The following is a 72089-nucleotide window of genomic DNA, read 5'->3' on the forward strand; positions in this document are numbered from 1 at the left end:
CTTGAAAGTGCACTTGCAGTGTACTTGGAAGTGCAGTCGCTGTAAATCCGAGGGGGACATGCAAGGAAAATATAAAACATTTTAGCTTGCAAATGATTGGATGATAAAATTAGCAGAGCTTCCCCTCATTTCAGAGTTTCCCCTCAGATTTACAGCGACTGCACTTCCAAGTGTACTTTCACTGCACTTTCAAGTGCACAATAAGCGATAAGTATATTGGTTTGTGCAAAAGTTATAGCGTCTACAAAATATGGGATAGTTTTTTGGCATTTTTATTATTATTATTTTTTTTGTAGTAATGGTGGTGATCAGCTTTGTGCGCTTAATCTCCCGGCGCTGTGATGTCAGTTTATTCGATGGCCCTGCAGTGTAACAAAGCCCCGCCTCCTCCTCGTCCATGATAGGTGGAAAACTGATCAATGACTCACTGCTGGGAAACTGAGTGTTCCGCCTATCACGGACGAGGACGAGGAGGAGAGGGGGCTTTGATACACTGGAAGGCCGCCGACTGACTGCATGGCAGGTATGCAGATCGGCACAGTGAGACATGCAATGGGCACAGTGAGACATGCAATGGGCACAGTGAGGCATGCAAATGGGCACAATGAGGAATGGAAATGGGCACAGTGAGATATGCAATGAGCACAGTGAGACATGCAATGGGCAAAGTGAGACATGCAAATGGGCACAGTGAGGCATGCAAATGGGCACAGTGAGGCTGCAGATCAGCACAGTGAAGCTGCAAATGGGCATTATTGACCCTCTTTTCCACTTACAGTAGCTGCTGCATTTCCTGCCATAGGCTTATACTCGAGTTAAAGCGGAGGTTCACCTAAAACACAACACTGTCTCCATCTCCATCAGTGGAGATGTAGGATATAAAATTGGCCGTTTTTATTTTTTTAATGTAAATACCTTTTTTAGAATTTTTGTTTTCATTAATCTCACTCCCCCGGGAGTAGGCGTCTCCGCTGCACCGCAGTGTATACTGGGAGCACAGGCTCATCTTTCTCTAGCTGTGAATGGCATCACAAAGGGGGAGTGTACATTCAATGATGCCACCCGTTGTGATGACAACCAGGATGTTTACGGCGCAGGTCCCCGTAAAGACTGCACATGCCTGGGATAGAGCGGTGAATGCCGGGAGCCGATTTACCGCTTCCAGGAAGTAATTGCTTTTAGGCACAAGCAAAATGGCAAATGCCTAGATCGAAAAATATAAGTTTCTCTTTACTATGAAAACGGATGGGTGATGTTGCAAGACACCGAAAAAGTGAGTACTCAATTCATATAAATAACACCACTGATTAAACACAAAGAAAAAAAATCGATTGGTCGCGGAACCTCTGCTTTAATACGTTTTCCCAGTTTTTTGTGGTAAAATTAGGTGCCTCAGCTTATATTTGGGTCGGCTTATACTCGAGTATATACGGTACATACAATACAAGACAACATGACCAAATAAAACTTAACGGCCCAAGGAACACACACACAAACATAGACACACTTTGTCCCCCTCCCTGCCATACCTTATCAAATTTTTGAGGGCAAGTTCAGCTACTACAGTTTTGTTTTTATTTTGATAGAATCTTTTTAACCAGATCAATGCAGGAACTCAGGTTTGGTGCAGTGGAATCTTTTTATTTTAATAGGATCATTTTCCTGGCATAAAACAAAAGCAAGTGCAGCAATACCCTGGAGTGTTTTGCTGGTACCTATCTTTTACTGGCGAGTAGACATGTGTAGTGGTACCCCCATAGGGGCTGCTGAGTGTTGTGGCCCACCTGTCACCTTGTCCAGCCCGGCATTCACTTCCAGACACTCCAAGACAATGAACAGTATGTTTTTTTTTTATTGAGGGATTAAAACTTGGATGGGGTCAAGGAATTCGCTTTTCAAGGAGTGAGTATTTAAGGTCCAGTGTTGAGAGTATCTGTATAGAGATTGCGTATCTCAGCGAAAGGCTTTTTTTCCCCCCGATAATCAAAGTTACAGTCCCTTTTAAGAGTCCACTATTTATAATGGCAATCATGCCCTATGTCAGGAATAAGCAAACTACGGCCCGGCGGACCTTTTTAATCCGGCCCCCACCCGCGATCTCCTCGTGCCACGATCGCCGCTAATTGAGGCCGCGGCTTTGCGGCCTATGCTTCGAGGGGGATGGAGCGAGGCGAGCGCAGATAGGCTGCGGGTGCTCTGCCTCCGGCCGCCTCTTGCCCGGGGGATTGGGGAATTCCCCTGAGAGGGCGGTGCCACCTACGTCACTGGTACGGGGAGACACAGGAAAGGAGCTGGCCGGAGGCTGCAGATAACACGACGGTCACGTGATCACACAGTGCGCGAACAGCAGGATATGGTAAGAAAGGCCAAAAAGAATAATTTTAAATCACTGTGCCATCAATTGTCACCACTGTGCCATGCCAAATGCAGCCACTGTGCCATGCCATCAAACGCAGCCACCGTGCCCATCAACTGTCACCACTGTGCCATGCCATCAAAAGCAATCACTGTGCCATCAATTGTCACCACTGTGCCATGCCAAATGCAGCCACTGTGCCATGCCATTAAACACAGCCACTGTGCCATCAATTGTCACCACTGTGCCATGCCATCAAAAGCAATCACTGTGCCATCAATTGTCACCACTGTGCCATGCCAAATGCAGCCACTGTGCCATGCCATCAAACGCAGCCACTGTGCCATCAATTGTAACCACTGTGCCATGCCATCAAATGCAGCCACTGTGCCATCAATTGTAGTTTTGTAAAATAACTCTTGTTATGCTTTTCTACCTTAAATTAATCTAAACATTTAATGTTACAAATTTAAATTTAATTTATATTAATTCACACATCTACTCTTGGTCCGGCCCCCGGGTGCAATATATAAACCCATTGCGGCCCTCGAGTCAAAAAGTTTGCCCACCCCTGCCCTATGTGCATTTTATCTACTGCTTATTATTATTATTATTATTATTATTATTATTATTATATTAGCCACATAAACAACAAATTATTAATAATATAGTACAAAAACATAAACTCAAATATACACTAACATAGCAAAGTCAAAGGCTACAAATGTCAGAATGCAAGGGGTCCATTCAAAGTCCAACATAAATACCTAAGCTACAAAGGGCCAGATCCACAACCAGCGGGCGCAACGTAACTTTTGTGATTTAAGTTACACCGCCGCAAATTACACAAGTTAGTGCCCGATCCACAAAGCACTTACCTGGAAATTTGCAGCGGTGTAACTTAAATCCGTCCGGTGCAAGGCAGGCCAATTCAAATGGGGCGAGTCCCATTTAAATTAGGCGCGCTCCCGCACCGGACGTACTACGCATGCTCCCGACGCTATTTTCCCGACGTGCTTTGCGTTACGTTACGTTGCGCCGAGTTTGTGAATCGTGACGGGTAAAAAAGAGATGCGGCGGGAAAAAAAAAAATTTAAAAAGAAATTTGACAGCGACGCAGGAAAGACAGGTATACTTTTACATGGTGTACTAACTTTACACTTTGTAAAAGCAGCCCTATCTTTGCGACGGCAAATTAATACTTACGGAGACTTAATGAAGGGAAAAAGCTTTGTGGATCTCCGTAAGTGCTAATTTGCCTACCCGACGCTGGATTTCGATGAGAAATGCCCCCAGCAGCGGCCGCGGTACTGCATCCTAAGATCCGACAGTGTAAGTCCATTCCACATGTCGGATCTTAGGACTAGCTATGCGTAACTGATTCTATGAATCAGCCGCATAGATAGAAACAGGGATACGCCGGCCTATCAGCAGATACGCCTGCGTATCCCTTTTGTGGATCTGGCCCAAAGTGTATCAGCTGTAGTTTTTTATATTTGGACGTAAACAGTATAGTTAATTCTTGTTATTTTACAGATAGCTCTGGAAGGGCAACTTCAAAGCTGAACTTAAAGCATATTTTGAGGCATATTTTTCAAAAATAATTTAATTTAATTTAATGAATGAATGTATGCATTCAGTATACTATATATCAGTCTATCTTGATGTTTGCCTCCTGAAATCCCCTCCACAAGAGCACTCAAAACTCTGGGGCAACCAGGGCTCTATTGCTTTACATAAGGATGACAGTTGCACAGAGAGACCACCCAGAGGTCCTCCTTGGGTGTGCTGCTGCTCCTTCATTATCCAATTATAGGATGGAATTGGTCTTCAAGGATGTCCAAAAGCAAATTTAGTTTGTGAGAAGGTTCAGAAAATGCCTGTGCTGTTTTCCGCAAGAGTTTTGTCTGAAGCTCATCTCTAAAAGGAATAAAAACTTTAAATAAACTAAAAAGATCTCTGCTTTTCAGAATTCTCCCCTCACCACCAGTCTATACTTGGAATGGAAACTTGTTTATTTACAGAGCCTTTTTTGCTCAGTAAATAATTAGCAACTCTCAGCAAGAGCAACTGGATACGTGGATTCGTTTTTCCATGGTATGTCTGTGCTTTAGCTAACAGTAATTAGGTTCTTTAAAATACAACATGGCATCACAATATCTTATCCTAATAAAGAGTTTGCCCACTGCTCCCCTGATGATGTGGGCAAGCTTTCTGCCTGCGGCTGAATGCACACAATTATGATCCCCACTGCTGAAAATATTGGGGTAGATTCAGGTACATTTGCGCTTTTTTTACGGAGGCGCAGGGCAACGTTTTTGCCCTGCGCCCCCGCAAAATCTCTGCGCTACCCGCGATTCACGGAGCAGTAGCTCCGTAAATTGCGTGTGCGCTCCGGCAAAATGCCCGGCGTAAGCGCGCGCAATTTAAATGATCCCGTAGGGGGCGGGAATCATTTAAATTAGGCGCGTTCCCGCGCCGAGCGTAGAGCGCATGCTCCGACGGGAAACTTTCCCGACGTGCATTGCGGCAAATGGCGTCGCAAGGACGTCATTTGCTTCAAAGTGAACGTGAATGGCGTCCAGCCCAATTCACGAATCACTTACGCAAACTACGTAAATTTCAAATTTCGCGACGCGGGAACGACGGGTATACGTAACATTGGCTGCCCCTGCTAATAGCAGGGGCAGCCTTACGTGAAAACCGCCGTACGGAAACAACGTAAACTGCGTACGCAGGGCTCGCGTAACGTTGTGAATCGGTGTTGGTATGCAATTTGCATACTATACGCTGAGCACAACGGGAACGCCACCTAGCGGCCATCGCAAGAATGCAGCCTAAGATATGCGGGCATAAGAGCCTTATGCCACGCATATCTTAGGCTGCAGTCGGCGTAACAAGGTTTCTGAATACAAGAACACTCGTTACGCCGGGGCAAGTAAGCAATTGCGCTGCGTAACTATGGTTACGCAGGCGCAATTGCTCTTTGAATCCGGGCCATTAATTCTTGGTGGTGCCCAACCCTGAAAGGCCATATAAATGAATACTTATGCAGGTGTTTTTCCTTTAAAAGCCTTTCATTGTGTAGACACCTAAAAGCCATGAGACTGCTGTTTGGGTGCCGCCATTTTGAATGTGATTTCAGCAGCCCTAACAGACTCAGAGCTGTCACTTCAGTGACACTCCGTATTATAGTATAGCTAGGCCAGCACAAAGAGTAATTAGACACCCCCCAGAAGAGGTGAGAGCTATGATGTGTGTAGCTGGGTGATTCTTGGCCCACTTTCCCCTCCCATTGTAAGCTGAGAAAATTCCAAGACTCCTGCTTGTCCATGCAGAGTGGGATGTGCTTAATTCCGCTCAATCTCTCTTTTTTCTGCCGCTGCACTGTAACAGAGCAGCTGTGTGATCACCCACTTGCACCCCCCCCCCCCACACTGATGGTGGTGGCTAATGGGCTGTGGACTATAGTACCCAGGATTCCCTGCCCCCATAGGAGAAGAGAGAGAACTTTTCACAAGGATTTTACTGGAGGACTGGGCAATCTAGTGCGGGGAAAGACAGAAAGTTCAGACCTGTAGCTGGGGGCCTTACACTCAGTGGCGGTGCGTCTATAGACGGCGCTGGAGCGCCGCCCCCTCTGGCTCTCGCACCGCCACTAAAAATCACATAGATTAATGCATTGCATGAATCGATGTTATTGTCGCCGCTGCCGCTGGTCTATTCAGATGGCCAGACATGAGCGCCGGCCACCTGAATAACGGCAGCTGGTTGGCTGTACGGAAGTGCCTATCAGAGCCAGCGCCTGGGGCTTCTGTCTCGATCATTACACATATCAGACCTCCTATTCAAGCTATCGGACCAATCCCTGCTGACCCTGTTTTAAGTCCTCATTTGCATGGCTAAGAGGACCTAATTGAGAACTACAATGTACTTTACAATTGACCAATAGGAAAGCGGTTGTTGGGGGCGGGGTGTTCAAACTGCTGTATAAAAGTGTGTTGTGTGCATCCAATAAAAGAGTTTCCTGTTTGAACTTACATACAGCCTGCCTGGTGTTTGTTCTGATCGATTTCGAACGGCACATAGCTGTAGTTTGGATCCCGGAGCCTTGGATGACCGAACCATCAGACGTTGCGATCTGCAATCTGATTCAATAGCAGCAGAGGAGCGTCGGGAGAGTGGAACCGAGCGAGCAAGGGTCTCGTTACAGACTGTTTTCATTGGACAAACCGACCGTGTGTGGGTCCCATCGGTTTGTTTTCCATCGGTGAAAAAAAAATAGAACATGTTTTACATTTTTCCTATGGATAAAAAAACAATAGAAAAAAACGAGTCTCAAAAGTCACTTGGAGAAAGAGGAGAAGGACCAAAGACTAAAAAAACAGAAAAAATACAATAGGGATGTGACTGACTATAGATCTAGCTCAGTGTTTACGTGGCAGAAAAAGATTTCTCAATCCTTGATTTCTGATGCTGAAACATCAGAAATGGAGGTCACGGCATCCACGAGTCAGAATATAGAAAGAACCCTTACTTTTGCTCCTTTGACCAAAGAAGGCCCTAATAGGACATCTAATGGTTCTGTTTTACCCAAAAATAGACCCCCTAAACCTTTCGGACAACAGAATAAACCCTCCAAACCCAAACCCTACCCTGTACACCCCCCCCCCAATAAAGGTGGGAATTTCAGAGGAAGGGATGGAGGTCCCTTTCGGGGACAATTTGGCGATATTCAATACCATGAGAGTCCTAGGAGGTCCTTTGATCACCGGGATGGTCGTGGGGATTATCATTATGATAATCGAGATAATCGTGAATATCAATATAGAACACCCACTCGGGTCTACAATAGATTTCCCCCTCTAAAAGAGGACTATAGAAACGGGGAGTACTATAGCCATCACAACAGAGATGACGATTGGACATCCCGGTCCCCATATAGCTACAATCAGGGCCACTCAGGGCCCTCCTATAATGAGGGTTTTCACAGGGTGATGCAAGATTACCCGGGAAGCCCAAGAGGAGAAGAGGCACCCGAGGGGGTCACAGGGTCCAGAGCAAAAAAAAGAAAGGTGTGAGTGGGGCGGGTGTCTTTAATCTCAGCTCAGTTGTTCTAACAGATGAAGAGAAGCTTATTCTTGATAAAGGTTTGAAGTATGTCCCTCCACGGACACTTAATAAATTCTCTACATTTATAGACGTACAGAAATTTACCCGCAAGCTGAGCATTCAGAGACATTTTCTATCCCCTCCTTTCATCACTGCTCCTACTGTCCCTAAAACCCCGGACGCTCATATCCACACGGGACTAGCCAACCCTTCCTTATTCAACCCTCCGGGAGCTATTGCTCCGGCCATTAATGTTTTCCGGAGTTTGGTGTTGGAAGACCTAGACAAACTCCAAAATAAAAAAATACATACTGACCCAAAAATTAAGAGAGGTTTAAAAAAACTCTGTGAACAAAAGGACCTAGTCATCCGTCCGGCCGACAAGGGGGGAGCCTTAGTCGTGCTGGACAAGGCTGACTATGTCAAAGAAATGGATAAAATATTGGGGGATTCAGAAACATACTCTCTGATCCATACCAACCCTACTTCCCAATATAAGAAGTGCCTCGTTGAGTTGGTCAATGAGGGTTTTTCTTTGGGGATTCTGAACAAAAAAGAGCGCGATTTCCTGATACCAGTTGTACCTAGGATTCCAGCTATATATTACCTCCCCAAGGTTCATAAAGACCCAATCAATCCCCCTGGCCGTCCGATAGTCAGTGGGATTGATTCGGTCACATCCAGGATAGGCAAATATGTGGACTTCCATCTCCAACCATTGGTCAGACTCATGCCGTCCTATCTTAAGGATACGGGTGACACTATCAGGCTATTGGAATCAGTTTCCTTTAGTGACGGCATGATTCTGGCCACTGCTGATGTGACTGCATTATATACGTGTATCCCTCACCAATTGGGTTTTGATGCAGTAGAGTACTATCTGTCTCTGAGCACTACCCTGTCGGTGATACAACGTAATTTTATCATGCAGCTCCTCATTTTTGCAGCCCAACATAACTATTTCTGGTTTCAAAACAATTTTTATTTGCAAACTAGGGGTGTGGCCATGGGGGCCAAATTTGCCCCCAGTCTGGCCAATCTCTACATGGCCAAATGGGAGGAGGATGTCGTCTATGCCCTTAAAAGACCAGAATTGGTCCTTTGGGCCAGATATATAGACGACATCCTCCTCTTATGGAAAGGCGACCTAGAATCGCTTAATGATTTCATGTCGACATTGAACAACAATGACAGAGGTATTCGACTGAGCCATGAGGCTAGTTCTACCTCTGTACATTTCCTCGACTTGGAGATCAAAGTAGTTGAACAACATCTAGAATTTAGTACGCACTTCAAACCAACTGACCGCAACGGCTACATACCGCTGGATAGCTGTCACCACCCCCAGTGGTTAAAATCCGTTCCTCTGAGCCAGTTTTTGCGACTTAGGCGGAATTGTACTAAGACTGAAGACTTCATTACCCAATCCAGAGTCCTGAAAGACAGATTCGTGGAGAAGGGGTATGAAGTAGGAGAACTGGAAGCAGAAATTGAGCGAAGCCTACTTTTGGATCGCAGTTCGCTTCTGGAGGTTCGCCCTAAGAAAGCCACGGACGACAAATTCCGGTGGTCCTTCTTCACCACATATTCTGTCCAGTCCAGGCAAGTTAAAGAAATACTTGCAAAACACTGGGGTGTTCTAAGAAATGACAGAGTTTTAGGTCCGGCCATACCAGATAGGGCGGGCGTCATTTTTAGGGGGGCTAGATCCATTCAGGGACAGATAGCCCCGAATGTCATTGATGCCCCGAAACAGGTCACCTTTTTTCAGGACTGCAAAGCTTTTTTCCCCTGCCGCAGGTGTAATGTGTGTTTGCACAACACAAGCGGCAGACGGAAAAGTGAAACTTTCCAGTCTACGACCACCTCTAAAATATACCAGATGAAACATTTCACGACATGTGCCACCCGATACGTTGTTTACCTTCTAACTTGCCCTTGCAAGAAACAATATATCGGGAGGACTATTAGAACCTTTACGGTTCGAGTGAACGAGCACATAGCTAACATCTTGCTGGGCAAAACCAACCACAGTGTTCCACGACACTATTTGCAATGTCATGACAAAAATCCCCATGGTACTCAGTTTTTGGTTATTGATCGTTTTGTACCCCACTGGAGAGGTGAATCCCGTATACGGGGTGTATCGCAGTTAGAAACATACTGGATACATGAATTACGCACATACCAACCATTCGGTATGAACGTAGAATGGGATATTAATTCATTCATAAACAAGGCCTAATCCTATTAATATTTTAGTTATTTTAATTTATGTTTTGTCCTTCTTTTTGCGTTTAGCTAATCACAGAATTTATACACAAAATATTTTTAACTGTGATCCTTAATAGATCCAGCAACCTTTGATTCACATTTTATATGGTCGATATTTTTGAGAGATGTATATCCATAACTTATGGATATACATTTTTTGCACTGTGTGATACATGTTTTTTGTGTAAAAGGTCCTGGGGTTGTGCTGCCTTTTCTTCCCCCCTTGAGGGCGACATTTCCCCCTTTTTTTCACATTTTATTCCCCATGCACGTTTTTCCCTAATATAGGAGCACGTAGGGATGATCGTATTATGAGCGTGAAGTATCAACTTCATCGCTCATATGTCAAGAGTCTGGCAGTTTTGCCAGTACACTTTAAATCAACACCCAGATAGAGATGGTTGAGCGGCTCCTTTCTATCAGACTCACACGTCAGAGGAGCCGCGCTCCCATTGGCCATCGGATGCCATGTGTTCAATGGTGCCGCGCTCCCATTGGTCACCAAGCGCCATGTGCTTTCCCGTTGCGTGATGACGTCACGCGCGGCGTGAATTCGCACACAGGCGTTGCGCTCCAGGGTGGTTCTGGGATGTCTGGGGACGCCAGGCCAGCGTTGCAAGGAAGATCGGGCGGCGCACTGGCTTGTGTCCCCAGACAATACATTGGTTAACACTTCCTGCATTAGATGCAGGTTAACCTCGATCCATGGGAAGATCCAATATAGATCGTTTCAACAGAAAGGTGGAAAGTATCCATTGCAGCCCAGATACAGGTGGCAAACATCCCTCCTCACTTTTCACTTCCCCTTCTTTGTTTATTCCAAACTATTACTGTTATGAGTCTATGAACTTAACACAGGCTGCATGATGAATTCATGGGTTTAACACATGTTGCACAATGGGAATGATATAATATTTGTTTTCCTTTTTTTGTAACCATATGTTTTTCAGATAAGGTTTTGTTTATTCATTTCCTGTTTGTTTCAAAGCTGAGTGATGATTGGTAACCATTTGGTCGGGAGCACTGCCGGATCAGATTGGTTAATTACCAAACTCACCTGGTTGGTCCGCCCACCCGGTCTGATCAAGCAATCTCACTATATATACGTGGCAATATGGGGGTGAAGGTAGATGCCCCAGTTGAAGTCCACTTGGACGAAACGCGTCGGGCTTGCTATACCTGCACCCCATATTGCTTTTATTTAATTTTTTACTGAAGTGATCACTTTCATGTCATTGGTTTTATTTCAATAAAACCTATCCTCTTTTACCTGCACCATCCGGAGCATTGTTTTCTTTCTCTTCCCTGCATGACTTGCTTGGATACAAAGTTTTTTCAAAACTCCATACCAGTGTGCACCTTGCATCAGTGGACACCACTGTTTGCACCACCAGTTGGTGTTTAAAGAATCGGACTCTTGGTTCCTGTCCACGGATTCGAGTTGGAGCGAGTACACCTACGGTGAGGTTCCAGTCCAGGCCTACAGCCACCCAACAGGATACCCCGTGGTGAGTCTACCACTATACCAACATCCAGCCGAGCAGAGCCGAGCCGATCCCTTACATGCCTTTGTGATCTGTTGTCGCTGACAAGCAGATCCACGACATCTGGTAAGAGTATTCCATCTATTTTCGATTCTACCGTGCAGAAAGCTTTTCCAAAGATGAGGATGTGGTCATACACCCCATATTGATGGACTTTTTTCTTTGTGTTTTTCTTTTTGTGTTGGTAGTTTTAAATGGACACTCATTCACAGGTTATTGTGTTATCATCACATTGATGCATAATTTGTTCTTTATAAGAATTTTTAGCGCTGCATATCGTTCCACTAGAAAAAAACGATCGTCTGTGTGGAAGTCCATCGGTCAAAAATCCACACATGCTCAGAATCAAGTCGACGCATGCGCGGAAGCATTGAACTTCATTTTTCTCAGCACGTCGTAGTATTTCACGTCACCGCGTTTTGGCACGGACGGATATTTGATTGATGGTGTATAGGCAAGACTGATGAAAGTCAGCTTCATCGGATATCCGACGAAAAAATCCATCAGATCAGATTCCATCAGATATCCGATCGTGTGTAAGAGGCTTTACTGTCACACAGGGGCGGACTGACAACTCATGGGGCCCCCGGGCAATAGAAGATTATGGGGCCCCTGGGCTTACAGATGGCCACCACGCCAGGAGGCAGTGCAGAGGCGGGCATCTAAAATCTCGGGATTTTCACATCAAAATCATGTCGGTTTCAGACATATCAGGGACAGATCTAAAAAAAACATAGGGCTAGATTCACGTATGAGATACGACGGCGTATCTCCAGATACGCCGTCGTATTTCTGAGTTGCTGCGTCGTATCTATGCGCCTGATTCTTAGAATCAGTTACGCATAGATTTGACTAAGATCCGACTGGCGTAAGTCTCTTACGCCGTCGTATCTTAGTTGCAATTTTACGCTGGCCGCTAGGTGGCGCTTCCATCGATTTACATGAGGAATATGCTAATTAGGTAGATACGTCGATTCACAAACGTACGTACGCCCGGCGCATTTTTTTACGTCGTTTACGTTAGGCTTTTTCCGGCGTAAGGTTACTCCTGCTATATGAGGCGTACGCAATGTTAAGTATGGACGTCGTTCCCGCGTCGAATTTTGAAATTTTTACGTTGTTTGCGTAAGTCGTTTGCGAATAGGGCTGCACGTAAGTTACGTTCACGTCTAAAGCATTGACGATTTGCGGCGGAATTTCGAGCATGCGCACTGGGATTCTTTCACGAACGGCGCATGCGCCGTTCGTAAAAAACATCAAATACGTGGGGTCACATTAAATTTTAATAAAACACGCCCACATCATCCAAATTTGAATTAGGCGGGCTTACGCCGGAGCACATACGTTACGCCGCCGTAACTTAGGGCGCAAGTTCTTTCTGAATACGGAACTTGCACCCTAATTTACGGCGGCGTAACGTATCGGAGATACGTTACGCCCGCACAACATTACGCAGGGCTATCTGAATCTAGCCCATAGATTTTTACATACTGTCCCTGGTTTTACTGAGCCTGGCAACCCTGATGGGGCCCCCTAGTGGCATGGGGTCCTTGGGCAGTGCCCGAGTGACTCAATGGTCAGTCCGCCCCTGCTGTCACATGCTATTAGCAGTGCCCATTTTATAGAAGCTAATGAATACATTTAACAATGCTTGATTCCCCTGTGAAGCATTGGACAGGGATTGATACTTTGGGCCATATTCTTAAACAAGTTACGTAGGCGTATCAGCAGATACGCCTACGTAAGTCCGTTTCCTATGTTTAAGTGTATTCTCAAACTGAGATACACTAAGGCCCCGTACTCACGACCAAACATGTCTGCTGAAACTGGTCCGCAGGCCAGTTTCAGCAGACATGTTTGGTCGTGTGTGGGCGCGAGCGGGCCGAATTCCAGCAAACATTTGCCCGCCGGGCCTTTTCCCAGCAGACAAATATTCCTGGACTTGTTTTAAAACAGTCCGCTGGAATTCTGCCCGCTCGGACATGTACGGTCGTCAGTACAGACCTACCGTACATGTCCAGGCGCCCGCCGTCCCTCGCATTGGGTCGAATGACTTCGACGCATGCGTGGAAGCATTTTAAAGGCGGGCCGCCCACGTCGCTGCGTCATTGTCGCGGCGACACCGCGTCATCGACGCGGCGACACCGCGGACACGCCCCGCGTATTGTTTACGCGCGGACTTCTGTACGATGGTGTGTACAACCATCGTACAGAAGCCCTCTGGCAGACATGTATGGGGAAAACGGTCCGACGGACCGCTTTCACCATACATGTTTGGTCGTGAGTACCCGGCCTTAAACATGCCTAAGATACGACGGCTTGCGCCGTTGTATCTTAGGCTGCAATATTTACGCTGACCGCTAGGTGGCGGTCAGCGTAGAATATGCAAATGACTAGTCACGCCGATTCTCTAACGTACGCTTGCCCGCCGTAGTGTTTTAACGTTGTTTCCGTAAGCGATACGCGGCGTAAAGATAAAGATGCCCCCTAGGTGGCGTACTCAATGTTAAGTATGGCCGTCGATCCCGCGTCGAAATTTCAAAATTTAACGTCGTTTGCGTAAGTCGTCCGTGAATGGCGCTGGACGCCATTTACGTTACAGTCAAAACAAATGACGTCCGTGAGACGTCATTTAGCGCAATGCACGTCGGGTAATTTACCCGACGGAGCATGCGCATTACGATCGGCGCGGGAGCGCGCCTAATTTAAATGATCCACGCCCCCTGCCAGGATCATTTGAATTAGGATGGCTTACGCGGGTGGACTTTACGCGACGCCGCCGCAAGTTTACAGGTAAGTGGTTTGGGAATCAGGCACTTGCCACTTAAACTTGCGGCGGCGTAACGTAAAGGACATACGTTCCGCCGCCTCAGATCTTTAAGAATATGCCCCTTTGTAATTAGCACTTCAGATAAGAAAATCCTTCCACAGTAAATTGGTACCTCCCGGAGACAAAGGGTCCTTTGCCAGGGCATAATAATGACATTCCTCATGTATTTGTGAAGAATAATTCCTAGATTCGTCTTGGTAAAACTCCCTCTGAATAGTTCTCGTGTAATTACAAGTCACAGATATAGCTTTTTGGAGCGCCGACTCTATATAGCCAACTTTAGCAGCTTTTCATTTACTATGAACCCGACCACATGTCATAAAATCACAGGCGATTAGAGGGATATTTAAGCGTGGTTGACCCCCCCCTGGTAATGAAATCCATTGGCGATGTGTAAACTATAAAGTGCCAATCTGTTTTCTTTTAACTCCACACAGTGAATAAAAGAACACAGAAGAGCCACAGATGGAATTTGTCAAAGCGTTTTTTTTTTTTTTTTTTTCCAGTTTGTATAAAGGCTGCGGCTGCCAGGTCTATAAATGAAAATAACTGTCTATTTTTAGTGGAAAGAAACTGCGCTGGAAAACCAAACTTGTGCTAGTAAATTAACTGAATTGAGCATATAAAAGGAGTAGTACTTTTCCTAAAGGCCAAGTTTACCCAGGATTTTTTTTTTACCTTGGGTGAAGTGAACGAGGGTTCGATCGCCTGCCAAGTCTTCAGTGCTGACTGGGTTCCCCGCAAAACCATAACAGAGGTTCTGCTTTTTAGCTACCACTGCCACCAGACAAAGTGAGCGCTCTTTATGGGCCAGATTCAGGTACAATGGCACCCGTGTAACGTAAGCCGTTTACGTTACACCGCCGCAAGTTTTCAGTTTTAGTGCCCGATCCACAAAGCACTTACCTGGAAACTTGCGGCGGTGTATCGTAAATACGTCCGGCGCAAGGCGGTCCAAATCGAATGGGCGGGTACAATTTAAATTAGGCGCGCTCCCGCGCCGGACCTACTGCGCATTCTCCGTTTCGAAATTCCCGCCGTGCTTTGCGGACGTGTTACGCAAACAACGTGAAATTTTAAATTTCGACGCGGGAACGACGGCCATACTTTAGACAGCAATACGTTTGCTGTCTAAAGTTAAGGCACCCGTGCTTAGTTCCGCCCCAGAAGGGCACTGTTTATATGTGTTTCGTACTACTATATATGTTGATGTGAAAAAATTAATACAAGATGTGTAATTGAAATTTTGTCTTGCACGAGGGGCGGGTTGTTTTGCTGGGTGGAACTCTCCGTGTACCTCTTTTGTGGGAAATGTCTCTCTCCCTTCTGCTGGCAATGTCAAAATGTTTATACTGGTATCCAGAAATATGTATGACAGTGTATTGTGTAGTTTGTGTTTTACATTGTCTATACCAATAAACATCTCTTGATTTAAAAAAAAAAAAAGTTAAGGCACCCAAAACGACGACTAACTTTGCGACGGGAACATAGACTAGCGGCGACGTAGCGAACGCGAAAAACCGTCCTGGATCGCCGTAACTCCTAATTTGCATACCCGACGCTGGTTTACGACGCGAACTCCCCCCAGTGGCGGTTGCGGTACTGCATTCTAAGATCCGACAGTGTAAAACAATTACACCTGACGGATCTTAGGGATATCTATGCGTAACTGATTCTATGAATCAGCCGCATAGATACTCTGAGAGATACGACGGAGTATCTGAGATACTCCGTCGTATCTCCTTTGTGAATCTGGCCCTATATTCCCATATAGAATCCCAGAGAAAGTGAAGCCTCGTACACACGCTCGGTTTACCCGGCAAGAACCAGCAAGAAAACTGCTGGCAGAGCTTTCTTGCAGAGTATACCGAGCGTGTGTACGAGGCTTTCAGGTTTCTCGTCAAGAAAACTGCCCAGAATCTCGACGAGAAAAATAGAGAACCCATACCTCCCAACAAGCAACAGATTCTGCGGGATTTTCCCGCACTGACTGCATATTCCCGCAGTCAGATCTTTTTTTCTCAGAAAATAGATGCAGGAACTCAACCACGACCCCGTTCATATTTCACAAAGAGTAGAAGGGTCTTAATGGGGTATTAAGTACCAGGATTGCATTACATACAGGGTACAGAGTTCAGGGGGGTTACACAGAGAGTGCAGAGCTGTCTCTTGTAAACACAGAAACCAGACTTCTGTGTTTACAAGTGATTGTGGTGAGCAGGCACCAAAGGGTCTGAGCCAAAGGTGGTGGAACTGAGTTCCCCCAAGTTCCCCCTGAAAAAAAGCCCTGCCCGCAGTCCCGCGAAAGGGTTACATTTCCCGTACTGAGGATCCAAGCTCAACAACTGCAAGCAAATCCCCCCCCCCCCCTGCTCAACAAGCGAGCGTAGCTGAATGGGCAGTACTAGTGTAGGAGGAGGCGAGCGGAGCTGATTGGGCAGTACTAGTTTAGGAGGAGGCGAGCAGAGCTGATTGGGCAGTACTAGTGTAGGAGGAGGCGAGCGGAGCTGATTGGGCAGTACTAGTGTAGGAGGAGGCGAGTGGAGCTGATTGGGCAGTACTAGTGTAGGAGGAGGCGAGTGGAGCTGATTGGGCAGTACTAGTGTAGGAGGAGGCGAGCGTAGCTGAATGGGCAGTACTAGTGTAGGAGGAGGCGAGCGTAGCTGAATGGGCAGTACTAGTGTAGGAGGAGGCGAGAGGAGCCGATTGGGCAGTACTAGTGTAGGAGGAGGCGAGCGAGGCCGATTGGGCAGTACTAGTGTAGGAGGTGGCCGAGTGGAGCTGATTGGGCAGTACTAGTGTAGGAGGAGGCGAGCGGAGCTGATTGGGCAGTACTAGTGTAGGAGGAGGCGAGTGGAGCTGATTGGGCAGTACTAGTGTAGGAAGAGGCGAGCGGAGCTGATTGGGCAGTACTAGTGTAGGATGAGGCGAGCGTAGCTGAATGGGCAGTACTAGTGTAGGAGGAGGCGAGTGGAGCTGATTGGGCAGTCCTGTCGGAGGAGGTGGGCGGAGCTGAATGGGCAGGCCTGTCGGAGGAGAGGCGGGCGGAGCTGAATGGGCAGTACTCCTGGAGGAGGAAACGTAGCGCCGCGTCGATGACTACTGAGGGAGGAGACATTCTGTGTGCACAGGTGAGGCATTCCCCCCCGCTCATCAACTTAAATTACTTAAATTCTTAAATTCGAGCCCCCCCGCTCAACAACTTCAATTACCCCCCCCCCCCCCCGCTCAACAACTGTCCCGCGGCAGTGTTTTCCTGCAGAGAAACCCGAGAGTGTGTGTACTTACCTGTCGCTGTGGAAACCCGCATTCTCGAAATGACTTGGACGCATGCGCGGTAGCTTCCTAGGCATAGGTAGGGTGCAGCAAGATGGCGGCGACGGCATAGAATGTGACGAGTGCATGCTAGTCGTACGTGATGGGCTCTGGTAAATCTGCATTGATGGGCACTCATCAGGCTGCACTGATCAGGCTGCATTGATGAAACGGACACGGCCACCCCCCTGGGACAATCTGATTCCCCCAAAAAAGGCCGCCACATCACCGCTTTACTCACTGACAGTACTTGTCCTGGCCGGGAATGCCTGGATGAGCACAATCCCGCCCCCTGCTTGTGATTGGAAAAATCATAAATCCCACCTCCTGTGTCCAATCACTGTGCTGTGATTCATTACAGCACAAGATGATTTTTGGGAAGGGGGGGTATCCCTGAATGGTAGTTTGGAAATGTGGTCACCCTTCTCTCCACATTGATCTGGGCTCACAGTTTCATACTGCGGAGCGCGTTGCCGATCTCACATCATGGGTCAAGAAGGGTATCAGAAGATTTCTGCTTTAACAATTTATAGTAGGATTGGTAACATGAAACTCAGCTTATCTAGGGGGTAAGATACATAGGAAATGTTATCCTTATGCTAAGGAGTGATTACTCTTTTACAGTCACCTCAATGCCCTCTTTCTGAAATGAGTAAACTGGAAATTAGTAGCTTACCATGAGATTAAAGCTGCCTGAGTAGCATAGCCCCAAACCTGACTACCAGAGTCATTTGTTGTCTATAACTATTCTTCTTTAAAGGTAAGGTATGGAATTTTTATATTGTCTATTATGTTCAGAGATATTTTCAATCGGGTTAATATGAAGATGATTATTTCATATTTACTGCTTGCATCCAGCAAGTGTTAAAGTCTAAGCAGCATATCTCAAAGTAACAGCTGCTTTCATTGAAGATAATGCTGTTCCGATAAGCTGGGAGATCAGATTTTACACTGCCCAGAATTAATCACAGTGTTGGGAAATACCCGCTCACTCCCCCCTAGGAAAGTAGAATCACATGGACCCATATAACTCAACTACACACAGAGGGCATCAAAGCATTCAAGCAGTACCTGCCTATAAGAAAATCTAAGCATAAGCAAGCATTGCAAACTGAGTATCATAGAGGCACCCTATTAGCTGGATTCAGGTAGGCGGGCGCAACGTTAGGCAGGTGTAGCGTATGGCATCTACACTACGCCGCCGTAAGTTAGAGCGGCAATTGCTGTATTCACAAAGCACTTGCCTCCCAAGTTACGGGGGCGTAGCGTAAATGGGCCGGCCTAAGCGCGCCGAATTCAAATGTGGAACAGGGGATGCGTGTTTTATGTAAATCACTGGTGACCCGACGTGATTGACGTTTTTAACGAACGGCGCATGCGCCGACCGTGGACATATCCCAGTGTGCATTGCTCGAAAGTACGCCGTTTCGACGTGAACGTAAATTACGTCAAGCCCGATTCGCGTACGACTTACGCAAACGACGTAAAAAGATAGGCCTGTTCCGACGTCCATACCTTGCATGGGATGCGCCACCTAGGGAGCAGCTTTATCTTTACGCCGGCGTATCTCTAACGTTAACGGCATAGCTTAATGCGACGGGCGCACGTACATTCGTGAATCAGTGTATCTAGTCATTTTAATATTCTACGCCAAACTCAACGGAAGCGCCACCTAGCGGCCAGCGTAAATATGCACCCTAAGATACGACGGCGTAGGAGACTTATGCCGCTCGTATCTTAGCCTAATTTAAGCGTATCTGGTTTCCAGAATACGCTTAAATTTGCGACGGCGTAGATTCAGAGTTACGACGGCGTATCTACTGATACGCCGGCGTAAACCTACCTGAATCCAGCTATATGTATATATACAAAGATGTTATAGAAAGAATCATGTAATGGCAATAAAATACAATTTGACCAAAAGTCATTATTCTTCCCTTTAAAGATTACTGGGAGTTACAGGAAATATGTTACGTAGTTATATAGTTGGTAAGGTTGAAGAAAGACACCAGTTCATCATGTGTTATACAGTGACACCTCGGTTTAAGAGTAACTTGGTTTGAGAGCGTTTTGATTTGCAAGCAACTTTTTTTTTTTTAATTCTGACTCGTATGCGAGTGTTGACCCGCAAGAGGAGCAGAATTCAAACTAAATAGACCTGCAGTACCTCATTTGGCCTGAGGTATGGGGGCGCAGAAGCCGAGCAGAGCCGAAAATAGGTCTGCAGTACCTATTTGGCCTGAGGTAGGGGGGCACAGGAGCCGAGAAAAGCCGAACATTGGCCTGCAGTACCTCATTTGGCCTGAGGTGCGGGGGCGCTTTCCAGCGCTCTCTGGCGCCCCCCACTTCTGGCCGCATTCGGTATTGAAGTCAATGCAGAACAAATTATTTTTGTTTCCATTGACTTCAATGAGAAAACTCGCTTTGATATGCGAGTACTGTGGATTACAGGCATACTCCTGGGACGGATTATACTCGTAATCTGAGGTTCAGCTGTAATGTCATATATTAGGTGATTCCATTCAGCATCAAATGCTTTTTTACCTACCTCCTGCCTGCCTTATTGTGAAATGATGGTTAAATGACTTCGTCCCACTCTCGCCGCACGTGTGCACACGCGGGAGGTGCGCAGTGCTGTGATCGGTAAAACGCTCTGTCCCTGGGATACAGCACATTACTAATCTCGGTAAAGAGCCAATGACGAGACTCTTTACCCATGTGATCAGATGTGTCCAATCACAACAGATTACATGTAAACACGGAAATGCCGGTGATCTGACGTGCTGGTTCCATGTATCATGGAAGTTCCAGCGCATGCGCGAACTGATGCGCTGAGATGGTTCCAGCCATCGGGAAAGTTCCTTCAAGCACTGCGCAGGTGCAAACTTGCTGACGGAAATCCCCGAACGGTGGCCGGCATCCAGGGCGACGTGGATTTTGAGGTAAGTGGCCAGTCGGCCTCACGTACTCGCTGCGCTCGGACGGCTCGCTTCGCTCGCTCGGCCTCCTGGCTCTTTTTTTAACATCCTCCAATCCACGGGGATGTTAAAGAATGAGCCTGGATGCCGGGGGAGTTTCGGGGATTTCCGTCGGGAAGTTTGCGCCTGCGCAGTCAGTGGAGGAACTTCCCCCATAGGGGAACATTCAGGACAAGTCACCGGTTATCGCCATTCCCCTCCTCACACTGACAACTTGTGAGGAGAGGACAGCCAATCAGAGGCATTTCTTCACAGGGGGGACCTGCACCGATAATCAGGGCACTGATCAGGGTGCAGCCCCAACAGTGCCCAACAGTGATGCCAGTCAGTGTCCAGCAGCGATGCCCAGCAGTGATGCCAGTTAGTGCTGCCTTTCAGTGCTCATCAGTGCCACCCATCAGTGTTGATTATCAGTGCCGCCTATCCATACCACCTATTAGTGCCACCTACCAGTGCCCATCAGTGCTGCATATTAGTGCCTCTTTATCAGTAAAACCTCATCAGTGCTCTTCAGTGCCGTTATCAGCTCTTAACGGCTCTTCTTTCCTCACACAGAGACAGCAAAACAAACAACTGTAAATTGGCCTGGGCAGGACGAGGTTCGGAGATTTCCGTCGGCAAGGATTGCGCCTGTGCAGTGCTTATAGGAACCATCTCGTTAGCCGGAACCATATTGGCAGATCACCGGTAGGCAAGTAGGTATAGATTATGTGAAAATTCATCCCAACATACTTATGGTAATTCTTAACAAGTCACTTGCAGTAGTCCTTCTTGACCAATAGATGGAGCCAAAATACCTCAAATGAAAACAAACTGAATAATTTGCATTTTAACTGCACCTTGCAAATGTATCTGATTATTGTAACTAACGGATGTGTAACATATTGAATTATTATCAAAGTAATTATCATTCACAGGCATACAATGAAAAGTGTTGCCTTTTTGATTAAAGATAATTTGCTACACAAGTTATATGTTAAATTTGAGAAGATAAATGTCAAGGGTGTCATGGTACTGCACAACAATAGTAAGCATATTAACTAGAGTTGAGCGAACCGGTTCGGTACGGACTTTGGGTTTTTCCCGAACCCGGACCCGAACCCGAATAATTGGAAAAAGTTCGGGTCCGGGAAAAAAAATTCGCGGAGGTCCCCGCAAATTCAATAACCAGACCCTTTAGGTCTGGTATGGATATTAAGGGGAACCCCGCCGGCAATTAAAAAAAAATATTACGTTTGTTTAAGGGGTCTTCCAGATTCTGATAAGCCTCCCGCCCGCATACCCCCACAACCACCGGGCAAGGGTTGTGGGGATGAGACCCTTGTCCCCATCAACATGGGGACATCCTCCCCATGTGGCATGTGGCCTGGTGCGGTTCAGGAGAGGGGGGGGGCGCACTCTGTCCCCCCCTCTTTTCTGTGGCCGGCCAGGTCAACGTGCTCGGATAACGGGTCTGGTTATGGATATTTAGGGGGAAACGCACGTCAATTTTTTTTTTAATTGACGGCGGGGTTCCCCTTAATATCCATACCAGACCTAAAGGGTCTGGTTATTGAATTTGCGGGGACCTCCGCGCATTTTTTTTTTCTAAAAGTCTGTTTCCCATTGACTACAATGGGGTTCGGAGTTCGGGTTCGGGATCCCGAACCCGAACTTTTTTTTTAAAGTTCGGGTTCGGACCCGAACCCGAACATCCAGGTGTCCGCTCAACTCTAATATTAACATAACAATCCAATTCCTATGTCCTAATTATAAATGAGGGCAGCACACTAAACACAAATAAAACTAAAACTACAGAAAAACAAATGGCTAATATAACTAGATTTGTTTCAGCAAATTATTTGCAAATTAAAGAAAAACATTTTGTTAATTTGCACATTGTTAAGCATTTTAATTATTGGAAATTAGGGCTATCCCATACCTTGATCTCATTTGCTGTGTATTAAATCCATAACCTACAGCTAAAAGATGGTATAAAAAAAATAATAAACACAAAGCAGAACATAAATGTGATCCAGTCAAATTGAAAAAAGCACTAAACACGTTGAAAAAATATTCCCGGATTCAGAAAGAACTTACACCGACGTATCTACTGATACGCCGCGTAAGTCCACGGATGCGCCGTCGTATCTATGCGCTTATTCAGCAAATAAGATACGCCTGAATTTTGGCTTAATACGACCAACGTAAGTCTCCTAAGCCGTCGTATCTTGGGCGCATATTTACGCTGGCCGCAAGGGGCGCTTCCATTGATTTACGCGTCGAATATGTAAATGACCTAGATACGCCGATTCATGAACGTACTTACGCCCGTCGCAGTAGTCTACGCCGTTTACGTAAGGCGTACGTCCGGCATAAAGTTATTCCACCTAAAGCAGGTGTAAGTCATGTTAGGGTATGGACCAGGGAACAGCCGTCGTATTTTACGTAAGTCGTACGTGAATGGGGCTGGGCGTAGGTTACGTTTACGTCGTAGGCATTGAGCCGTCGTATCTTAGGAAGTATATGCGACGTGATTCTGAGCATGCGTGCGCATGCGCCGTTCGTTCGGCCCTCCATTTACATGGGGTCAGGCTTCATTATAATAGATCACGCCCACTACCTTCCTACTTTGAATTAGGCGGGCTTACGCCGGCCAATTTACGTTACGCCTGCGCAAGTTTGGGTGCGAGTGATTTGTGAATACAGTTCTTGCCTCACTGATTTACGTTGGCGTAGCGCATATGAGATGCGCTACGCCGGTCTAAAGATACGCCGGTCTAAAGATGCGCCGATGTACGTGAATCCGGGCCATAGACATTGCCCCTCTATACTCTATAAGATCACTCCTGTAGTTTTTATTTGGCCCTGCCTGATAAGACCCATTAAGGTAAAATGGTATTGTTCACAAAAATTAGTTCTGGTTCTTTTCTCCTTTTTGGAGGGGGTTATTTGTATATCCATTCAAGGGAAAAATATTTTAGACTCTGGATGGGCAAATTGATTGTAAAGACAATTTTTTTTAATTAAAATAAAAAAGAGGCTTAAATGGGTTGTACCAGGTATTTGCACCACTTCCGGGTCTGATCCCCGCGGGGAATCCAGCCTGTGACGTCACTCCCCCCCCCCCCCCCTGTCTTCTGGGAAACACTGTTCCCAGGAGAAAGCGGGGACCAGTGACGCCGCGCCGCGATCCTCGCACATGCACAGTGGGGAATCGGGCAGTGAAGCCGCAAGGCTTCACTTCCCGATTCCCTCACCAAGGATGGCGGCGGAAGCACCCGAGGACCGAGCGATTGTTCAGTCTCGACTGCTGACATCGCGGGAGCGCTGGACAGGTAAGTGTCAATTTTTTAAAAGTCAGCAGCTACCGCATTTGTAGCTGCTGACTTTAAAAAATGTACATAGATCACCCAGAGGGAAAAAAAAAATTCTCAACAAAAGCTTTAACATTTTGTTTACCAGTGTCCCTACCTCCCGAGGAGATCAGTATATCCCATTAGTCTCTACTGAGTATCTACTATTTCTGTGTCCCTTAACCACTTGCCGCCCGCCAATGACAGATTGACGTTTGCAAAGTGGTTGTAGAATCCTGACTGGACATCATATGACGTGCTCAGGATTCTGAGCCGCTGCGCGCCCCCGGGGGCGCGCATCACGGCGATCGTTGTTGCAGGGTGTCAGTCTGACAGCCCGCAACACCGATCAAGGTAAAGAGTCTCTCACGGAGACTCTTTACCACGTGATCAGCCGTGTCCAATCACGGCTGATCACGATGTAAATAGGAAAAGCCGGTAATGGGCTTTTCCTCACTCGCGTCTGTCAGACGCGAGTAGAGGAGAGCCGATCGGCTGCTCCTGTGACAGGGGGGGGTTTGTGCTGATCGATTATCAGCACAGCCCCCCCGAAGATGCCCACTGGACCACCAGGGATGCCCACTAGACCACTAGGGATTTAAAAAATAAAAATAAAAAGTATGCCACCCTAGACCACCAGGGATAAGGAGGACACAAAAAATGGATGCCAATCAGTGCCGCAATGGATGCCAATCAGTGCCCACAATGGGCATCACTGATTGGCAGGCATTGTTTGGCACTGATTGGCATCCATTAGTACAACACATACGATAGTGCCCATCTATGCCCATCCGTGTCACCTATCAGTGCCCATCCATGCCGCCTATCAGTGTCCATCCATGCCGCCTATCAGTGCCAATCCGTGCCGCCTATCCAAGCCCATCCATGCCGCCTTTTTCGCGCCGCCTATCAGTGCCCATCCGTGCCGCCCATCAGTGCCGCATATTAGTGCCCATAAATGCCACCACATCAGTGCCACCTCATCGGTGCCCATCAGTGCCGCCTTATCAGTGCCCATCAGTGCAGTACCATCAGTGCCCATCAGTGAAGGAGAAAACATACTTATTTACAATGTTTTATAACAGAAACAAAAAAAATATGTTTTTTTTCTAAATTTTCGGTCATTTTTTTTTTTTTTTTGTAGAAAATAAAAATCCCAGAGGTGATCAAATACCACCAAAAGAAAGCTCTATTTGTGAGTACAAAATGATAAAAATTTTGTTTGGGTACAGTGTAGCATGACCGCGCAATTGTCATTCAAAGTGCAACAGCGCTGAAAGCTAGAAATTGGTCTGGGCAGGAAGGTGTTTAAGTGCCCGGTATGGAAGTGGTTAAAGTGGTTGTAAACCCTTACAACACACTTTATGCTACAGGTAAGCCTATAATAAGGCTTACCTGTAACTACCCTGAATATCTCCTAAACCTGAATGTAATCGGCACATGTGCTGTTGCTTTCAGTAAGCGTGCCGTTACGGCAGCTCCTGCGCGCATGCGTGACGTCATAGCGGCTCCGGCCAAAGACAGCACTGGAGTGACATGTCTCCAGCTGGGGCTTCGATCCCAGGTGAGTATTACATAATGAGCTAGTATGCTATGTATACTAAAAAACAAGAGGGAAATAGGTTGCGCTAGAAACTCTACACAATCTGACCAGTATATGTGTGAAGTGCATACATAAACGTTAAATAAACCCTGAATAATATACAGTAAAGTGAATTAGTAAAAATAAGTCCAGGTATAAAAAATGAAAAATGGAAAGGTGATCCCTCTGAGGCCTCGTACACACGACCGAACATGTCTGCTGAAACTGGTTCGCGGACCAGTTTCCGCGGACATGTCCGACCGTGTGTAGGGCCTAACGGACCGGATTCCTGGCCGAGCGGACAGGTTTCCAGCGGACAAAAGTTTTTTAGCATGCTAAGAAACTTGTCCCCTGGAACCATGTCCGTCGGACATGTCCGATGGTCAGTATGACTCATCGGACATGTCAGCTGGTTATGACGTTATGACGTATAACCAGCGGCCCGAAAATCCCGCGCATGCGTCAAATTGATTTGACGCATGCGTGGAAGCATTGAACTTCCGCGTCAGAGAACGTCGGTGTCGTATACGTCACCGCGTTCTCTGTCCGTGGGGATTTTGGTCTGATGGTGTGTACACACATCAGACCAAAACCTCCCAGCAGACATGTCCATGTGTACAAGGCCTGAGAGATCAAACTGATACCATGTGTTCAATCAATATGTGAAATTCAAACATTAAATGAGTAAAAATAAAAATGAATAAAAATACAATTTGAAATTTGAAAATAGAAAAATGGGCAATTTCAAATAAATCCAAACAGTGAAAGGATGCAAGAATACAGTCCACCACCGATTCAGAAAAGGTTGATTGAAAGGGAGAATTCCTCAGGGTCACACCAAGGGAAAGGTAAGTGAGTGCTTTTACCAGACAAGTTGGACCCCCTGTTAGATGGGGTCAAGAAAGCTTATATATCCACCCGATCCTCTGATGAGATCTTATGGGCTGTAGGCTCCTCGACTTCCATCTGGTCCTCACCCGGTCCGTACAGGTGGCCAAATCCTCGGAGGGATCCGCTCTAAAGCTCGGTATCCCGCAAGGGAAGCAAACGGAGGCTAGAGATGGTGAAGTACCATAAAACTGGGTTTATTGTAAAAAGTGTATCAAATGCACAAAACAATTTAAAAAAGCCGGCAGAAATCTCATAAAAACAAACAAACGTACACCCGTGGTTCCGGGGTCACGTTAATGCGGTGACGTCAGTGCGTGGCTCCGCCCTGACATGTTTCGTCATACATGACGTTATCAAAGGGCATACTATGCATACTAGCTCATTATGCCTTTGTTTTGCAGGTGTTAGCTTTTTCCATAGTGGGTTTACAACTTAGAAAACCTCAAACAGATTTTATGGAAAATTTAAAAATCCTGTTAGAATTTGCAGTGAATTTAAGTGCATTTGTTTTAAATTGGTCATATCAGGCTGGGTTTCCTGCTGTACTCTATAATGGGAGTCTGAACAGGAAATAAACCCTGTAGCATAATCTATCCCCCTTAATCTCACACATTACCAGTGTTGATAACCTTGACTTTCAAATATATCTGCAAGCTTATTATTAGCAAGTGTGATATTTTATTAAACATACTTTTAGCACCACCACAGTAGACCTTTCTCTCTCACACATGAAGAAAAGACAAACATTATATTGTTGCCTAGTACAGAGGCAAATAAAAACCCAATTCTGATTACACTCTATAGTAGTGCACAGCTGGGGTTACTACAACCTATATTACTCCTGAACAATATGTGATAGTACATAACCATTTTCAAGAGAACATTTTATTCCCAATGCAGTCCCATACTGCTTATATAATTGGTGGAGAGCAGGTAATCAATAAACTAATTGGCTGGTTTGGCAGAAACATAGGCACTATCATGTGGTTAATATGTAATTGGCTTTTCTGCAGTCTCTACTGGGGTTCTTTGGGAGAAAAAAAAACACCAAGTACAGCTTTCTAAAACTAATTGGATGCAACTTGTAGAGCTACCTTTTCATGGTTCCTAATTCTCTGTCTAATATTTATGTAGAGAAAGTAGGTCACTTACTCATTCTCCCATTGTTGCTACTTTTTTTACTTAGATCAATAAGTACACAAATAGTATTTAAAAAAAAAAAATAGATTCAAAAAGACCTAAGCCTCAAATCATTTAATTTAACATGTTTTTCCTTGATTTGATTTAGTTTTGGCAGCCTAATGCCGCGTACACACGATAGGTTAAACCAATGAGAATGGTCTGATGGACCGTTTTCATTGATCAAAACCGATCGTGTGTGAGTGCCATCGGTTATTTAACCATCGATTAAAAAAAAGCAAACTTGCTTTAAATTTAACCAATGGATTCCTAACCAATAGGTCAAAACCGATCGTTAGTAGGCACGACCATCGGTTAAAAGTCCACGCATGCTCAAAATCAAGTCGACGCATGCTTGGAAGCGTTGAACTTCGTTTTTTTTCAGCACGTCGTTGTGTTTTTTACGTCACCGCGTTCTGACACGATCGGTTTTTTAACCGATGGTGTGTAGGCGCGACGGACCATCAGTCAGCTTCATTGGTTAACCGATGAAAACGGTCCATCGGATGGACTGATCGTGTGTACGCAGCATAACTGGAGCTGTAACAGTTAAGCCCCATACAACACACGATCGGAATTTCCAATGGAGAAATTCTGACAGACTTTTTTCCATCGGAAATTCTGACTGTGTGTATGCCCCATCGGAAATTCCAATGAATTCCATCGGAGTTTATATAGAGAACATGTTCTCTTTTACTCCGATGGAATTCCGTCGGAATTCCAATGTGATTTTGGTCGGACAAAGGTCCGATCGTGTGTACGGGGGTTTTGTGTCACGTACCTTACCATAGGCCGAAGTGCTGAGAGGGCTTCCCTTGCAAGTGCAGAACGCCCCCTGGAGGTGACACAGGGGGAGCTATGCCCAGAGATGCAGGAGTTGCCAGCTGCGACTTGCTGAGTAGATGTTGGAGATCAGCTGTAGACCAGGATACGCAGTCAGGCAGGGGTACCACGGAAGTATCAGATGAGGTGGACTGGCAGGAAACCCAGGAGCGGAGTCAGGAGCCGAGCCGGTAGTCATACACATGAAGCAGGAAGTGACTGGAACAGGTCAGAAGGCAAGCCGAGGTCATACACTGGATCCAGCAGACAGGAACAGGACAAAGGATGAGCCGAGAGACAAGCCAGGGGTCATGCACGGAGAAGTCTGGTCAGGCAAGCCGGGTCGTCAACAGGAATACAAGGAAAACAGGAACAAGAACTCAAGATCACATCAAGGGCTGAAGATCATGCAGCAGTTGGTGACTTCTGCAGCAAGCTTTAAATAGGGCACTGATGCCAGGAGTCCCGCCCGCAATGCATGCATAATGGCACACGCGCGTGCGCAGTAAAGAACACTGTATTTATGGTGTTGTTGACCGTATGCGCGCACATGCGCATTGTGATCGTTGGTCCGTGCAAGACAGGTCTGCCAGTTCTTCCACGGTTGGTTCTCTGAGATTTTGGAGCGCAGTCCTCTGCCTCAGATTTTGTTTCACTGATTCCCTCAATGCAGTCCGGATATTAATCTTCTACTATTCCAGCCCTGATCAAGGGGTATCCCTGTAGCCCCCAAAATGCATTGGCACACCTTGTTTAGAAATAAATAATACCTACCCTGGACTTTTTCCAATATAATGGCTTCCTTATCTTCCAATTTCTTTCCGTAGACATTTTTTCCCATCAAAAATAACAGCGTTCTGATTAGGCATTTTTTAAATCTCAGGTTGGCCAGCAACAGTGTGCCCGTTCCAGGAAAAAGTGACTTAATAAAGGAGGCTACGCCCTCCAAAACTTGTTATCGTAGCAACAGCTCAGACACCCCATCAGCAGCCGACTGTTCATATCACGTGACCCAAAGCACATTTTCCTGTGCACATAAACTTTCAGCATGCATGAAGATCAACCACAGTGGCGACTGCGTTCGATTCAGGATTGCTGCCATATCCACACTGTCAGCTGGAGCTCCTATCAAGAGCGGTGAGAGAATTGTGGTGCACAGTACCGTGGTGGGAACATTTGATTGATAAGCTCTGATTTGTGTTTTCTTTTGAGTGCATTTTTATCTAGTTTTTATCATAAAATAAAGGGTATTGCTCTAGAGCCTGTGCGCTCCTCTCTCTTGTTTGTGAATTTCAGGAAAAAGCAAGTTGGTGGCAGCTGTTGTTGTGGTAGATGTGATGGTGAAAGTGAAGTGATGACTATAAATTAGGTTGTTCCGCAGCAACACACAGGCTCTCCAGATAACGCATTTTAATTAACTTCCAATAACGAACAAAGTCCAAATTCCACAGATGATACAAAATCCAACAGAGTAATTCAAAGTCTCATCTTAGAGAATATATATTTTGATCACTTCCAGACCAACATATATTCATGCAGAGAATACATAGGGAAAATATTCTCTGAGTGACAAGACTGAACTCCCAGATTATATTCCCTATTCACTGAATAGCTGAGCAATTTGATTGTCCGTCTTTGATCTACATCCTGTCTTTCAGAGTGGCAGGTAATGACCCCAGCCGGAGTCATTAATTAGTATGCATCCTTGCATACTAATAAGCTCCCTCTAATAAGTAATTAGATCAACCCATCCTGTCTCTTTGCATATTGACAATCGACAAGCCTCTTTTGATGTGTAACATGTAATTACAGGTTAGATGTGTAAAATGGACTTCATCCTGTCTCTTTGCCTATTGACAATCGACAAGTGTCTTTTCACGTGTAACATGTAATTACAGGTTTGAAATCTGGCCTGGTCAATTTTGGACTTATAATATATATATATATATATATATATATATATATATATTATAACATCCCACATAAATCGGCCAACATATTACAACATATATTACAACATGAAGGAGACCCTAAAAGCATGATTGTGGGGTGCATAGATTTCAGGCACAGTGGTCAGGGTCAGTTGACACGCAGGCATGGTGATATAGGTTGAACGTGCACATGTGAGGGAGGGCGGTGGCAGAGTGTATGAAGCAGAGATGGGTGAGTAGGATTGGTGGGTGCTGCCCACAATTAAAGCAAATTTTGCATATACAATGGTTGCTGAACACACACAAAGTGTCGCAACTATGCAAGAAGTGATTTTTTTGTCCTGAAGGATATATTACGAATTATGGGGGAACCCCTGTGCTATTTTTTTATATTTCCCCTATTAACATCTTCACCAGAACATCATCTAGGGTTGAAGATATAGATGAAGGCCTCCTTGCCTACTAACAGACCAAACGACTGGAAGCTGTCATTTTAAACACACTTTTTTGTCTGTTTTGCAGTAATAGGTTGTATACATCGTACAGATGTGTCTCTTCACAGGTTGGGCCAAGACTTTCCCTTGGCATGTTATTTAATGCAGTCTTTCAATTATTTTTATTTTTTTTAACAGAAGGAATGTTTATTGAAGTATCAGCACAATACTTTTGTAAATGAGAACATGGATATGGTACACAGAAGCATCTTTTGACAAAAATAACATCTCGGGTAAAAATGAAATGACCAAACCAGCATATATTAGTCAATCCTACGTCTTCACTCATAATATAATACACTGAGGCCCCGTACACACGAGAGGATCGATCCGCTGAAATTGATCCGCGGATCGGTTTCAGCGGATAGATCCGCTGGTGTGTACGATCCAGCGGATATTTATCCGCGGATATATTTCGGGCCGACCGATTTCCAGCGGATAAAAATTTCTTAGCATGCTAAGAAATCTATCCGCTGGAATCGGCTCCAGCGGATCGATCCGGTGGTCTGTACAGACTCACCGGATCGATCCGTCCGAACCCATCCCTCGCATGCGTCGTAATGATTCAACGCATGGGTGGATATCCTTATATGACAGCGTCGCGACACGTCACCGCGGACGGAATTCCGCGGGGATTTTGATCTCCTGGTTAGTACAACCAGGAGATCAAAATCCGCCAGAGGATTTATCCGCGGATACGGTCCACAGGACCGTTTCCGCGGATAAATCTCTCGTGTGTACCCGGCATAACAGTTTTGAGCAATACTGCTTCCACTTAACACCTACAAGGGTATACAGGGTGGGCAATCGATGCTCCTCAGACCTCCTCCCAGAGCAAATTCAACTATAGAAACTAGGCAGGATGGAGGGGAGTGACCAAACTAGTAAAAAACAAACAAAAAAAAACAGCATAATAGATGTAACAGGGTTGCTATTAAATGTATTTGCTAAGTGTTAGTTGCCTTGGCCAATTGTCAGGAGGTCAACTGACTTCGCCCTAACTCTGGAATTGCTGCACTTCTTTCTTCACTAGATGGCCGGGTATCTGGTGACATTAGATAAGACAAGGGCAATGCAAGGTCAGATTAGAAATTAATGGGGTATCTCAGCCAATGGGCAGAGATTTTCTTGAGTCCCTGGGCCTTCTGGGAGAACCTATTTATTTGGGTGGAGTCAGGTGATCGGGGTTCTGTGCCACCTGGACGGCTGTCTGGGTGGATATGTGCTGTCAGGGCCGGCGCAACCACCAGGCGGACCAAGCGGCCGCTTGGGGCGGGCAGGTCCACAGCCTGGGATGGGGCGGAAAGATTACCTTTTTTTTTTTTTTTTTTATTGTCCGGAGCAGAGGTGTATGTTGTGTGGGACTCGCAAGCGGCGGGCGCGCTGCACACAGCCGCAAAGTCCGGTCCGCGGCGGCGGACGAGGGACAAGACTTTACCATTCATAGTGGTGGTGGGCACGGCTCAGGCTGCCTGCATCCAATAGCAGGCTCCACCGCTGCGGCGCCGTCCTCCTAGCCTTTCCCCTAAAGAAGGCGACGGCAGCCCCAGAGCATGGCGGGAGTTGTAGTTCTCCAACAGAGCACAGGCACACAGACTTCACTTGGCCCTCTGGTGCCTGTGCTCTGCAGTGACTACAACTCCCAGATTGCACTGCAGGGCACTCAGAGAGAGGGAGAACGTCACATGTTGCTTCTTCTGCTGCAAGTAGGGAACCAAGTCACCGAGGCGAGGAGCAGGTAAGTACATTTACTACACACACGCTGTGGGGGGACAGTGCTGTGTGTGTGGGGCAGTGCTGTGTGTGTGTGTGTGGGGGGCAGTGCTGTGTGTGTGTGTGTGTGGGGCAGTGCTGTGTGTGTGTGTGTGGGGGGCAGTGCTGTGTGTGTGGGGGGGGGGGGGATTAGCGCTGTGGGGGGACAGTGCTGTGTGTGGGGGGCAGTGCTGTGTGTGTGTGTGGGGGGGGGGGGGTAGTGCTGTGTGTGTGTGGGGGGGGGGATGTGTGATGGGGAAATACTGTGTGGGGGGTATGTGATGGGGGGATATGTGAAAGGGGGCATTACTGTGTGGGGGGATATGTGAAGGGGGGGCAATACTGTGTGGGGGGATATGTGAAAGGGGGCATTACTGTGTGGGGGGATATGTGAAGGGGGGGCAATACTGTGTGGGGGGATATGTGAAGGGGGGGCAATACTGTGGGGGGATATGTGAAGGGGGGGCAATACTGTGTGGGGGGATATGTGAAGGGGGGCAATACTGTGTGGGGGGATATGTGAAGGGGGGGCAATACTGTGTGGGGGGATATGTGAAGGGGGGTAATTATTGAAAGAAACATTTTTGCAAGGGAGGTGGGTGGCCGTTGGGGGGGGGGGCACCAAATTGGAGCTTCGCTTGTGTAGGCAGAAATCCTTGCACCGGCCCTGTGTGCTGTATTGCCTCGGGCTGCTAGGCCAGAGACCTAAGGCTTATCCCGGGGACATTCGACTGCTAGGCTGTCTGAGGGCCTATCCAGAAGCAAGAAGCAGTGTAGGGTTGGGACTGCGGGCTTGCAGTCCAACCAACAGTTACGGTTCTGCCGGCCAGAGAACCTGTCATGGTCAGAGGTAGAGGGGAAGCTGTCACCACTAAGGGAACATCTACCTTGTTACTGGGGACCACTGTGAGTAGATGAGTCAAGTACTTGAGCAGTATTCTCACCAACCGGGGCGGGTAAAGAATAGGGAAACTTCAGGAAATGGCCAAGCCAAGGACCAAGCAGGCCAGCGGAGTGACGCTTGAGGAGTATCTGTGAGTGCCAAGCTAGGGGCCCAGTAGGGACGAGGGGGTGACGCCTGAGGAAGATACTGAATGAGAAGATTGGAAGAGCATTTCCCTGCATGGCTGTCTGCCTATAGAAGTCTCTGAGGCCCCGTACACACGAGCAGACATGTCCGATGAAAACGGTCCGCGGACCGTTTTCATCGGACATGTCTGCTGGGAGCTTTTGGTCTGATGTGTGTACACACCATCAGACCAAAATCCCCGCGGACAGAGAACGCGGTGACGTATAAGACACCGACGTTCTCTAACACGCGAGTTCAATGCTTCCACGCATGCGTCAAATCAATTTTGACGCATGCGCGGGATTGCGGGCCGCTGGTTATACGTCATAACCAGCGGACATGTCCGATTAGTCATACTAACCATCGGACATGTCCGACGGACATGTTTCCAGCGGACAAGTTTCTTAGCATGCTAAGAAACTTTTGTCCGCTGAAAACCTGTCCGCTAGGCCGGAAAACTGTCCGCTAGGCCCTACACACGGTCGGACATGTCCGCGGAAACTGGTCCGTGGACCAGTTTCAGCGGACATGTTCGGTCGTGTGTACAAGGCCTCAGACTGCCAATTAACATTGCATCTACTAAAGGGTGTCCAAAGTTCTGTTCATGAGACAATAAATCTCTTTGCATTCAAGAAGTGTCTGGCGCCCATCACCTTGCATTACACCCACCATGCCTTGTAACCCACTCTACACAGAAGGATGTCAGCTGTCTCTAACTCTGGAGGTCACCATTAGGCCTCTGGGGGCCCATGATATTGCTACATAAGAACTCGAAAGATGGAAGCAGGAGGGGGGGCAGAACCGAGGAGGTTCAGAGAGAGTGATTAAAAGAAACCATATACCTTAAAGCAGAGGTTCACCCTAATAACATGTATATCTGACCAACTTCCTTACATTCGTAACAAGTATAGTGCGCAATTTATTTATTTTTTATGCTTTACGTACCTTGTAATCCATCTTTTCAATCTACTTCTCCCCGCGGGAGTAGGCGTTTCTATGCCTAGGGGGATTGTCATCTGGGAGGTCGCCCAGATGACTGATGTCTGTTCCCCCCGGCGGTTAAGGCCCCACCCCCTGTATTGCGTAGGCGCGCACGAGTTACGGGGTTTCCGAAAGAAGCCGAACATGGAGAGCGCAGGCGCCGTATAGAGCCGACTCACATCTCTGCATGTTCGGCTTCTTTCGGAAACCCCGCAACTCGTGCGCGCCTACGCAAAACGGGGGGCGGGCCCTTAACTCAAGTGAATATTCACACAATTTATAGTGTGAAGGGTCTCAATTGTTTGTTTTTTATTTTTTCCGCTAAACCACCCTTCCTTCATTGGCAGGCTCCATTCACAAGGGCATTTTGCCTCACTGCAAATCCCAGCAGCAAGAACCGACTGAATCCTCTGCTGAATCCTGCTGTTGGGATTGATAATGAGTGTCTGTTAGCAGCCACAGCAATTCCCCTTTTGTTCGCACAGCTAGCGATTACCTGAGGTGATTGCAGCTTGATGCACTTCCTGGAATTCAGTGGTGGCCCGTCCATTAAGGGCACATGGGCCCCGTCCCCTCTATCATGCCACCCCTATATGAGTAATGGAAAGATTCATGCATACTTGGTTAAATGCCACAGGGTGACAGGGGTCACAGTGGCTGCAACTGATGGGCACAATGGCTGCAATTGATGGGCACAGTAGCTGCAATTGATGACACAGTGGCTGCATTTGATGGCACAGTGGTTGTATTTGATGGTCACGGTGGCTGTATTTCATGGGCACAGTGGCTGCAATTGATGGGCACAGTGGTTGCAATTGATGGGCACAGTGGCTGCATTTGATGGGCATAGTGGCTGCATTTCATGGGGCTCAGTGGCTGCAATTGATAGCACAGTGGTTGCATTTATTGGGCACAGTGGCTGCATTTGATGGGCACAGTGGCTGCATTTGATGGGCACAGTGGATGCAAATGATGGGTACAGTTCTTGCATTTCATGGGCACAGGCTGCAATAGATGGCACAGTGGCTGCATTTGATGGGCACAGTGGCTGCATTTGATGGCACAATGGCTACATTTGATGGGCACAGTGTCTGCATTTGATGAGCACAGTGGCAGCATTTGATGGCTTATTAGCTGCATTTGATGGGCACAGTGGCTGCATTTGATGGGCACAGTGGTTGCATTTGATGAGTACAGTGGCTGCATTTGATGGGCACAGAAGCTGCAATTTATGGCACATTGGCTGCACTTGATGGCACTGTGGCTGCATTTGACGGGCACAGTGGCTGCAATAGATGGCACAGTGGCTGCATTTGATGGGCACAGTGGCTGCATTTGATGGCAAAATGGCTGCATTTGATGGGCACAGTGTCTGCATTTGATGAGCACAGTGGCAGAAATTGATGGGCACAGTGAGGCTGCATTTGATGGGCACAGTGGCTGCATTTGATGGGCACAGTGTCTGCATTTGATGAGCACAGTGGCAGCAATTGATGGGCACAGTGAGGCTGCATTTGATGGGCACAGTGGCTGCATTTGATGGCATGTTGGCTGCATTTGATGGGCACAGTGGCTGCATTTTCTGGGCACAGTGGTTGCATTTAATGAGTTACAGTGGCTGCATTTGATGGGCACAGAAGTTGCAATTTATGGCACAGTGGCTGCACTTGATGGCACGGTGGCTGCAATTGATGGGCACAGTAGCTGTAATTGATGGGCACAGTGGCTGCATTTGATGGGCACAGTAGCTGCAATTAATAGTACATTGGCTGCATTTCATGGGCACAGGCTGCAATAGATGGCACAGTGGCTGCATTTGATGGGCACAGTGGCTGCATTTGATGGCACAATGGCTACATTTGATGGGCACAGTGTCTGCATTTGATGAGCACAGTGGCAGCATTTGATGGCTTATTAGCTGCATTTGATGGGCACAGTGGCTGCATTTGATGGGCACAGTGGTTGCATTTGATGAGTACAGTGGCTGCATTTGATGGGCACAGAAGCTGCAATTTATGGCACATTGGCTGCACTTGATGGCACTGTGGCTGCATTTGACGGGCACAGTGGCTGCAATAGATGGCACAGTGGCTGCATTTGATGGGCACAGTGGCTGCATTTGATGGCAAAATGGCTGCATTTGATGGGCACAGTGTCTGCATTTGATGAGCACAGTGGCAGAAATTGATGGGCACAGTGAGGCTGCATTTGATGGGCACAGTGGCTGCATTTGATGGGCACAGTGTCTGCATTTGATGAGCACAGTGGCAGCAATTGATGGGCACAGTGAGGCTGCATTTGATGGGCACAGTGGCTGCATTTGATGGCATGTTGGCTGCATTTGATGGGCACAGTGGCTGCATTTTCTGGGCACAGTGGTTGCATTTGATGAGTTACAGTGGCTGCATTTGATGGGCACAGAAGTTGCAATTTATGGCACAGTGGCTGCACTTGATGGCACGGTGGCTGCAATTGATGGGCACAGTAGCTGTAATTGATGGGCACAGTGGCTGCATTTGATGGGCACAGTAGCTGCAATTAATAGTACATTGGCTGCATTTAATGGGCACAGTAGCTGCAATTGATGGCACGGTGGCTGCATTTGATGGGCACAGTGAGGCTGCAATTGATGTTTTTTTCAGTATTTTTCAGTTTATTTGCACCCCCCCAAATATTTTGAGCACCTGCCACCACTGCTGGGATTTGCAGTGTGGCAAAACATCCGTGCAAATGGTACCGTACTCTCCATATTATTAAACTTTTTTGTTTCCAGTAAATGTTGATTTACTATGTTTGAAACCACAAGATGGCAGCATTTCATCTTATCAAACAAGCTTGCATCCACATTAGACATTAGTGCAGAAAACCACATACAGTAAAAACCTTGGTTTGAGAGCGATGTTCAAGACAAGCGAAATGTTTTAATAAATTTTGCCTTGATATACAAGCGATGTCTTGATATAAGAGTAGCGTCATGTCACAACTGAGTATAAAAGAGAAGAGGAGCCTCTAAGTGTAGCAATATGGTTACATTTAACCACTTCCATACCAGGCACTTATGCACCTTCCTGCCCAGGCCGATTTTCAGCTTTCAGCACTGTCGCACTTTGAATGGCAATTGCACGGTCATGCTACACTGTACCCAAACAAAATTGGCGTCCTTTTTTCCCCACAAATAGAGCTTTCTTTTGGTGGTAGTTGATCACCTCTGCGATTTTTTTTTTTGCGCAACAACTAAAAAAAGACTGAAAATGTTGAAAAAAAAATATGTTTTTACTTTTTTCTGTAAATTTTTTTGTAAATAAGTAAGTTTTCTCTTTCAATTACGGGCACTGATATGGCTTCCCTGATGGGCACCGATGAGATGGCACTGATGGACATCGATGAGGTAGTACTGATGGGCACAGATGAGGTGGCACTGATTGGCGGCGCTGGTATGCGGCACTGATGGGCACTCATAGGCGGCACTGATGGGCACACATAGGCGGCACTGATGGGCACACATAGGCAGCACTGATGGGCACTCATAGGCGACACTGATGGGCACTCATAGGCGGCACTGATGGGCACTCATGGGCGGCACTGATGGGCACTCATGGGCGGCACAGATGGGCACTCATGGGCGGCACTTATGGGTGGCACTGATGGATACTTATGGATGGCACAGATGAGCACTGATAGGTGGGCACTGGGCATGGATGGGCACTGTGGGGTGGCACTGATGGACACTGTGGGGCAGCACTGATTTATCCATGTTGCCAGTCAGTGCATTTGTGGGCACTGATTGGCATCTTTTTTATTTTTTACTGCTTTTTTTTTTTTCACAGTTTTTTTTTTTTTCCACTGACTTTTTTTTTTTGCCCTTCCCTGGTGGTCCAGTGTGGCGATCCGAGGGGGGGCTGCGCTGATAAACAATCAGCGCGAACCCCCCCTGTCAGGAGAGCCGCCGATCGGCTCTCCTCTACTTGCGTCTGTCAGACACGAGTGAGGAAGAGCCATCAACGGCTCTTCCTGTTTACATCGTGATCAGCCGTGATTGGACACGGCTGATCACATGGTAAAGAGCCTCCGCCGGAGGCTCTTTACCAAGATCGGAGATGCAGGGTGTCAGACTGACACCCCGCATCACCGATCGCCGCGCTGCGCGCCCCCACGGGCGCACGCGGCATGAAATCCTGCAGGATTGTGTAACCACTTCCCTGGACGTAAATCCCCTATGGACCGGGCGGGAAGTGGTTAATGAAGGTACAACATTTAGCTACTTATTGCTACACTTAGAGGCGCCTCTCTTCTCTTTTATACCTTGTAAAAAAAACTTTGAACCGGCTCTAACTTTCTCCAAAATGAAAAAACAAAAAACAAAGTTTGCCTGTAGTACTACTTTACAGAAAACCTGTGTGTGTGTGTATTCTAAAGGTCACCAGAAAGGTACAGGCTTGAATGGACTGCCGTATCTCCTGAAATTCAGGGAAAATGTCCCTGCAGCATTCTAGATATCGAAGCCCGCACGGGGACCACAAGTGCACCGCGATTCCCAGTACGGGAGCAATTTCCAGTGCGTGCCATTAGGATTAACCGATTGCCGACCGTTGCGCGACTATTTACGTAGACAGAATGGCACAGCTGCGCAAATGGACGTACCTGTACGTCCCCTTTAAATCACGGGATTGCAAGCGTGCGCACGCCCGTCGCGAGCTCCGTGATTGTGACTGAGGGTCCCGCGGACTTGATGTCCGCCTGGTGCCCGCGATCGTGTCACGGAGCTGCAGAACAGGGAGATGCCTTTGTAAACAAGGCATTTCCCTGTTCTGCCTAGTGACAGGACAAAGATCTACTGCTCCCTGTCATAGGGAGCAGTGATCACTGTCGTGTCACTTGCAGCCCAGCCCCCCCACAGTTAGAATCACTCCCTAGGACACATTTAACCCCTCCCGCGCCCTCTAGTGGTTAAACCCTTCCCTGCCAGTGTCATTTACACAGTAATCGGTGCATTTTTATAGCACTGATCGCTGTATAAATGACAATGGTCCTAAAATAGCGTCAAAAGTGTCCAATGTGTCCACCATAATGTCGCAGTCATGATAAAGATCGCAGATCGCCGCCAATACTAATAAAAAAAATCATAAAAAATGCCATAAATCTTTTCCCTATTTTGTAGACGCTATGGCCCGGATTCACGAACGACTTACGCCGACGTATATTCTTATACGCCTCGTAAGTCCATGAAACCAGATACGCCTGAATTCTGGCTCCATCCGACCGACGTAAGTCTCCTACGCCGTCGTATCTTGGGCGCATATTTACGCTGGCCTCAAGGGGCGCTTCCATTGATTTACACGTCGAATATGTAAATGAGCAAGATACGCCGATTCACGAAAGTACTTACGCCCGTCGCAGTAATCTACGCCGTTTACGTAAGGCGTATGTCCGGCGTAAGTTTATCCCTCATAAAGCAGGGGTAAGTCATGTTAAGGTATGGATGTCGGAAACGTCGGAACAGCGTCGTATTTTACGTTGTTTGCGTAAGTCGTACGTGAATGGGGCTGGGCGTATGTTACGTTCACGTCGACAAAGCATTGAGCTGACGTATCTTAGGGAGTATTTTCGACGTGGTACTGAGCATGCGTGCGCATGCGCCGTTCGTTAGGCGCTTCATTTACATGGGGTCACGATTCATTTCCATACAACACGCCCCCCTACCAGCCTACTTTGAATTAGGCGGGCTTACGCCAGCCCATTTACGCTACGCCGCCGTAACTTAGGGCGCAAGTTCTTTGTGAATACAGTACTTGCCTCTCTAAGTTACGTCGGCGTAGCGCATATGAGATGCGCTACGTCCGACTAAAGATACGCCGCGGTACGTGAATCTGGCCCTATAACTTTTGCACAAACCAATCAAAATACACAAAATTTTATTTTTTATTTATTTTTTGGGAAAATTTATTATAGCAAAAAGTAAAAAATATTGCTTTTTTTTTCAAAATACTCGCTCTTTTCTTGTTTATAGCGCAAAAAATAAAAACCGCAGAGGTGATCAAATACCACCAAATGAAAGCTCTATTTGTGGGGAAAAAAGGACGTCAAATTTTGTTTGGGAGCCACGTCGCACGACCGCGCAATTGTCAGTTAAAGCGACGCAGTGCCGAATCGCAAAAAGTGCTCTGGTCAGGAAGGGGGTAAATTCTTCCGGGACTGAAGTGGTTAATGACACCTGCACACATCTCCTGCACAGATGTGAACCTAGCCTTAGAGATGACCACAGGAATGGATACATATAATACAGGAGCCCCAACTATTTTGTACAGCGTTCCTTTAAGCAGGGGTCCTCAAGCTACGGCCCTCCAGTTGTTCAGAAACTACAATTCCCATCATGCCCAGTCATGTCTGTGAATGTCAGAGTTTTACAATGCCTGATGGGATGTGCAGTTCTGCAACAGCTGGAGGGCCGTATTTTGAAGATCCCTGCAATTTAGCATAAGTGCTCAACCTATGGCCCTCCAGCTGTTGCGGAACTACAAGTCCCATGAGCCATTGCAAGGCTGACAGTTACAAGCATGACTCCCAAAGGCAGAGGCATGATGGGACTTGTAGTTCTGCAACAGCTGTTGGGCCACAGGTTGAGCACCCATACTTTAAGGACTACGGTTTCCAGTGCCCTCTGCACGCTGTTGTGTCACTTGCCACTGATTGGATCCGATCTGCAACTGCAAGAGGAAGGGAGAAGGAAGCAGGAGGGAGAGGGATCATCGAATACACAACCGGCTATGAAACTGTACTGCAGGGAAGCTCAGGGTGAGAGGAGGCCGCTGCTGGAAAGCAACCCACAGCCAGCATCAGTGGTAGAGGAGGGCTGCTCTGTGTATACAGCAGATACAGAAGACTGGTTGGGGGGCGGGGGGGGGGGGGCGGGGCAATAGGGTCACTACTTTTTCTTCAAGTCAAACCCGAGCACTTTAGCGGTGCAAAGTAAATATTTTTTTTTAGTATACACTATAGGATTGTAACAGACCTGGGACACCTTTGGGCATTGCAAAAAAGCTAGTAATGTGGCACACATAGCGCCCTCACCCTCCTGTCAAGCCCTATTCTGAGCCACATTCCTGTCCAAATAATGTGTCCAGGTTTCAGGTGTACTGAAACCCAGACACATGATTCAAAACCCGAACTGTCCGGGTGAATCCCGGACAGGTGGCAAACCTAGCCCCCCTAGGTTTGCCACCTGTCCGGGATTCACCCGGACAGTTCGGGTTTTGAATCATGTGTCTGGGTTTCAGTCCACCTGAAACCTGGACACATTATTTGTTGTGGCGAGCAGGAGAGGAAGAAGACACAGCTGGCAGCAGCACCCGGCTACACCAAAAAAGAAGGGCTAGGGGAAGGGGGGGAGCGTGCAGATCTCTTGCACTGATATATTTCAGGGCAATCAAAAACCAGAATGGGTTTCTAATTTGTCTCTCTACTTCCTACTCTACTCTCTATTCCCCCTGAAAAGGGCATTGTCTCTGGGTTCTCAAGTTATGAGTACTTAAATGATGTCAGTTGGTACCCTAAGTCAATATCTACCTGTGTAGCTTTCAAAAATAGTATTGCAATGTGCCCTGCTCCCATGTAATGTGCCCTGCTCCCATGTAATGTGCCCTGCTCCCGTGTAATGTGCCCTGCTCCCGTGTAATGTGCTCAGTTCCCGTGTAATGAAATGGAACAGGGCACATTGCATGGGACAGGGCACATTACATGAAGGCAGGGCACATTAAATGTGCCCTTCCTTCATGTAATGTGTCCTGTCCCATGTAATGTGCCCTGCCTTCATGTAATGTGCCCTGTCCCATGTAAGGTGCCCTGTCCCGTGTAATGTGCCCTGTCCTGTGTAATGTGCCCTGTCCTGTGTAATGTGCCCTGTCCCATGTAAGGTGCCCTGTCCTGTGTAATGTGCCCTGTCCCGTGTAATGTGCCCTGTCCCATGTAATGTGCCCTGTCCCATGCAATGTGCCCTGCCTTCATGTAATGTGCCCTGCCCCATGTAATGTGCCCTGTCCCATGTAATGTGCCCTGCCTTCATGTAATGTGCCCTGTCCCATGTAATGTGCCCTGTCCCATGTAATGTGCCCTGCCCCATGTAATGTGCCCTGCCCCATGTAATGTGCCCTGTCCCATGTAATGTGCCCTGCCTTCATGTAATGTGCCCTGTCCCATGTAATGTGCCCTGCCTTCATGTAATGTGCCCTGCCCCATGTAATGTGCCCTGTCCCATGTAATGTGCCCTGCCTTCATGTAATGTGCCCTGTCCCATGTAATGTGCCCTGTCCCATGTAATGTGCCCTGCCCCATGTAATGTGCCCTGTCCCATGTAATGTGCCCTGCCTTCATGTAATGTGCCCTGTCCCATGTAATGTGCCCTGCCTTCATGTAATGTGCCCTGCCCCATGTAATGTGCCCTGCCCCATGTAATGTGCCCTGTCCCATGTAATGTGCCCTGCCTTCATGTAATGTGCCCTGTCCCATGTAATGTGCCCTGCCTTCATGTAATGTGCCCTGTCCCATGTAATGTGCCCTGCCTTCATGTAATGTGCCCTGCCCCATGTAATGTGCCCTGCCTTCATGTAATGTGCCCTGTCCCATGCAATGTGCCCTGCCTTCATGTAATGTGCCCTGTCCCATGTAATGTGCCCTGCCTTCATGTAATGTGCCCTGCCCCATGTAATGTGCCCTGCCTTCATGTAATGTGCCCTGTCCCATGTAATGTGCCCTGCCTTCATGTAATGTGCCCTGTCCCATGCAATGTGCCCTGCCTTCATGTAATGTGCCCTGTCCCATGTAATGTGCCCTGCCTTCATGTAATGTGCCCTGCCCCATGTAATGTGCCCTGCCTTCATGTAATGTGCCCTGTCCCATGCAATGTGCCCTACCTTCATGTAATGTGCCCTGTCCCATGTAATGTGCCCTGCCTTCATGTAATGTGCCCTGTCCCATGTAATGTGCCCTGCCTTCATGTAATGTGCCCTGTCCCATGCAATGTGCCCTGCCTTCATGTAATGTGCCCTGTCCCATGTAATGTGCACTGCCTTCATGTAATGTGCCCTGTCCCATGTAATGTGCCCTGCCTTCATGTAATGTGCCCTGTCCCATGTAATGTGCCCTGCCTTCATGTAATGTGCCCTGTCCCATGTAATGTGCCCTGCCTTCATGTAATGTGCCCTGCCCCATGTAATGTGCCCTGCCTTCATGTAATGTGCCCTGTCCCATGTAATGTGCCCTGCCATCATGTAATGTGCCCTGTCCCATGTAATGTGCCCTGCCTTCATGTAATGTGCCCTGTCCCATGTAATGTGCCCTGCCTTCATGTAATGTGCCCTGTCCCATGCAATGTGCCCTGCCTTCATGTAATGTGCCCTGTCCCATGTAATGTGCACTGCCTTCATGTAATGTGCCCTGTCCCATGTAATGTGCCCTGCCTTCATGTAATGTGCCCTGTCCCATGCAATGTGCCCTGCCTTCATGTAATGTGCCCTGTCCCATGTAATGTGCCCTGCCTTCATGTAATGTGCCCTGCCCCATGTAATGTGCCCTGCCCCATGTAATGTGCCCTGTCCCATGTAATGTGCCCTGCCTTCATGTAATGTGCCCTGTCCCATGCAATGTGCCCTTCCTTCATGTAATGTGTCCTGTCCCATGTAATGTGCCCTGCCTTCATGTAATGTGCCCTGTCCCATGTAAGGTGCCCTGTCCCGTGTAATGTGCCCTGTCCTGTGTAATGTGCCCTGTCCTGTGTAATGTGCCCTGTCCCATGTAAGGTGCCCTGTCCTGTGTAATGTGCCCTGTCCCGTGTAATGTGCCCTGTCCCATGTAATGTGCCCTGTCCCATGCAATGTGCCCTGCCTTCATGTAATGTGCCCTGCCCCATGTAATGTGCCCTGTCCCATGTAATGTGCCCTGCCTTCATGTAATGTGCCCTGTCCCATGTAATGTGCCCTGTCCCATGTAATGTGCCCTGCCCCATGTAATGTGCCCTGCCCCATGTAATGTGCCCTGTCCCATGTAATGTGCCCTGCCTTCATGTAATGTGCCCTGTCCCATGTAATGTGCCCTGCCTTCATGTAATGTGCCCTGCCCCATGTAATGTGCCCTGTCCCATGTAATGTGCCCTGCCTTCATGTAATGTGCCCTGTCCCATGTAATGTGCCCTGTCCCATGTAATGTGCCCTGCCCCATGTAATGTGCCCTGTCCCATGTAATGTGCCCTGCCTTCATGTAATGTGCCCTGTCCCATGTAATGTGCCCTGCCTTCATGTAATGTGCCCTGCCCCATGTAATGTGCCCTGCCCCATGTAATGTGCCCTGTCCCATGTAATGTGCCCTGCCTTCATGTAATGTGCCCTGTCCCATGTAATGTGCCCTGCCTTCATGTAATGTGCCCTGTCCCATGTAATGTGCCCTGCCTTCATGTAATGTGCCCTGCCCCATGTAATGTGCCCTGCCTTCATGTAATGTGCCCTGTCCCATGCAATGTGCCCTGCCTTCATGTAATGTGCCCTGTCCCATGTAATGTGCCCTGCCTTCATGTAATGTGCCCTGCCCCATGTAATGTGCCCTGCCTTCATGTAATGTGCCCTGTCCCATGTAATGTGCCCTGCCTTCATGTAATGTGCCCTGTCCCATGCAATGTGCCCTGCCTTCATGTAATGTGCCCTGTCCCATGTAATGTGCCCTGCCTTCATGTAATGTGCCCTGCCCCATGTAATGTGCCCTGCCTTCATGTAATGTGCCCTGTCCCATGCAATGTGCCCTACCTTCATGTAATGTGCCCTGTCCCATGTAATGTGCCCTGCCTTCATGTAATGTGCCCTGTCCCATGTAATGTGCCCTGCCTTCATGTAATGTGCCCTGTCCCATGCAATGTGCCCTGCCTTCATGTAATGTGCCCTGTCCCATGTAATGTGCACTGCCTTCATGTAATGTGCCCTGTCCCATGTAATGTGCCCTGCCTTCATGTAATGTGCCCTGTCCCATGCAATGTGCCCTGCCTTCATGTAATGTGCCCTGTCCCATGTAATGTGCCCTGCCTTCATGTAATGTGCCCTGCCCCATGTAATGTGCCCTGCCTTCATGTAATGTGCCCTGTCCCATGTAATGTGCCCTGCCATCATGTAATGTGCCCTGTCCCATGTAATGTGCCCTGCCTTCATGTAATGTGCCCTGTCCCATGTAATGTGCCCTGCCTTCATGTAATGTGCCCTGTCCCATGCAATGTGCCCTGCCTTCATGTAATGTGCCCTGTCCCATGTAATGTGCACTGCCTTCATGTAATGTGCCCTGTCCCATGTAATGTGCCCTGCCTTCATGTAATGTGCCCTGTCCCATGCAATGTGCCCTGCCTTCATGTAATGTGCCCTGTCCCATGTAATGTGCCCTGCCTTCATGTAATGTGCCCTGCCCCATGTAATGTGCCCTGCCCCATGTAATGTGCCCTGTCCCATGTAATGTGCCCTGCCTTCATGTAATGTGCCCTGTCCCATGCAATGTGCCCTGCCTTCATGTAATGTGCCCTGTCCCATGTAATGTGCCCTGTCCCATGCAATGTGCCCTGTCCCATGCAGTGTGCCCTGTCTTCATGTAATGTGCCCTGTCCCATGTAATGTGCCCTGTCCCATGTAATGTGCCCTGCTTCCCCCTCATGTAGTGTGCCCTCCTGAGCACCTGTGCTCTGCCCTGCTGCCCCCCACTAACTGTTTTTCTCAAGTTACCCCAGAATGGATAATCTCTGCAGAAAAAGAAAGCACAAGTTTCACATTAAATAGGCACATTTTAATATTTATTCTTTTATTTAATGCTATTTCTATAAATAATCGCTGATCATACCAATGTTCCGTGAGCTGTACCTGGGAACATTATTTCAGGGGTTCCTCGAGATCTCAAACTTTTTGCCAGGGGTTCCTGGAATGTAAAAAGGATGAGGAACACTGATCTAATACAAGAAACAGATAATATGAAACACCCAGAAGAGGGAACTCTTGTATCATGTGTCTATGGATGGACCGTAGGTGTTATGTATCACGTACCTGGTAGCCAGAGCCCGATGGTAGGAGAAGGCCTCTCTTACAGCTCCGGCTCGTGAGCTGCCGGATTGGGAACAGCAGACTCAGGAGCCTGGCGGGGTAGGAGTGCCGGCGTGCTGGGTAGGTGAAGCAGGTGCTGACTTCCTCTGGACGGGTAGGCTGGAAGGTGATTGGATCACTGATAGCAGACGGAAGCGGAGTCAGGTAAGCCGGGTCACAACAGATGGTTCAGGTAATCAGGTGCAGCAGGCAGACGAGTAATCAGGGTACAAGCAGGAGGGTCTGGCAATGGTAGGTCAATCAGAAGAGGTGGTCAATGGAAGCCGAGGTCAGGATCGGAGAGGTACGGATGGTCAAACAAGCCGGGTCAAAGTTCAATCGGAGGTTCAAATCAGGTAAGCAGGTTCTCAGGTTCAAGTTCAATCAGGGACTGCAGATCAGACAGCAACTTGCAGGAAGCAAGGACTGAGCTTTTAAAGGCGTTTTGGCGCCAAGGAGGGTTCACGTGCACGCGCGCGCTCCCGCTGCGCACGTGCGCGCGCGCGCGCCGCTGACGCACGCGCGCGTCCCGCTGATGCACGCCGCTGTCTCAGCCCAATGCTGGGCTGACGATTTTGGAAGGTGAGTCCCTGACATTGCCCCCCCCCAAGGGGCAACCTCCGGATGCCCAGTCGGGCCATTTTGTCAGGGTGAGCGAGAAAAAATGCACGTATTAGTCTTTTGGCATGGATATTACCTTCGGGTTCCCAGGAATTGTCTTCTGGTCCATAACCTTTCCACTTGATCAGGAATTGGTTTTGTCCTTGTCTTTTCCTACAATCCAGGATAGTCTCTACCACGAATTCCTCGTTGCCATCGACATGGATCGGTTCGGGAGGTTTGGACCCCCTATTAGGAAAAGGATCTGGAACTGCGGGTTTTAACAAAGAGACATGGAACACAGGATGCACTTTAAGAGAATCAGATAAGGATAGTTCATATGAAACTGTATTGATCTTTCTTTTGACCGGAAAGGGTCCCAAAAATTTTGGTCCCAATTTCTTGGATGGACAGGCTAGTCTAAGATTGTTCGTAGAAAGCCATACCTGGTCTCCCGGTCTCAGATCTAGCTCACCTCTCCTTTTCCTGTCAAAGAACCTCTTACTGTCAGCCTGGGCCTTGGTCACCGTCTCCCGTAACAGTTGGTTATTGCGGTTGAGGAACTCCATAGTGCTCTGTACAGCCGGAACTGAGGACTCTGAAAGAAAGTCTGGTAAAAAGGTTAAGTTGAAACCATAGTTGGCAAAAAAGGGAGATTGCCCCGTAGCAGAATGACTGGCGTTATTGTACGCAAATTCTGCTAGGGGTAACAGAGACACCCAATCATCTTGGGAGAACGTTGTAAAACACCTGATGTACTGTTCCAAAGTCTGATTGGTTCTTTCAGTTTGCCCATTGGTCTGGGGATGATAGGCCGAGGATAGAGCAAGTTCAATCTGTAGCGTCTTGCAGAGAGCTTTCCAGAACCGAGAGGTGAATTGAACTCCTCTATCTGACACGATGTTGGAGGGCACCCCATGTAGTCTGACGATTTCTTTAATGAATACACGAGCAGTCTCAATGGCGGAAGGTGTATTCTTTAAAGGAAGAAAATGGGCCATTTTGGTCAAACGGTCCACAATCACAAAAATGACAGAACAACCCTCAGAGCAGGGAAGTTCTACAATAAAATCCATGGCGATCATTTTCCATGGTCGATCGGGTACAGGTAGTGGTTTCAGTAGGCCCCAAGCTTGGTTTCGGGGTGTCTTGTTCCGGTTACAGATAGGGCAAGATCGGATATAGGACTTGCAAAAATCCTCCAAGCCGGGCCACCAGAAGGTGCGGCGTACTAGTTCCAGGGTTTTGCGAACCCCAAAATGTCCTGCCAGTGGGTGATCGTGCAGATGTTTTAAAACTTCGACTCGGGTCTTTTCAGGTACAAAAATTTGGCTTCCTTTCCAAAATAATCCATCTCTGGACTCTAGAGAAATATTGGGAGGTTTTGAAGATTCAGATGACGCTCCTCTAAGTAATGATATAAGATCGGCATGTAATAGCAGAAAGCTGTTTTCTGGAAGAATGGTGTCAGGGGTAGAGGTGTCCTTTGGGTTGTCAAACATTCGGGACAGAGCGTCTGGCTTGACATTCTTTGATCCAGGACGGTAGGTGATGTGGAAACAGAAACGGGAGAAGAAGAGAGCCCAGCGGGCCTGTCGAGGTTTCAATCGTTTAGCAGTTCTTAAATATTCCAGGTTTTTATGGTCCGTATAAATTAGTACTGGATGTGCAGCACCTTCCAACAGGTATCTCCACTCTTCTAATGCGGCCTTGATGGCCAATAATTCACGATCACCTACGTCGTAGTTTCTCTCCGCAGGGGAGAGTTTTCGGGAGAAGAAGCCCACCGGGTGTACTAAGTCCTTGTTCCCAAGTCGTTGAGATATAACGGCCCCTACAGCGACTTCAGAAGCATCCACCTCAAGGAGAAAAGGTAGAACCGGGTTGGGGTGACTGAGGATCGGAGCAGAAGTGAAGAGTCCCTTCAAGGTGTCGAAGGCCTTCTGAGCCTCGGAGTTCCAGTGGAAACGGAAATTTTGTCTGGTGAGTTGTGTAATGGGAGCCACGATGGAAGAAAAACCTTTAATAAAGCGTCTGTAGAAATTTGCAAATCCTATAAATCTTTGTACCCCCTTTTTATCTAGAGGTACTGGCCAGTCCAGAATGGCAGACACTTTCTTTGGGTCCATCTCGATTCCCGTCGGGGAGATCACCAGACCCAGGAACTGAATGGTGTGTAACTCAAATTCGCATTTTTCTGCCTTTGCGTATAAGCCGTGCAGGCGGAGCCGGTTTAAAACTCTGCAGACATGCTCCCGATGTTTGTCTAACGAGCCAGAGAAAACCAGTATATCATCCAGGTAGACGATGACGAAGATGTCTAAAAAGTCTCTAAACACATCGTTGACGAAATGCTGAAAGGTAGCAGGAGCGTTGCATAACCCAAAAGGCATGACGAGGTACTCGTAGTGGCCATACCGAGTGCGAAAGGCAGTTTTCCACTCATCACCGTCTCTGATGCGAATTAAATTATAAGCCCCCCTCAGGTCCAGCTTGGTGAAAATGGTGGCGGATCTTAGTTTTTGGAATAATTCAGGTATTAGGGGCAACGGGTATCGGTTTTTAACCGTGATGTTGTTGAGCTCCCGATAGTCGATGCATGGGCGAAGGGTTTGATCCTTCTTGGCAACAAAAAATATTCCAGCACCCGCCGGTGAGGTGGATGGCCGAATGAATCCCTTGTTTAGGTTTTCATCAATGTAAATTTTCAGAGCATCTTGTTCTTTCTCGGATAATGGAAAGATGCGCCCAAAAGGGATCTCAGCCCCAGGAAGCAGTTCTATCGGGCAGTCATAAGGACGGTGAGGTGGTAGGGAGTCGGCCCCCTTTTTGCTGAACACATCGAGGAACTCGTGATAATGTTCCGGGACGGACTGGAGTAAACTGGGATCGGTGTTCAGGCATAGCAGAGTGGGAGAAAAACTAGGTACTTTAGGTAAACAATATTCTTGACAGTACCGAGAAGGAAATCGCAAAGTTCCAGAGGACCAATCAACCTGAGGGTTATGAATCCGGAGCCAGGGAATGCCAAGAATTACAGGAAAAAGAGGAGAGGAGATCACATCCAAAATTAATAATTCTTTATGATGAGCGGAAGTAGTAGCGGGTAGAGGAAGGGTTTCTTGTGTTACTTGTCCTGATTTAATGTGGGATCCATCAGCTAGAAAAACGGAAAGTTTGAAGTTCTTCCTTCGGAGAGGAATATTGTGTAGGTTGGCAAAGGCGGCATCAATGAAGCAGCTACAGGCCCCGGAGTCAATAATTGCGTTGACCGGAATCGTTCTTCCTTGGAGCTGAAAAGACAGAGAGAGAGCAAGGTGGTTTGTATTGACTGGGAGAGCGGAAACGTTGAGAGAAACAGAGGAATGGCACTTACGCATCTTGGTGGGACAGTTGGCGACGTAATGACCGGGCTCACCGCAGTATAGGCATAGATTCAGTTGACGACGGCGTGCTCGTTCTTCTGGAGGCAATGTGGGTCGCATGACTCCGAGTTGCATAGGCTCAGAAGTATCTGGAGGGGAGCTGGCAGGACTTGGGCAGACAGGTGGTTGATATCGGGATGCAGGCATGGGTGCTTTGGTAGTGACCCAAACTGGACGATTTAAATGAGAAGAACGTTCGGTCCGTCGTTCCCGTAAGCGTCGATCAATCTGAATAGCCTTGTCGATCAAATCTTCTAAGGTATCAGGAACCCCGATGCGAGCCAGTTCATCTTTTAAGGCCTCTGAAAGTCCCAGGCGGAACTGGTGTCGCAGAGCTGCGCTGTTCCACTGAGTGTCCGCACTCCAGCGGCGAAAGTCCGTGACATAATCCTCCACTGCTCGGCGGCCTTGTTGAAGTGCGAGCAGGGCGGCCTCGGCAGTGGTAGTCCGCTGAGGATCATCATACATTTGTGCCATGACCCGAAAAAAGGCTAGTAAAGTCTCTGTGTTGGTGCCATTTTCTTCCAATAATCGGTGTGCCCAAGCTAGGGGCTCTCCTTGAAGAAGAGAAACCACAAATCCCACTTTAGTGGCTTCTAGGGAAAAAGTCCTTGGTTGAAGGGCAAAATATAATTGACAGGCATTACGAAAATCCCGGAATTTGGAACGATCCCCGGTGAATCGCTCTGGCATCGGAACTCTGGGTTCGGGCGGTAGCATTACTACGGATGGAGCAGAGGCCGATGGAGATGATCTGGCAGCGGATGTAGAAGCTGTGTCTCCGGATAGGTTCTGTACTTGACCTTCCAGTCGCATGTAGCCGTCCTGTAGGTTCTTTACAGCTTGTGTGAGGGATGCGAGGTGTTTGCAAATCTCCTCCATGGCCGGGGCCATTCCTGAGGGCTCTGTCATGGCTGTCTGATACTGTTATGTATCACGTACCTGGTAGCCAGAGCCCGATGGTAGGAGAAGGCCTCTCTTACAGCTCCGGCTCGTGAGCTGCCGGATTGGGAACAGCAGACTCAGGAGCCTGGCGGGGTAGGAGTGCCGGCGTGCTGGGTAGGTGAAGCAGGTGCTGACTTCCTCTGGACGGGTAGGCTGGAAGGTGATTGGATCACTGATAGCAGACGGAAGCGGAGTCAGGTAAGCCGGGTCACAACAGATGGTTCAGGTAATCAGGTGCAGCAGGCAGACGAGTAATCAGGGTACAAGCAGGAGGGTCTGGCAATGGTAGGTCAATCAGAAGAGGTGGTCAATGGAAGCCGAGGTCAGGATCGGAGAGGTACGGATGGTCAAACAAGCCGGGTCAAAGTTCAATCGGAGGTTCAAATCAGGTAAGCAGGTTCTCAGGTTCAAGTTCAATCAGGGACTGCAGATCAGACAGCAACTTGCAGGAAGCAAGGACTGAGCTTTTAAAGGCGTTTTGGCGCCAAGGAGGGTTCACGTGCACGCGCGCGCTCCCGCTGCGCACGTGCGCGCGCGCGCGCCGCTGACGCACGCGCGCGTCCCGCTGATGCACGCCGCTGTCTCAGCCCAATGCTGGGCTGACGATTTTGGAAGGTGAGTCCCTGACAGTAGGCAACCACGCTGAGGCTCGGAAATGCTCGCACAGCCTCATCTCTGAATCATTATCTGTGTGAGATCAGACAGGCTGTTTGGAGTTCTGATTTTTTTTTAAACCTCACCATATTGCCGAACTTTCCCTAATTTGGAGGGACTGTCCCTCTTTTGAGACCAAATCCATCTATCCCTTGTTGTCCCTTTTTTTGGTCTGATGTGCATATCTCTATACAAAATGTAGAAAGTGTTACGCTGCGCTAAACTTTGTATCCAAACTCTAGATCAGTGTTTCTCAAACTTTTTTTCAGTCAAGGCACCCTTTAAAATTCTGCAGAACCATTTAACTACTTCAGCCCCGGACCATTTGGCTGCCAAATGACCGGAACACTATTTACGATTCGGCACTGCGTCGCTTTAACTGACAATTGCGCGGTCGTGCAAATTTGCTCCAAAAAAATAATTGGCGTCCTTTTTTCCCACAAATAGAGCTTTCTTTTGGTGGTATTTGATGACCTCTGCGGTTTTTATTTTTTGCGCTATAAACAAAAATAGAGCGACAATTTTGAATAAAAAGCACTGGCCCAGATTCTCGTAGATGGGCGTAAAACTGCGGCGGCGTAACGTATGTCATTTACGTTACGCCTCCGCAAGTTTTACAGGCAAGTGCTTTATTCACAAAGAACGGCAGCGTAGCGTAAATCCCCCGGCGCAAGCCCGCCTAATTCAAATGAGCTGGGTAGGGGGCGTGGAAAATATCCCAGGGTGCATTGCTCCAAATGACGTCGCAAGGACGTTATTGGTTTCGACGTGAACGTAAATGGCGTCCAGCCCCATTCACGGACGACTTACGCAAACAACGTAAATTTTTAAATTTCGACGCGGGAACGAGGCCATACTTAACATTGGTTGCCCCTCATATAGCAGTGGCAACTTTACAGGTCGCAAATCTAACGTAAACGTCGTAACTTCACTGCATCGACCGCGCGTACGTTCGGGAATTCGCGTATTTTGCTAATTTGCATACTTGACGGGGAAAACGACGGAGGCTACACCTAGCAGTGAAAAAAATAATTGCATTTAAGATCCGACAGAGTAAGAGCCTTAAGCCTGTCGGATCTAATGGTTATCTATGCGTTGTTTTAAACGTCATTTTGCCCACACACTATCATTTTAATTGACACAAAAAACGACGTTTTGAAAAACGACACAAAAAATTGAAGCATGCTTCAATTTTTTTTTTACGTTTTTCACAAGACATAAAACGACGTTTTCCCCCACACACGGTCATTTTAATTGACGTTTTTCAAAACGTTGTTTTTTTTCATCCCATAAAGTGATGGTGTGTACGCGGCATAAGAATCAGTCGCATAGATACGACGGCCCAGATTAGGACTTACGACGGCGTACATTGCGTTGCGCCGTCATAAGCCCTTTGAGAATCTGGGCCAATATTTTTAACTTTTTGCTTTAATAAATATCCCCAAAAAATATATAAAAAAACACATTTTTTCCTCAGTTTAGGTCGATATGTATTCTTCTACATACTTTTGTTTAAAAAAAAAAAAAAAAATTGCAATAAGTGTATATTGATTGGTTTGCGCAAAAGTTATAGGGCCGGATTCACATACATCGACGCATATTTCTACCGGCGTAGCGCATCTCATATGCGCTACGCCGACGTAACACTGAGAGGCAAGCACAGTATTCACGAAGCACTTGCTTCCAACGTTGCGCCGGCGTAACGTACAATCGTAGGCGTAAGCCGACCTAATTCAAAGTAGGTGGAAGTGGGCGTGATCCATTTAAATGAAGCATGACATGCAAATGATGGGCCGAACAAACGGCCCGTGGACGTATCCCAGTGTGCATGCTCAGAATCACGTTGAATATACTCCCTAAGATACGTCGGCTCAATGCCTACGACGTGAACGTAACCTACGCCCAGCCCTATTCACGTACTACTAGGTAAACGACGTAAAATACGACGGCTGTTCCCTGGTCCATACCTTTGCATGAGTTGCGCCTCATAGATGGGGAATAACTATACGCCGGATGTAAGCCTTACGCAAACCGCGTATATTATGCGCCGGGCGCACGTACGTTCGTGAATCGCTGTATCTCCCTCATTTGCATATTTGAAATGAGGCGGGCAGCGTAAATAACGTAAATATGCGTAAAGATACGCCGGCGTAGGAAAGTTACGTCGGTCGGAGGAAGCCTATTTTCAGGCGTATCTAGTTCTATGGGCACGGCGCATAGATACGACGGCGCACATTTATACTTACGCGGCGTATCTGTAGATACGTCGGCGTAAGTGCTACATGAATCCGGGTCATAGCGTCTACAAAATAGGCAAAATAGACAGTTTTATGGCATTTTTATTAATATATATTTTTTTTACTAGTAATGGAGGCAATCAGCGATTTTTATCATGACTGCGACATTATAGCGGACTATTCGGACACTTTTGACGCTACTTTGGGACCATTCACATTTATACAGCGATCAGTGCTATAAAAATGCACTGATTGCTGTATATATGTGACTGGCAGTGAAGGGGTTAACCACAAGGGGGCTAGGAAGGTGTTAAAGTGGAGTTTCCATCCCAAAATGTTTCCATTATTGTGCTCATTAGACCTAAAAAAAAAAAAAAATTTTACTCATCTGGAAATGCCTGTTGCTATGCGGTCCCACGAAATCTGCCTTTGGAATCACCTAGGATCCTGACATCTCCCTCTAATGCTACTGGGAAATGTGTGTCATCATTTCCCAGGATGCAGTGTGCTACCCAATTATCACTCCCCATCCAAGACTTCCAGGAAGTAAGTGCTTGTGGGCTTCATAATGCCCACAAGCAAAATGACAACGGTGTGGACATAGTTTTATAAACTATATTTTTTGAATAACTATTCGGAGCGGCGGCGGATTGTAAAATAGTAAGTGACCAGATTTATATTATAAAAACGCACGATGAAAGGACATACATTTAAAAAATGCTAATTGTAGTTGGAACCCCACTTTAAGTGTGTCTTAGGGAGTGATTCTAACTGTTAGGGGGCGTGGCTTACTGTGACACATCACTGATCTCTGCTCCTGATGAGAGGGAGCAGACGATCAGTGTTGTGTCACTAGGCAGAACAAGGAGATGCCTTGTTTACACTGGCCTCTCCCCGTTTTGCAGCTCTGTGACTTGATCACGGGACACCGGCAGACATTGATAGGTAGATTCACGTAGATTGGCCTAACTTTATGGCGGCCTAGCCTAGCCTTTTTAGGCTACACCGCCGTAAATTAGTTAGGCTAGTAGTGATTCACAAAGCAGTTACCTGCTAATCTATGGCAGTGTAGCCTAAAACGAGCGGGCGTAAGGGCGCCTAATTCAAATGACTTGGAGGGGGGCGTGTTGTATGGAAATGAGGCTTGACCTCACGTTTTTTGACGTTTTTTGACACTGCGCATGCGCCGGGCGACTACATTTCCCAGTGCGCATTGCGGCTAAGTAGGCCGTACGGGCCTATTGATTTCGACGTGTACGTAAACGACGTAAATCCCGACTTGCGCAAACGACGTCAAATTTCCAACCTCGCGGCGGGAACGGCGGCCATACTTAACATTGTTATTCCACCTCATAGGTGGAATAACTTTAGGCGGCCTATCCCTTACGGAAACAACGTAATGTGACGGTGTAGGCCTGGCGTACGTTTGTGAATCGGTGTATCCCCTCATTTACATAATCTACGCCGGCCGCAATGGAAGCGCTATCTAGCGGACAACAGAAACATTGCAAGCTAAGATAGAACGGTGCAAGCTAAACACACTTAAACAAACGCCGGCGTAGATTCAGAGTTAGGTCGGCTTATCTACTGATAAGCCGGCCTAACTCTTTGTGAATCTACCTATGAGTTTGGGGGTTCCACGGGCACGGTCACGGAGCTCAACGCAGGGGCGGCGCACAGCGTGAAATTCAAAGTGACGTAAATTTACGTCACTTTGCCCAGCTGTGCCATTCTGCCGACGTATATCCTCGTGACACGGTTGTCAAGAGGTTAATCTAATATCTAGAATACTGCATTTGTTATTTTGAAAAGCCAATATGAAGGACAAATAGAGGTGAAAAAATAACTTGCATGGTTTAGCCGATTCATTTCTGCTGACTGGGTCGTGGCGGGGAGGTGTTCTTTGCCTATGTGTCCTTTGTGTGCAAAAAGGTGTGTTAGCGGGGGGCGGGCTGCCTTGTGTGAGGGCATAGTGAGCAGCCCAGTCACCCCTAACCTAGACTAACCTTCCAGGAAAAACGCTGAGCTTTGCCCTGCGACTCTCCCCAATGTTTGGGTGGCAGCTGGAGACCCCCTCTCCACTCTCCTAGCTGCATTGCTCTACCACCTCACTCTCGGGGGTATCCAGACGCTGGCCCTAATCTTCCTCAGGCTCAACAGCCAGGTTGACATCGGCAGTACCTCTTACACCTTCTCCAGATCTACTGTCATGACTGAATAAATGCACACAGAGGCCGCAATGTAGAGGAAGTTCTTTACTGGAATATCTTTAACCACTTCCATACCGGGCTTTTATACACACATCCATACCAGGCCTATTCTGGCACTTCTCTCCTACATGTACAAATTATAATTTTTTTGCTAGAAAATTACGCAGAACCCCCAAACTTTATATATGTTTTTTTAGCAGACACCCTAGGGAATAAAACAACGGTTATTAAAACGTTTTATCTTGCACGGTATTTGCGCAATAATTTTTCAAAAGCCTTTTTTTGGGGAAAAAATTGTTTCATGAATTAAAAAAAATAACAAAACAGTAAAGTTAGCCCAATTTTTTTGTAAAATATGAAAGATGATGTTACACCGAGTAAATAGATACCTAACATGTCACCCTTTAAAATTGCGCACACTCATGGAATGGCGCCAAACTTCGGTACTTAAAAATCTCCATAGGCAACGCTTTGAATTTTTTTTACAGGTTACCAGTTTAGATTTACAGAGGAGATCTAGTGCTAGAATTGTTGCTGGCACTCTAACGCACGCGGCGATACCTCACATATGTGGTTTAAACGGCGTTTACATATGTCGGCGGGACTTGCATTTGCGTTCGCTTTTGCGCGCGAGCTACTGGGGACAGGGGCGTTACAAAAAAAAATGTTTATTTTTTCTTACATATTTATTTATTTTTTAACACTTTTTTTTTATTTTTTTATTTTTTTATTATCACTTTTATTCCTATTACAAGGAATGTAAACATCCCTTGTAATAGGAATGTGTGTGACAGGTCCTCTTTATGGAGAGATGCGGAGTCAATAAGACCCCACTTCTCTCCTCCAGGCTGGAAAGCATGAGATCGGTGAAAAAAAATTCACCAATCTCATGATAACTGTTGCTTAGCAGCCGCAATTGCGGCTTTGTTTACTTACGGGGACCCGGGCGTGACGTCATCACATCGCGCCCGGGTCCTCCGACGGTCATAGAGATGACTGGTGACCATCTGGTCACCAGTCATCTCTATTCTTCCTGCCTGCGCCGGATGATTCGTTCTCCGTGCCCCCGATGGCACGGGAGAGCCCGGAGAAGCACCGGATGGCGGCGGGAGGGAGGGGATGTCCCCTCCCGCCGCCTGTAAGAACGATCTAGCGGCCGAACCGCCGCTATGATCGTTCTTACGTTCTGCAGAATCGCCGGCAGAAGAGAAGGATATCTGAATGATGCGTCTAGCTGCAGGCATCATTCAGATATCCCCCCACAAAGCCCAGGACGTCATATGACGTCCACCCGGATCGGTAGAGGTCCTTTGTGGACGTCATATGACAATGGGCCGGTGGTACAATGATTTCCGGTTTCAGACCACAGCACAGTTCTTTGAACAGCATGACAGCGACAGTTAATCTAGGCCGCTGCTCGCGCCTTTTTATAGAAGTGGGTTCACGCTGCATTCCCTGCAACTTCTATGCTCCACTTTTTTCTTCCTGATATGGGGGGAACCAAAGGGCACATAGACTTCCAAGGCCTCTCCTGAGCCCTAGAATGCATATGTGGAGCTTTCTATCTCTCTCCAAAGGCTCTATGAAGGGGATCCCGGGGCACCCCCAGCAGCGGGGAGAGCAGGAGCATAGCAGCTTGTAGTTTCTCCTTCTACTAACTCTCATCTAGAGCACCTCTCCCTCCCCCTCCCTAGTTCTACATGAGCTTCCAGCCTTCTCTTGGGAACAGGAGGCATAATTGAGGTATAATAACTTGGATAGGGATGGGAGATTATGTGATACCTACTTGACTTCAAAACAAACTTCAGGGACAATTCTTCCTATATACAGTCTCTATATACAGCTCCACTTCTTCCTCCAGCACTCACTTGCTTATACAACCCAGCTGGAACACTGTGAATTATCCAACAGTCACTCAGTCAGATAAAGCATTAGCCCATTACAGGCAGGAACCCGAGGTCCAGTGTCCAGCTTGTTTTCCTCGTTTTCCTCTTCAGGCACTGCCAACCCGCCTGGCTACAGCTGCCCCTTTTCACTAGCCTTCCAGGTTAACTTCTCCTCCAGACTAATACTCACCAGCCTAGCCCACCTGGCTGACTCTCAGTAAATCTTCCAGACATGCTGACCTGCTGTCCTCTCCCCTTGTACCCAGGGCCGATCCTAGGCAGGGTGCATTGCACCCAGGCGCCTGCAGAGGTGGGGGCGCCGAAGTGCCAGAGTTCTCCCCTTCCTCCTTCTCTCCTTGTTTGTGTCCGTCCAGAACTAGTGTTCTGAGCATAGGTGTGTATCCGTCCAGAACTGATGTGTGAGCAATGGGCAGCCCGTCCAGCCTGGCAGTGCTCGGGGGAGGGGCCGCTCCTCTTCCTGACATGAGAGTTCTAGTTTTCAGTGGCTGCTGAGTGCTGATGTGCAGGAATGAATTCCTAACACTGGGAGTCTTGGATCCCGCACGGTCTCCACCAACTCCAGTTGGAATGCCTCCCACTTCCATCTCTATCTCAGGCTGCACAGAGAGAGAATCGAGGTGAGTCACAGTGTTCAGTGTGCTGTGTGCTGGGGGATGGCATCCCCAGCATCCCTTTACACGTGCTCTAGGCTGCCCCTGCTCTAGATGTTTTATGGCATGATAGATTGCATAGGATACACATACCTGCCCATTCCTGCGCCTAGTCCATCTACAGATGTGATGTATAATGAGATGTAAAGGGGAGGAGTTAGTAAAATGACAGAAATATTGCCAAAAATATTTCTGCACCCTGGCGCCTATGACCCTAGGATCGGCCCTGCTTGTACCTGTGCCTTCAGGAAGGGTTTCCTCCTTTTTTTTTTTTTTAGGGGGAGTCTTCCAGCACCCGAGTTCCAAGCCCAAAGTAACCCCCCCCCCAGACTAGGGGGCACCCTCAAGGGCCACCGACAACCTCCTCAGCACTCCATCTCCATCTTCCACCCAACTCCCCTGCTAACATGGCCCATCTCTTCTTTTGAGGTGGTCTGCTCCCTTTCCAGACCCTTTTAGCTGGGGATTGGTCGAGGACCTCGTAAATATGGCATGGCAGCCCCTCCTTACTTCCATCCTTCAGCTCGGGATTTGTCCGCTAGCGGTGCGGTATTAACCCCCGCTAGCGGCCGATAAAGGGTTAATATGGCCCGCAACGCGCCTCTGCAGAGGCGTATTGCGGGCAGTATTACCGCGGTTTCCCATTGCTTTAAATGGGAAGGAGCAGTGAAGGAGCGATATACATACCACTCCTCTCACCGCTCCAAAGATGCTGCTTGCAGGAGATTTTTTTCTCTCCTGCCAGCGTATCGTCTCAGTGTGAAAGCCCTCAGGCTTTCACATTGAGGATGCTGGGCAGGAGTTTTTCAGGCGGTATAGCAGCGCTATTTTTCTATTTTTAGCACTGTACCGCCTGAAAAACTCCTCAGTGTGAAAGGGGCCTTAGGGTAACAATATAAATGGACTACTTCATGATACTATGAAGTTTTCAGTAGAGGTGCACCGAAATTGTATGTTAAAACAGTACAGTCGGATTGCAAAAATGTATGGAGCATCCTATCACTGTCCCCCAATTGCCGCCTCCTTGTTTCTTTTTTTTTTATTACTTTATCACTTTATCACGCTTGTCGTTTTACTTTTTTTATTTTTGTATAATTTTCTTATTTTTAATATTATTTTTCTTGTTCTTTACTTTTTAATTACTTATTTTATTAATTTAATTATTATTTCTTATTTTTTTTACATTTAACTTTATTGCTATCACACAGGAGAAAACAATTCCCTGTGTGATAGCAATTGGAGGTGACAGGTTCTCTTTATTGACCCTGTCAGCTCCAAAAACAGAAATGCATTGGCGGCAGGGACAGAAGCCAGACTCGGCAGCCAGGGGGAGGAGGGGAGGGGGCAAAGTCCCGAAGATAGAGCCAGCCGAGGGAGGTATGTGGGGGGAGAGGGGAGGACGGATGGCTGCACAGTGCACACATGTTCTGCTAGAAAGGAAAGCAGCTCACCGCCCGTATGCTGAAACTGTCTCCGCTCTGCTCGCACACAGCCCCGCCTCCTCCTAACCCCACACTGTGATAGACAGAACACATCTCAGCATTAGACCCGCATTCTGTCTATCACAGCTAAGGATGAGCTCCGGCGTGTTCGCATAGAACACGTGCAGAGCCCGCCAGGAAGTTGGCACCCGCGCTGCGCTAATCACAGCCAGGCAGACATTGTCCGATGCTCGGCTGCAGCGATCGGGAAATGTCTGCCTGGCTGTGATTAGCGCGGGTGCCGACTTCCTGGCGGGCTCTGCACGTGTTCTATGCGAACACGCCGGAGCTCATCCTTAATCAGAGTGTGGTTAGGAGCAGGCGGGGCTGTGTGCGAGCAGAGCGGAGACAATTTCAGTGTGTGTTTTACCGCTCTGCAATCCCACGTTGCACCACTAGTCATTATCGGCAATTTTTAAGTTGTTTCGGCATTTCCCCAAAACAGCTATTTTCGGCCGATATGTATCGGCCGCCAATATATCGCTGCATCCATAGTTTTCAGTACTATGCATAATATTTTTTAACTGCGCTAAAAATTTCTACATTCATATGATATCATAAATAGCTCAATGAAGTTTCAAAATTGTCACATACAAGCCTTGTATTTGACCACACATTAGAGGCAGTCACATGGCAAACCAGGTAAACATTTTCATGCCGTGCAGTGCGTGGACGATATTTTCATGCAGTTTGCATATTCACTCTTTATTCATGGTTCCCCCCCCCCCCCTACACAAATATATGCCAGAAGGTTAACCGTCTGCCATTGAACGTTAGTGTGTTAAGTTGGTGCATATATGGCTGCAGTGTAAAAAATAAACTTTTCAGTTCCTTCAGTGTCTGCTTTGTGTACTCTGTAAATAGCAGCAGGACTTGTTGGCACCATATAAAAAAAATAACAATAAGATGTACTGTGGACGGATTGTACGGAAGACATTAAAATTATGTTAAATTTTTGCCTAAGTCTCAGCAGTTATTCGATTTCTCCTGAGCAAACAAATGATCATCTTCATTCCTGCTGGCTTCATATTACCATCCCGAGAAAGCAGATCACGTGTGGATTGTTATAGGCAAGAGGGAAATGTCTCAAGCTCATGAGGAAGGTGTGTGGGAAGTCTTCACAGACAAACTGTTATAAGAAAAGACTATTAGCTAGAGTCTGAATTTGCATCGGCGCTAATTTAAGCGTATTCTGGTAACCAGATACGCTTAAATTAGGCTCAGATACGAGCGGCGTAAGTGTCTTACACCCTCGTATCCTAAAGCGTAATTTTTAGGCTGACCGCTAGGTGGCGCTTCCATTGCAGTCGGCGTAAAATATGTAAATCATTAGATACGCCTATTCACGAACGTACGCCCGGCCGACGCAGTACAGATACGCCGTTTACGTAACGCATTATCAGGCCTAAAGTTATTCCATCAAATAGCTGGAATAGTAATGTTAAGTGTGGCCGCCGTTCCCGCGTCGTTTGCGCAAGTCGTCCGTGATAGGGTTTTACGTCATTTACGTCCACGTCGAAATCAATAGGACCGTGCGGCGTACTTTGCCGCAATGCACACTGGGATATGTAGGCGGACGGCGCATGCGCCGTTCGTAAAATACGTCAATCACGTCAGGTCAAGCCCCATTAACATAAAACACGCCCCCCTCAGCTAAATTTGAATTAGGCGCCATTAAGCCCGCCCGATTTACGCTACGCCGCCGTAACTTAGCAGGCAAGTACTTTGTGAATCATGTACTTGCCTCGCTAACTTACGGCGGCGTAGTGTAAACACGATACACTACACCGCCGCAAAGTTAGGACGCCCTCTCTGAATCTAGCTATATGGGGTTGACTTGCTAAAGCCAAATAGACTGTGCACTTTGCAAAGTGCAATTGCATTTCAGAATTTAGTAAACAACAAAGAAAATGCAGCGCTCATATATACACTCACAAAAATATTTAAAAATAATTGTGTGTTCCTGGACGCAGCCAAGGCCTGCATCTCCCTTAACTACTTGCCGACCAGCCACCGTCATTTTACAGCGGCAGGTCGGCTTCCCTGCGCGAGAGCCCGTAGCTATACATCGGCTCTCGCGCAGGCCACTAGGGGCGCAGTGTATGAACAGAAGATCAGTCATTTCCCCTAGTGAGGCCACCCCCCCTACAGTTAGAACACACCCAGGGAACATACTTAACCCCTTTCCTTCCCCCTAGTGTTAACCCCTTCACTGCCAGTGGCATTTTTATAGTAATCCAATGCATTTTTATAGCACTGATCATGGTGTTTCCGAAAGAAGCCGAACATGAAGAAGCTCTATACGACGCCTGCGCAGTCAGCTCTACACGGCTCCTAGTCAGTGCGCAGGCGCCGTATAGAGCCGACTCGCAGCTCTGCATGTTCGGCTTCTTTCGGAAACACCGTGACGCGCCTACGCAATACGGGGGGCGGAGCCTTATCCGCCGGGGGGAACTTTTTCTGAAAGGACGTCAATCATCTGGGCGACCTCCCAGAGGACATTCCTCCTCAGCATAGAAACGCCTACTCCCGCGGGAAGAAGTACCCGGAAGCCAGATTGCAAATAAAGATTATACGGTATGTACAGCGTAAAATAATAAAATAAATGCGGACTGCACATGTTAGAAGTATAAAGAAGTTGGTCTGATATAGATGTTATTTGGGTGAACCTCTGCTTTAAGTCATGCAGGCTTGTGGTAAAGTGAAGATATTTAGTGATTTGTTACAGATCCAATTCGTTATGATCACTGTTCGAAACAGCACCGGTCATCGGCAAGATCACAGTAAGGCCCCGTACACACGGCCGAGGAACTCGACGTGCTTGGCACGTCGAGTTCCTCGTCGAGTTCTGGGATGAAGCCGCCGAGGAGCTCGGCGGGCCGCCTTCTCCCATAGAACAACGAGAAAATAGAGAACATGTTCTCTATTTTCTCGTCGAGCTCCTCGGCGGCTCCATCGAGCCAAAACTGTACAGACGACAGAGTTTCTCGGCAGAATCCGGGTTTTGACCGAGTTTCTCGGTGAATTCTGCCGAGAAACTCTGTCGTGTGTACGGGGCCTAAAAGGTACAGGTGAGGTTCTTATGGAGGAAATAACCATAAGTAACTATTAATCAAAGAAAGATTCCACATAGTGTGATATCGTTTTAAAATTAATTTAATAAAAAAGAGTAAAACAGAAGCACTCACATTTCAGTGGTGAATAAAAAGCTCATACGGAGACTTGGAGTAGCGCAATGATGTTGGCAGGATTCACCCGACACGTTTCGTCTAATTAGACGTCATCTGGGGTAACCCCAGAATTTTGTAAATGAGGTAACGTTCCACTTTGCAAAGAATACCCAATCACATGCCAGAAAAAAAAAATGCGTTTTTGCTTACACATGATTGGACGATAGAAGTCAGCAAAACTTACCCTCATTTACTAAGCTTTGTCTGGAGCAACGGCACTTGCAAAGAGCACAGTAAATCTGTCTTTAGTAAATCAACCCCTATATGTCTGAGTGAACTAAAGGCTTCAAAAACTCATGTTTGTAACATACAGGGGTTGATTTACTAAAGGCAAATAGACTGTGCACTTTCCAAAGTGCCTTTGTACTCTATTCGGTAGATTCACAAAGAGTTAGGCCGGCTTATCAGTAGATAAGCCAACCTAACTCTGAATCTACGCCGCCGTATGTTTAAGCGTATGCTCAAACAGAGATACGCTTAAACATATCTAACATAGGCCGGCTTGCGCCGTTCTTTCTTAGATTGCAATGTTTTTGTTGGCCGCTAGATGGCGCTTCCATTGTGGCCGGGTAGATTATGTAAATTAGGTAATACGCCGATTCACAAACTAACGCAAACGTACGCTAGGCCTACGCCGTCGAATTACGTTGTTTCCGTAAGGGATAGGCCGCCTAAAGTTAGAGCTATGCTCTAGTGGCCTAGCCAATGTTAAGTATGGCCGCCGTTCCCGCCGCAAATTTCGAAATGTTAACGTCGTTTGCGTAAGTCGTCCGCGAATCGTGATTTACGTCTTTTACGTCCACGTCAAATCAATAGGCCCGTACGGCGTAATTAGCCGCAATGCGCACTGGGAAATGTAGTCGCCCGGCGCATGCGCAGTGTCAAAAAACGTCAAAAAACGTGAGGTCATACAACACGCCCCCCTCCAAGTCATTTGAATTAGGCGCCCTTACGCCTGCTCGTTTGAGGCTGCGCCGCCGTAGATTAGCAGGTAAGTGGTTTGAAAATCACTACTAGCCTAACTAATTTACGGCAGTGTAGCCTAAACAGGCTAGGCTAGGCCGTCTTAAAGATAGGCCTATCTACGTGAATCTACCTATGCAAGTGCAGTTGCTTCAGAGATTATGGGTAAAGTTTCACTTTGCAAAGACTATCCAATCATGTGCAAGGAAAATAAATAATTTTTGCTTGTCATGATTGGCTGATGGAAATCAGCAGGCCTCTCACTCATTTACCAAGCTCTGGAGAAACTGCTCTTGTAGAGTGCAACCGCACTTTGCAAAGTGCACCGTCTATTTGCCTTTAGTAAATCAACCCCTATGAACAGAGGTCATATGAGAATCTCAGTAATGCAGATTTGAGCACCAACTATTGAAAGAAATGACATCAGAGAATATTGGGTCATTTGTTTTGTGTAAACTGACATGAAACACACAGTTTCCTGTCCTATCTCTTACTGACCCACATAGGACAGCTCCATGTGTCATTTATCATGTCATGTTCTCCAAGGAGACATAAAGCAGTCCTTTTGTTTCATTGTAACCATACAATGTACCTGTACATCAGTACAGGTATGCTGTTGGGTAAACAAAGAACTGTACAACCAAATGCAACGTGTAACATTAAAGGAGTTGTAAAGGTTCAGTTTTTTTTTTTTTAAACAAACATGTCCTACTTACCTCCTCTGTGCAGTTGGTTTTGTGCAGAGTGGCCACGATCCTCCTCTTCTGGGGTCCCTCAGAGGCGCTCATGGCTCCTCCTCTTCTCGAGTGTCCCCCGGCGGAGAAGTGCTCTCCTTCAGGACACCCGTGTGGGTGCGCTCCCGTGTCCTGCTTCTGAGTCTGTTGACACAGATAGCAGGACTCGGCTCTGCCCCCTCGGCGCCTGCGTCATTGGATTTGATTGACAGCAGCAAGAGCCAATGGCTGCGCTGCTATCAATCTATCCAATCAGGACACGAGACACCGTCTGGAGCTGGTGTTCTCGTTCCCGTCTTGGGAAACACAGGGTTCAGGTAAGTATAACGGGGGCTTGGGGGGCTGCTGAGTGACAGATGCATAGAATGCATTAAAGGGGTTGTAAAGGTAAAAAAAAAAAAAATCCTAAATAGCTTCCTTTACCTTAGTGCAGTCCTCCTTCACTTACCTCATCCTTCCATTTTGCTTTTAAATGTCCTTATTTCTTCTGAGAAATCCTCACTTCCTGTTCTTCTGTCTGGAACTACACACCGTAATGCAAGGCTTTCTCCCTGGTGTGGAGTGTCGTGCTCGCCCCCTCCCTTGGACAACAGGAGAGTCAGGACGCTCTCTACGTTGCAGATAGAGAAAGGAGCTGTGTGTTAGTGGGCGTCCTGACTAGGTCCGCCCCCATCGGCCAGACCCACCCATTGACCCCTCAGCCACTCTTGTCCTGAGGGACCCATTGACCCCTGAGGGACAAGAGTGGCTGAGGGGTCAATGGGTGGGTCCGGCCGATGGGGGCGAAACTTTGGCCGGGCATTTCCGCACATGCTCACTTGTGTGTTTGTATGGCTATTTATACTTGAGAGCTTCTTGTATGAGGGAGCAACTACTGACCACCGAGGCTCTGATGAAAGAGGTTCGCCTTTGAAACGCGTAAGCCATAGATGTCGGTCTGATGCCATCTGATCCGTGTTGTTACCGTGGTCGCTGGGCGATACTGTATACCAGTTCAATTGTCTGATAAGCGCTGTCTTTCAACTCCGTTTGTGAGTATGAGCATTGTTTTAATTTATCTAATAAAATCCCTTTAAGTGATAATGCACTAGGTCGGTGCGCCCTCCTTTTTCTTTTCTTTTATAGCTTTATGAATTCCTGTGATTCTGAGGAGGGCTGCACGATTTTAGACTTTACACTGAAACTGGATGACGTTGCCCTATAGCAGGAAAACACCAGAGCGCAGGAGAATATTTTGTGTGCTAAAGTGGTTGTAAACCCTTACATACCACGTTTTGCTATAGGTAAGCCTATAATAAGGCTTACCTGTAGCTACCCTGGATATCTCCTAAACCTGCACGGTTTAGGAGATATCCCCGTGTATCTGCCGAAGTCATCTGCACATGTGCACTGAAGCAATGGCATGTTGTGCCGTTGCTTCATTTGGACTGTGCCAAAAACGGCGGCTCCCATGCGCATGTGCGGGAGTGACGTCACACGGCTCCGGCGAATCACAGAGCCGGAATCCGCAGCCCCGGAAGGAAGAGGGTCGAAAAGATGGATGCTTCCTGTACAGGGGACAGTGCTGGAATCGTTTGCAGGTAAGTGTCACATACTAGCCCATTATGCTTTTATATGGCAGGCTTTGCAGGGAGCAAAAGAGGAAGTAAAACCCATCAGGGTTTACTTCCTCTTTAACCACTTCCCGCCCGGCCTATGGCAGATTTACGTCCGGGAAGTGGTTCTGAAATCCTGACAGGACGTCCATGGCGATCGGTGATGCAGGGTGTCAGTCTGACACCCTGCATCTCCGATCTCGGTAAAGAGCCTCCGGCGGAGACTCTTTACCACGTGATCAGCCGTGTCCAATCACGGCTGATCACGATGTAAACAGGAAGAGCCGTTGATGGCTCTTCCTCACTCGCGTCTGACAGACGCGAGTATAGGAGAGCCGATCGGCGGCTCTCCTGACAGGGGGGGTTCGCGCTGATTGTTTATCAGCGCAGCCCCCCCTCGGATCACCACACTGGACCACCAGGGAAGCCCACCCTGGACCACCAGGGTGGGCCAAACAAAAAAAAAAAGCCTGTAAAAAAAAAAAAAAAAGTCTAAAAAAATAAAATAAAAGCATTAAAAAAAAAAGATGCCAATCAGTGCCCACAAATGGGCACTGACTGGCAACCTGGGAAAATCAGTGCTTCCCCACAGTGTCCATCAGTGCCACCCCAGTGTCCATCAGTGCCACCCCACAGTGCCCATCCATGCCCAGTGCCTACCTATCAGCGCCCATCTGTGCCACCCATAAGTATCCATCAGTGCCACCCATAAGTGCCGCCCATGAGTGCCCATCTGTGCCCCCTATGAGTGCCCAGTGCCGCCCATGAGTGCCCATCAGTGCCGCCTATGTGTGCCCATCAGTGCCGCCTATGTGTGCCCATCAGTGCCGCCTATGTGTGCCCATCAGTGCCGCCTATGTGTGCCCATCAGTGCCGCCTATGTGTGCCCATCAGTGCCGCATACCAGCGCCGCCAATCAGTGCCACCTCATCTGTGCCCATCAGTACTACCTCATCGATGTCCATCAGTGCCATCTCATCGGTGCCCATTAGTGCCGCCATATCAGTGCCCGTAATTGAAAGAGAAAAACGTATTTACAAAAAAATTAACAGAAAAAAATAAAAACTTAATTTTTTTTAAAATTTTCAGTCTTTTTTTAGTTGTTGCGCAAAAAAATAAAATCACAGAGGTGATCAAATACCACCAAAAGAAAGCTCTATTTGTGGGGAAAAAAAGGACACCAATTTTGTTTGGGTACAGTGTAGCATGACCGCGCAATTGCCATTCAAAGTGCGACAGTGCTGAAAGCTGAAAATTGGCTTGGGCGGGAAGGTGCGTAAGTGTCTGGTATGGAAGTGGTTAAAGGCACTTAGACTCATATATCAATCGTAAAGTAAAGTAGAAAAATTATTAATTACATAATAAAAATTGGTAACATGGAATGTGCAATAAACAACTTAAAATGTACTGACTGTAACATGATTGGCAATACAGACGAGATATCCTTTACACAACGTGTTTCAGAGTCTGTTTTATCTCCTTCCTCAGGGGTCGGGAAGATATTAATTCTAGTCACTTCAGTCGTATATATGAGAACACATTCCATATAGATTAAAAACAAAAAACACTGCCCCAAAGGAACTGCTGCCTCCTCCATCTCCACCAAGTGTCAGGCATGTTGCATTATAGATTTGAGTAAAAGCAGAATGTTTTACAAGTAATAAGCGTGGGAAATCCAGACCCACTGAGGCCTATAGATGGAATCCTTCATATAGAAGCCTGATAAGCATGGACCTGCTCCTGAAGCCCCGTACACACGACCAGTTTCCTCGGCAGAATTCAGCTTCCGACCGAGTTTCTGGCTGAATTCTGCCGAGAAACCCGGCCGTGTGTACAATTTCGCCGAGGAAGCCGACGAGGAGCTCGACGAGGTAATAGAGAACATGTTCTCTATTTCCTCGTTGTTCTATGGGAGCTCTCGGCCCGCCGAGCTCCTCGGCGGCTTCAGGGCTGAACTGGCCGAGGAACTCGATGTGTTTGGCACGTCGAGTTCCTCGGCCGTGTGTACGGGGCCTCATAGATGGTGTTATAGGGAGGGGCACACCAGATCAAAAATAGTGTCCTCATTGAGTCCTAGCCTCATGTAGGTATGTTGCGTTCCCTTACTATATTTGTAGCTGCTGATTTTTATTTATTTTTACTTTCAATCGCTTTTATTGATTTTTTTTAAACAATAACAATAAGAATGGAAAACCAATTACAATGTCTTTGTACATTTCCAACACATTCTGGGATCTTGGTAATACAATTAGAGCTTACGAACAATTTATGAGGATATTTATCAATTTTACTTTAACTTTCGTCTCAATTTTTTCATCAGCGTTTTTATTTTTATTTATTTTTAATGGACTTGTGTTTGCTGTGTGATTTTCCCATTGTTGCGCCCTGCCTTATCCTGGCTAAATTTCGTTTTTTGGTTCTGCTGTACTTAGTGAAGCGGAAATTTATTTTTCAGGTATGGTCGGGTCTATCCCTAACTCTGGGGCTTGATTTCTCCTGCCTGCCTCCGGGGGAAGCTTCCAAAAATTGTGTAGAAGAATATTCATCTGACCTCAGCCAATCCCTGGGAGGGGGCTCCCAGAAGGTGGCTGGGGAGAAGATAAATGTTTATGAAGGCTTGTTCAAACCTCCCTTCTCCTACAATCTCTGTCCCTGGGAGATACCCTGTGCTACTGAAGATCTTTTGCTGTAAGGCAGGGGTGCCCAACCTTTTGAGGAGCAAGGGCCACTTAAGCGACGTATTAACTGGTCGCAGGCCACAATGAGCGGAGCGGGTGGATGGCATGTCCGTGTCTGCTCTGCATATGCAGAGCGGACACTGCCCACGATACATTTTAGCAGATTGTATTGGAGGTAGAACACAAGTCGGTTTATGTCTGCCACTCCTTAGGCCCCGTACACACGAGAGGATCGATCCGCTGAAATTGATCCGCGGATCGGTTTCAGCGGATAGATCCGCTGGTGTGTACGATCCAGCGGATATTTATCCGCGGATATATTTCGGGCCGACCGATTTCCAGCGGATAAAAATTTCCTAACATGCTAAGAAATCTATCCGCTGGAATCGGCTCCAGCGGATCGATCCGGTGGTCTGTACAGACTAACCGGATCGATCCGTCCGAACCCATCCCTCGCATGCGTCGTAATGATTCGACGCATGCGTGGAATTCCTTATATGACAGCGTCGCGCACGTCGCCGCGTCATCATCGCGGCGACGGCACGACGCGTCACCGCAGACGGAATTCCGCGGGGATTTTGATCTCCTGGTTAGTACAACCAGGAGATCAAAATCCGCCAGAGGATTTATCTGCGGAAACGGTCCGGAGGACCATTTCCGCGGATAAATCCTCTCGTGTGTACTAGGCATAAGAGGTGAATGGAGGGTCCAATTGGTCAGACTGACCATGTCAAAGGGGTCCAAAGCTGCTTTCACACTGATGCGCTGCGGTTTACCCACACCACGGGAGCAACGCAGTTTACCTTTTGGCTTCCCTGTACTTTGCAGTAGACTTCTATTATATTCTGCAGGTTTGGTGCACTTTCAGAAAACTCACCAAACTCGCAGGTAATTACAAAAGTCTATGGCTCAGTGCAGGTAACCTGCAGGTAAACTGCTCTGCATCTGCGGATTAGTCTGAAAGCAGCCCAGTAACCACTGTAGAACAGATATGCCCCATATATACACTGTGATTTTAGTAATAAACTGACCTTTAATAACGGTATTCTATTCCATTTCAGAGCAGGAGGTCGCGGGCCACATCAGAGGGCTCCGCGGGCCATATGTGGCCCCCGGGACACTGGTTGGGCACCCCTGCTGTAAGGCCTCATCATGTACCCAAAGAAGCCTGGATTAAAAATAATTTGCCGGAGGACGCAGTCTGTGAAGCTCAATTCGAATAGGGAAACCTTTCACTGAAGAGTGTAAGGCCTCGTACACACGACCAAGTTTCTCGGCAAAAACCAGCAAGAAACTTGCTGTTTTTTATTTTTTGCCGAGGAAACCGGTCGTGTGTACATTTTTCGACGAGGAAATTGTCGAGGAACTCGTCGAGCCAAAAAGAGAGCATGTTCTCTTTTTCCTCGACGGGAATGGAGAAAATTGGCACGTCGAGTTCCTCGACAGCCTAACAAGGAACTCGACGAGCAAAACGATGTGTTCCTCGGTCGTGTGTACGAGGCTTTACAGGGAAGCTGGTTGGAGGTCTCTGGACATTGTGAGCGAAACCTTTTGGCCTAGAGCTACAGGGCAAACTGTCTTGTAAAGGTTAAATGCCGGAGGCTGCTACCAGAAGGCTACTACCAAGCTTCCAAAAATTGTGTAGGAGGATATTTATCTGATCCCTGACCTAAATGTTTCTGAAGGCTTGTTCAACGATCCCTTCTCCTGCAATCTCTGTCCCTGGGAGGCTCCCTGTGCTACTGAAGAGCTTTTGCTCTAAGGCCTTAGCATGTGCTTGACTGAAAACCCAAAGAAGCCTGGATTAAAAAGAATTTGCTGGAGGACGCAGTCTGTGAAGCTCAACTTGAATAGGGAAACCTTTCACTGAAGTGTCACAGGGAAGCTGGTTGGAAGTCTCTGGACATTGTGAGCTGGACCTTTTTGCCTAGAGCTTCAGGTGAACCTGTCCTGGTAGGTTTAGATGCTGGAGGATGCTACCAGGATGTGGCTGACCTTACAGAGTCTCAGATTGACTGGCTATTCCCTCTACCTCCAGTATTACTTAAAGCGGAGGTTCACCCTAAAAAAACAAGTTTCTACCTTGCCATTCAGCATACTAGCGTCAGCTAAAGTATGCCTTTATTTTATTTTTTTGCGCCGTGCTCACAGTTTAATCCCCTAGTTAAATTTCAGACACCCACGGGGAATGGACGTTCCTATGCAGAGGGGAACATGATTGACGGCCGGCTATGGCGCGTCAC

This window comes from Rana temporaria, chromosome 8 (assembly GCF_905171775.1).
Source record: "Rana temporaria chromosome 8, aRanTem1.1, whole genome shotgun sequence".
NCBI lineage: Eukaryota > Metazoa > Chordata > Amphibia > Anura > Ranidae > Rana > Rana temporaria.